We start from the raw sequence: 72,089 nt of genomic DNA, 5'->3' as shown, positions 1-72,089 counted from the left end.
GAACATAGGAATTTTATTGAATGAAGTCATGCTAGCAGATTTATAGATCAGAAGTATTCAAGAACAAGATTCAACCGCTCTGATACCACTTGATAGGATCGATTGACGTGTCAAGAGTGTTTAGAAGGGGGTGTTGAATAAACACTCTCAATTAATATTGGTCTTATCGAATTTTTGAGTTCAGTTTGGTGACAAACTGATTCTCGGAATCTTGTTGGTCAATATCAATCAGTTAAACTGAGGTAGTTGCGGAAGGTAACTGACTGACAGATACAAAACTGAAATAAAATACACAAGGATTGTTTCTGGATGTTCGGAGAATTCAATTACTCCTACGTCACCCCTTCTATCACAAGGATATGATTTCCACTAAAAGACTTTGATCCAATACAACACTTGTACAGACCCACTTCAGTTAGGACTTACCCACTGCCTAAACTGAAAATCTTAGTATTACAAAATGATCTCTGTGCGTAACTGATCTTAACACTATTGAATTAACAAATATTACAGAGTGCTAGTTTGCTCAACTTGTAGCCTTGATTGCTACGAATAAATCAAGTAAGAGTGAACTGAGATTTTTGACAGAGTAATAGCAAGTTTTGAATGATGTATCGTCACTTCTTCTTTTTCTTCTGCCATATTTATACTCTTCTTTTCAACGGTAATCTTGAGATACATTTGAATCTTTGTATCCGTTGGTTTCCACTTGATTATTCCTTCGATATTGTTTGCTTCATTTATTGTAATTCGGCGTCTTAATTGCTTTGTCCGGAATGCGTTGTTTTAAGTAGTCTTGGTTGTTGTGCGGTGCTCTTGTAATCTATTATGTCTTCTTTGTTCTTTCCTGAGACATCTTCAGTTGAGAGACTTTGAGGCGTTCGGCTGAATGTTTTAACTAATCAGTTCCAACTGATCAGTTTACTCTGTGTCATTGTATCAGCTGATTTCAGTTGATAAGTTCAGTTGCCGAATTTGCTTGCGCATATCAGTTGATTCATATTTTGTTAATCGATTGATTCATGTTTTGTCAAACTCCAGAATCTACTTTCCAACACAAGCCCTTAAACAACACAAAACAACATCCCTAAGTCGCACACAAGCCCTACTTGCAAGGGGGTAATTCACTGCTCCAGCCCATACCGCCAGACCAAACCCTAACGCACCTATATCAAGCTTACCCCGGGACCCTGAAACCCCACCTAAACCCTAGCCACGAGCCCTAGTCCAACCATGCAAGCATACACGCGCACGAACCCGCAATCACCCCTTAACAACGCGTGATGCACCCCTCAACTCCTACTGCATCAGCGGCCTATAGGACCATCCCAGACCACATAATGACACCTAAACACGTCCTTTAACATGACCGTATGTAGCGACAAGCCATAGGATCGGTCCCGCAAAGACGACACGATAAAAAATTTGATAAAACGAAAGAGTTCATGCATATTTCTTATCGAAACGAGTTTTAATAACGTTCTATTATATATAATCAAACTAATGTGATTTCATGCATAATTTGTATCAATATATAACATGATCGATGCATAAAGAAAAGTTTTACACATGTCTTTGCGTTAAAACGCACGAAATATCGACAAAAGAAAGCATGGGAAAACAGAGGCCTAACGGAGATGGATTGCTGCATTTAATGGATAAAAAAAGCTAAATTATTCAAGTACGGTGGTTTGAGTGTTCAGCTGTAGCTTCTGATGGATGAAGATAAAAAAAATTCAGCCCTTGCTAAAAGGATTTCGGCCGACTATGTGTAACTAGTGTGTGTTCTTGGTGTTTTGTTGTGTGTGTGCATGAGTTGCATGTGTATTATGGTAGGACTCTTCTCGTGTCTAACTAGAATTAATAACTAGGGTTTTAGGTTTATTAGTTCACAATTTAAATTACTAATTAAGCGCTTCAACTTTTTAAAATTTGCATATTTAAATTCCTAAAAATCCTAAATTCTACCTATAATTAAATACCACCTAATTAATTAATTAAATCATAAAAATAATTATTAAAATATTTTATTTCGAGTGGACATATTTAAATCTGTTATGATCGGTTGGGTGTGATAAAGTGTTTAGAAGGGGTGGTTAAATAAACACTTGACAATTTTCACAACTTTTCGATGGATGAATCAGTTTAGTAATAAACTAATTCAAGAATATTGTTGTCAATGTCAATCATTTAACTTAATAAAAATGAAAAAATAACTAAAGACATAGAATATCACTGATAAGTATGAACACAAGATTTGTAGATGTTCGTAGATTTCAAATGCTCCTATGTCACCCCTTCTATCTTGAAGATAGAATATTTACTAAAAGACTCTTATCTATACAATGATTTGTACAAACCCTCTTCAGTTTGGACTTAACACTGCTAAGACTGAAACTCTTAGTATCAATACAATTTACAGTACTCAACTGATGTGTATTTCTTAGCACAACTGATCTTACAAAGATCGAATAAAACAACAACGAATGTTTGTACTTGAAGCTCAAAGTATAGCTTGAAAGCTATGAATATGTATAATAAGAGTGAGCTTTTCAGAGTTTTTATTTGAAAGAATATGTGCAGAGTTCTTGACTGTGCAACTTGATAACTTGGGTAACTCGGTAACTCTGCTTCAGCTGATCTTCTCGGCTATTTATAGGCTTTGCTTCCAACGGTAACAATGAATGCATTTTGAATCTTTATATCCGTTGAATAGCCACGTCAACATTCTTCTGACAATCATACACTGTGGCTTTTTGGAAATGCGGCGTTCCCACTACACGTTGCAGTTTGCTCTTGTACAATTGTCGGTTGATAGCTACGTTTCTTAACTGATGACGTGTCAAGCTCATTTATCAGTTGACATAGCCGATGGGATTAACTGATTATTGTGTAACTGATCAGTCTTAACTGATCATTGTGTAATTTATCAGTCTTAGCTGATTGTTCAGTTTACTACATAGTTCAGTTAGCTTTGCTTAGTTCAGTTGCCTTTGATTATATACGCATTAATTTTCAGTTCGGGCAACTATCAGTTTATGAATCTTCATTTCAGTTACCTTCAGTCTTCTCGATCAGTTGTTCAATCTTTTCACGCTCAATTTGTCAAACTCCGAAATTAAGTTTCCGAAAATTTCTCCCTTTATGTGTTTGACAAAACTTAGAATTTATGAACTGATCAAACTGAACTCTTGTATTCATTGATAAATTTTTCAAAGTACAAATTCGTATAAAGAAAGAAAGAATAAAATAATTTCTGAATAGAATAAAAGAATCTCTGAATAAAAGAATCTTCTACTGGATGAAAATCTGCCAAAACTCTCAACTGAAAATGGAGACTGTCTTCTAACTGATCTCATTTCTTGGCTCTTTTATCAGTTGGTTCTTGATCAGTTGATTGACTTGGCCTCTTTTTGGATTCCTGCTGCTGCTTTTCCTCTTCTCCCTTTTTGTCAACACCATCAACTTGCTGGATAATGCATAGACTTCAGATGTGACATTGGATATAGCAAGCATCATTTGTTCTTGCATCATATCCATTCTCTTGTCACTAATGTCTGCATAAAATCAATTCAATTTTTCAACATGTCTCGAGTCTGGAAAAGTGCTTAAACTGTCACTCGGTCTTTCCTCAATTCATCCATTTGGAGAAATAATGAAGTGACATATGTAGTAACATGGTTTCTCTCTTGAGGACTCAATCTTTAATGTATGCAGCAGTTGGGTTGATTTCATATGAGAAATAGTGGAGTTTAAATTGTGCAGGCTGGACTGAATTTCTTCTCTCATTATAACATTATCCATTGGTATCTGAGGAGACAGGACTTCAAATGATTCTTGTTCTTTCTCCTTGTCTTCTTCATTGAAATTACAGAGGCCTTATCTATTGATTCAGTCACAACTGTCACCATTTCTGGAATATTTTCTCCAACTGATTTCTGATGGGTGTCTTCAGTAGAGGTAGAAGGATGAGCAACAAATGAGCTGGTAGGCTCTTCAGTTTGTCTGTCAACTGGCACTTCAGTTGGCTTTTCAGTTGGCACTTCTTCAGTTTGTTTCAGAGTGCAACTGAGCCACATCATTTTCAGTTTGAACTACTTGTTCAATCGTAGCAGGCGACTGAACTGGTTCTTGAACTTCTTGCAAAATATCCTCTGAAGCTATTTGATCAGTTTTGCTCTAGGTCTTCAACTGGTTCATCAGTTAGAATATTCAGCTGGATGTCAGCGGCAACTGATTGTATCACTTCATCGACATTTTCCTGTGACAACTAAGCATCGGTGTAGAATTGAAGACTTGCTAGAGAAGATTTAGGAGCAGAAAATGACGGTTGAGTCCTTGGAAGAAGGAACAGTAACTTGCTCAGTTTGTTCAGCAACTGTGTTGGAAACTAAGTTTCGGCGTTTGACAAACTAAAGGACAAAAGCTCGAACCAACTGATTATAATAACTGAACGCGTGAAGACGCAACTGAACTACGCAACTGATTTACGCAACTGAACGAGCAGTCAACTAACAGCAGTTGCAAACCTTACCAGCTATTGCTCAGCAGCTGATTCTTCAGCTGAACACATCATGAGTTATTGGGAAAGGACATTTAACCGACAGTGGTACACAACAGACTATTACTTAGTAGAACTACGCATTTCAAAGATTGCAGTGTACAGGTTGTCAGAGGAATATTGATGTGGCAATCAACGGATATAAAGATTCAAATATTATTTATTGTTACCGTTGTAAGAGAAGCCTATAAATAGGCGAGAAGAGCAGTCGAGAAAAACACGAACAACTATTCTATTCAAGCTTGCTGTTACGCTGCTAAAATCACTACTCGTATTCAAATATCAAAAGCTCACTCTTATCAGATTGATCAGTAGCAATCAAGGCTACATTTACGAGCTTGTTAGCACTTTTAAATCTTTGTTAGATTCATTCAGTCGTGTTAAATTCAGTCACGCACTATAAAAGTTTTTGTGAACTAAGAGTTTCAGTTTTGGCAGTGTTAAGTTCAAACTGAAGTGGGTCTGTACAACTCTTGTATTCGATCAAAGTCTTTTAGTGAAAATCCTATCTTCGTGATAGAAGGGGTGACGTAGGAGTTATTCTATTCTCCGAACATTCAGAAACAAACCGTGTGCATTTTATTTCAGTTATTATTTGCAGTCAGTTATTCTATCTCTCAGTCAGTTTACTTCCGCAACTATTTTTTTATGTTAAACTGATTGTTATCGACTGACGAGATACCGAGTGTCAGTTTGTCACTAAACCGAACCCAATTTTCGAAAAATATATATAATCCGTGAGTGTTTATTCAACCCTCCCTTCTAAACACTTATCACCTTTTAACCGATCTTTTCAAGTGGTATCAGAGTGGTTGTATCTCGTCTCAAAATATTTCTACTCAAACTGATTATCATGGCATCTTTCAATAAAATCCCTATGTTCTCCAGAGAAGACTTCGATGATTGGAAAATCAGGATGCAGGCTCACTTAGCTGCACAAGATGATGACATGTGGTATGTCATCACTGAAGGTCCGATGATAATATTGAAAGCCAACACAGCAGTTGCAATCACCGATGGGGCACCTCATAGAATTGAAAAGCCCTAGAGATGAATGGACTGCTGAGGATAAAAGAAAAGCAAATTTGGACAATGTGGCAAAGGATATATTGTACAAAACGCTGGATAAAGTAACTTTCAGCAAAATCAAGATGTGTAAGACATCTAAGGAAATTTGGGAAAAACTTATCCAGCTTTGTGAAGGAAATGAACAAACGAAAGAGAATAAACTTTCTGTTGCTATTTAGAAGTTTGACAACATCAAGATGAGAGCTGGAGAATCAATGCATGAGTATGATGAAAGAGTCAGTTGTATCATCAATGAGCTAAATACACTTGGAAAAGTGTATACCAACAAAAAAGTTGCATTAAAAGTGATCAGAGGTCTTCCCAAGGAGTGGGACATTAAGACCATGGCAATGGGGGAGTCCAAGGATCTAAACAAGGTTGAGCTTCATGACCTATTCAGCTGATCTGAAGGCCTATGAGTTTGAACTGCAAACTCGAGAAGGAGAACCTTCTACTCCAGCAGCCACAACAGCCTTGGCTGCTGTCAGAACATAACCAACTGGTTCAGTCGAGAAGGTTGCTGATCAACTGAGCAATGATGCTATTTCATTATTCATCAAAAAATTTGGAAGGTTTATGAGGAAGAATCAAGGGAACTTCCATAAGCATTATCAGAGAAACAATTCTAAAGAGGAATCAAATGCTTGCTACAACTGTGGCAAACCCGATCACTTCATTGCTTACTATCCCAAACCCAAGAAGGACAGTCAAGGCTCGACTGAAAGAAAGAAGAAGTCATATGAGCACAAAAGGAGATCCAAGGATAATAAGAAGTCTTTCAGGAAGAAGCATGAGGTGCTCTTAGCTGAAAAAAGTAAATCTAAATGCGCAGAAACTGACAGCGAGGAGTCAGAGCCAGAAACCTCATGCAGTTCCAGTGATGGTGAAGAGGAAGTGAAGTGTCTAATGGCTGGTGATACAGAAGTGGAGTCAAGCAGTCAACAGGTATTTGACTTCACCTCAACTAATTTCACTAGAGAAGAACTCATTTCAACTCTTCATGATATGGTTAATGAGTACCACAAGCTTGCCTTATCTTTTGAAAAGGCCAGAGCAAAGCAAACTGATCCCATAGACAATAAAATTAAAACTGATGAATCAGTTGATGTGTTAAGTCTAGAAAGGGAGATTGCTGAGCTCAATGCTGAAAGAAGCAGGAATCAATCAATGATTCAGAAGTTGATGCTTGAAAATTCAAAGCAAACTGAGCTTATTCAGGCATGGAACAAATCATCTGCTGCATTAGCTGAAATACAGAACTCACAGAAATCAGTTACTGATAAAACTGGTTTAGGGTTCAGTAACCAAGATGAAATGTCTTCCAATGATACTCGACCAAAACTGAATATGGATAAAGGAAAATACATTCACTTTGTCAAATCAGTTGTGGTACAAGAACAAACTGAGCCAAGTAAACTGGTTGAACAGCCTATTGAAAGTACGAACAAGGCTAGAAGATATGGTATTAGTTATAGCCCAAAAGTTTTAACTGACTCACACAGTCAGTCGTCAAAAAGATTCAGCAGGAATTATCCAAATGGCTACTCCAATTACTATAACAACAAGCAAGTTCAGAAAAGATATCGGCTGAACAATCAGTTGAACAGAGCTAAATCACATGTTGTCTAATCTGCACACTACACACCAAGCACACACAAATCGAGAAAGACCATCTGGAATACAGCAACTGGACAGTCAGTCAGACTGATCCAAGTCTGGATTCCTAAAAGACTAATCAGTGTAGGACCCAAATAAATAAGGGTACCAAAATTATATCTTGTGTGTGATTGCAGGTAACAGGTACAAGAAAGTAATCAATCTGGTACTTGGATAGTGGATGCTCACGACACATGACGGGAGATGCAAACTTGTTATCTCAACTGATCAAGTACAGTGGACCAAACATCAGTTTCGGAGATAATTCCAAAGATAAAACTGTGGGTAAATGTAAGCTTATCCATGGTAACTTTATCATTAATGATGTCTTATTAGTTGAGAATCTCAAGTATAATCTGATTAGCATCAGTCAGTTATGCGATAATGGATTTTCAGTTCAGTTTGACAAACATTCTTGTTCATTTAGAGACTCAACTGATGAGGTCATCCTAACTGGCAAACGGTGTGGAAACACTTACAAAGTCAGTTGAAATGATCAACCTTATGCACCAATATGTTTTATTGCTTCAAAATTTTCTAAAAACTGGTTGTGGCATAAGAGATTAAACTACCTGAACTTTAAATCTATTGCATATCTAAGTAATCACGATCTTGTCACTGGTTTGCCCAAAATGGATTTTACCAAAGATAAAATCTGTTCAGCATGTCAGTTTGGTAAACAATTAAAATCTTCTTCTAAAAACAAGGCCGTAAATCTTCTTTCCGATGCTTAGAGCTGTTACATACGGATCTATTTGGTCCAATATCAGTCATGAGCTTAGGGGGAATGAAAGATGATTTTTCAAGATTTACTTGGGTTATTTTTCTCAAATCCAAAGACCAAACTGCTGCATAACTGATCAAGCTTTTCAAAAGACTATTAAATGAGAAATCATTTGGAATTGATAGAATCAGATGCGATCGAGGAACTGAATTCATCAATCAAATTCTTTCAAATTTTTTAGAAAATGCTGGAATTAAGCATGAGCTCTCAGCAGCTAGAACTCCTCAGCAAAATGGTGTAGCTGAGAGGAGAAATCGGACCCTTAAAGAAGCTGCTAGAACAATGCTTGCTGATTCTGGTATTTCTCAAAGGTTTTGGGCAGAGGCAGTAAACAGTGCGTGTTATACTCAGACTGATCGATGATTAATAAAAATCATTTGAAAACACCTTATGAGATCTGGCATGGACGAAAAAGCCTTTGATGCTAAATCTACAGAGGGAATATTTCTGGGATATTCTTCAGTCAGCAAATCTTATAGAGTTTTTAACAAGAGCACACTAAATGTTGAGGAGTCTATACATGCTTTTTTTTATGAAACTGTACTAACTGATAAGCCAACTGATCCAGTTGAGCTAGTTGATCGATTTACAGATATCAGTTTGGAGGATGATCATGAAGAAGAAAATCATATCAATCGAAACATCCTTCAAACACCTGAACCTGAAATTGTGGATCAATCAGTTGAACAGGAAGTAGTTCCTGAAAGTTAGTTGGTAGAGCAAACAAATGATATTCAGTTACCAACTGAAACAGCTCCAACTGAAACTGAAAACATTCAGTTGCCTACAGAAGTAGTTGCTGATACAGAAACAACAAACGCTGAACTCAGATGGAAGAAATCACATCCTGCCAGAATTGGTGATAGGTAATCCATCTGACCCGGTAAGAACAAGAAATCAAATGCTCAATTTATTTATTCATTCAGCTTTCGTATCGCAATTGGAACCGAAGAAAACTGATGAAGCTCTTGCTGATCCAAATTGGACAAATGCAATGCAAGAGAAGCTGAATCAGTTTACCCATAACAATGTCTGGAACCTAGTTCCAAGACCAGTTTCAAAAATTGTTATAGGTACAAAATGGGTGTACAGGAATAAACTGAACGAAGATGGTTCAGTTGTGCGCAATAAGACGAGACTGGTAGCACAAGGATACATGCAAGAAGAAGGAATTGACTATGATGAAACATATGCACCAGTTGCAAGACTGGAAGTTATCAGAATATTCCTTGCCTATGCATCATTCAAGAATTTCAAAGTCTACCAGATGGATGTTAAGAGCGCATTCCTAAATGGTCAGTTGCAAGAAGAAGTCTATGTTGAACAACCTCCAGGTTTCATCAATCATCATTTTCCTGATCATGTCTACCATTTGAACAAAGCCTTATATGATCTTAAATAAGCTCCAAGAGCTTGGTATGAAACTCTTCAAAATTTCTAACTGATCACGATTTTTCTGTTGGATCAGTTGATAAGACATTGTTCAAATTTTCAAAGAATGATCACATTTTACTCGTTCAAATTTATGTTGATGACATTATATTTGGGTCCACTAACCCCATATTATGCGAGAAATTTGCTAAGTTGATGCAGGATAAATTTGAAATGAGCATGATGGGTGAACTGACATTTTTTCTTGGACTACAAGTGAAGCAACTGGAGACAGGCATTTTTATCAGTCAGACAAAATACACGAAGGAGTTGCTGAAGAAATTTGGCATGGAATCGTGTTCAGCTGCAAGTACTCCCATGAGTTCATAAGTCAAACTAGACACTGATCAAGGGGGAATATCAGTTGAGGCGACAATTTACAGAGGTTTAATAGGTTCATTATTGTACCTAACTGCTAGTCGTCCTAATATTGTATTTGCTTGTCTGTATGTGTGCTAGATTTAAACAAAACCCTAAGCAATCAAATTTTTCAGCTGCCAAACGTATTTTAAAATATATAAAAGGCACTCAAAATGTTGGGTTATGGTATTCTAAAGACTTCTCTGTCAATCTAGTTGGATATTCAGATGCAGATTATGCAAGATGTAAGCTTGATAGTAAAAGTACAAGTGGATCATGTCAGTTTCTAGGAGATAGACTGATCTCTTGGTTCAGCAAGAAGCAGACATCCATTGCTACTTCCACAATTGAAGCAGAATATCTTGCTGCTGGGAGTTGCTGTGCTCAACTGCTCTGGATTCAGGAACAACTGAAAGACTATGGAGTTATTGCCAAAGAATCGCCCATAATTTGTGACAATAAAAGCACGATTGCTATTACCTACAACCCAGTTCTTCACTCAAGGACCAAGCACATAGATGTCAGGCATCACTTTATCAGAGATCATGCCTTGAAGAAGGACATAAGACTGGAATATGTCTCAATTGAACGACAAGAAGCTAACATCTTCACCAAACCATCGCCCGAGACTAAGTTTTTTCACTTTCGCAATATACTTGGATTATTTGATTTATCCTAATCAATTTTACTGCTAATATATCATTTGTTAATTAATTTGTGTCATCTATCAGTTCTTAATTTTAACTGATGTCAGCTTGTCAGTTTGTTATTTGTCAGCTATTATGTTCAGTTCGTGATTTACTTATCAACTGATGAGATTAACTCTTGCAGAAAGATAAAAAACAAAGATAAACTAGATAAACATTTTATTCATTTAAAGTAATAAGCACGGAGTACAGTGAAATATTCTTCCTCAACAGCAGACCTCCACTTGGCCAACCAACCGGTTAAAACTCCGGTGGAAGTCTTAAGGAAGCTATCAGATTCAGCAATTTGTTCTAGGATCTTCCTTTCCTTCTAGAACATTAGTAGGTAGACACCTTCATCTGCGAAGATGTCCACCTCATCAGCAACGTGCAAGCGCTGCCGATATTTCTTCATTTTTTCCACCAGTTTGGGGGTGGTAGCCGCTCCACTTTCCTGGAAGAACTGGAGTTATTGAAGCTCTTTTCAATATCGGAGAATCTTGTGGAAGACCTCATCTTCCATAGCAGTCTTTCTTTTCTCCAGAGCTGAGTCCATAAATGCTTCGGCCATATCAGGAGTCTTCGAGCTACTTGCACCTGGCATTATAGCTTTTGAATAATTATTTGCTAATATGATTGAGACTAACCAAACTATTCTCATTTATAGCCCAGGGTCAAGGAAGCAGAAAGGACGAAATCATTACGGCAGACGATTAACCTACTAAGCATCAGATTTAATTTAATTAATCATTTTATATCATGCTTAAATTCTCGTAATTTTTATATGTATTTATTAAGGGGGAATATTGGTTTTAAAAGGTTAACTGAGAAAATAGCAGTTAGTAAATCCTTAACTGAAAAGATACAGTATCACAACTGATCGTTTAGCTGAGTATTTTTGTGAGGCCCGGGGCCGAAGAGGGCGGGGGGTGATCGCCGGTGCCATCAGTTGCACGGACAATGAGCGGCTCCTGGCAGGCTTCTAGGTGAAGGGAACATGAATGAACCGAACCCACACGGGAATGAGAGGGATTCCGAGACTGTTCAATGTAATGGACTGTACAGTTGAAGAGGGCTTAAAAGATTTGATTTGTACTACTTATATCACGAAGTTGCATCTTCTTTTCGGTAGCTCATCACATAAGAACTCCAAAGTTAAGCGTGCTTGACTTGGGGCAATTTTTGGATGGGTGACCTCCTGGGAAGTTTCCCAGGGTGCGTGTGAGTGAGGACATAAGCACGCTGGAAAGACTCGTCTTGATACAGTGAGGACAGTCGTCGAATCTGGGGCGTTACAAGTGGTATCAGAGCCGACCTCTCTTAGTACGGTGTGGTTCGGAGATGAACCAAGCGGAAGCTGGTGGGCATATGAGGCCCGGGGCCGAAGAGGGCGGGGGGTGATCGCCGGTGCCATCAGTTGCACGGACAATGAGCGGCTCCTGGGAGGCTTCTAGGTGAAGGGAACATGAATGAACCGAACCCACACGGGAATGAGAGGGATTCCGAGACTGTTCAATGTAATGGACTGTACAGTTGAAGAGGGCTTAAAAGATTTGATTTGTACTACTCATATCACGAAGGTGCATCTTCTTTTCGGTAGCTCATCACATAAGAACTCCAAAGTTAAGCGTGCTTGACTTGGGGCAATTTTGGGATGGGTGACCTCCTGGGAAGTTTCCCAGGGTGCGTGTGAGTGAGGACATAAGCACGCTGGAAAGACTCGTCTTGATACAGTGAGGACAGTCGTCGAATCTGGGGCGTTACAATTTTACTAATCTTCTCACATAAGTTAACTAATTAACCACATTATTTTCCAAATCAAGTGATGTGACTGTTTTTTTTTTTTTTTTTGCTAAATAGCATCTTTAAAGCGTGGCCTCATTTGAACCATTTGAAATTGTACACACGCTTGCAGCACACGTACAAACGTTTTTAATTCAAATTTTTCGTGGACTGACACATGTCCAGAAATTGAACAGTCACCTACATATGTACCTTTCCCGCCCCAATTCAGTTCTTCCTTACTCGAATATCAATTTTCAGAGCAAATTCATAGTCAGAGCTTATATCTTGCAAACTTTCAGGTTTTCGTATTCTCAAAAATGGCAAATCAAATTCCAGCACACATTTTGAATGCTATGGCTATTGATTTTGAATCAGTTCTATCAGTCAACGTGGCAGATATCAAGAACGTATTTCTGAAATTGGAAGCAGCTGGTTTGAGGACGTTTTTGGAACAATCTTCTCAGGAATTCTACCCGAAGGAACTTCATGATTTCTACTCAAATGGTATATCAATTCTGATGGAAACGTCATCACTACTATCAATGGTCAGTTGTTGACCATTTCTGCAGAATATTTTGGAGAACTATTCTTATTGCCTACTGATGGGCTCAACAAAGTTTCTGAGGTTCATACATCCGATATTGAGGAGATGCAATCGTTGTTGTCAGCTGATGGTCGGAAAATCAAAGTTTCTGATCCCAAGAAAGAGTTGAAGCCAGAAATCCAACTGCTAGCTGATATTGTGGCTTAGGGGATCTTAGCTAAGGCCGGTTACTTTTGCTGCCCTTACTCTTGAAAAATTTCAAGCGATGACTGTGATTATGGCTGAAAAGAAGGTGAATTGGAGGCATATCATCTTTACCATTCTGCGTAACATGCTCAAATCAACCAAGAATTCAAGGGGGTATGCAAGTTCAAATCAGTTATCTTTTGAAGGCCAAGGGGCTAGTGGCTGATAATGCTGAAAAATCAGTCAAGTTCAAAATCTTCAACGCCAAGAACAGTTCAGCCACCCAAGACTAAACTGGACATCTATCTTGATCAGTTTGTAAAGATCAAAAAGGAGATAGGGACGCAGCAGGATGTTACCAAGTCAGTAAAGAAGGGCAGAACTTTGGCTCAGCTGAAGACAATCAAGAGAAAATTGATTGTCAGTGAATCAGATTCTGAGAAGACACCTTCTCCGAAGATTGCAAAGAAACAAAGGACACAGAAAACCAAGTAGGCAGCAATGTTGGAATTCATCCCGGCTGGAAGTGTAAAGAAATCAGATGTTCAACAGCCTATTCAGGCTATTCCTCTGAAAAGCCATTCCAGCTGAAGTTTCAGCAAAAGATAAGTTACCTCCATCAATTGATTCATCCAAAAAGGTCATCACCACAGCTAGAAAAAAGTAGGAATCAGCTAGAGTTACAGCTCCTTTGATCCATATAAATCGACCTACCATCTTTGCTCCTGCTCGACCCAAAGGAATCAAAATTCAGGAACTGGTGGATACTACTCGTTCTGGACTGAACATTCCGCACATTCTCTCTGATGAGAAAGGCAAGGGCCAGTTGATCGAAGAGCCCAGGCCAACAAACGCGATTCAAACTCACATTGACCTTAACTGGAAACGGGTCAATGCATTTTCTGAATCCAAACTAAAAACTTATGATGCTTGCACGCGTTTCAGAACTCACATCTTTGCCAAAGAGTTGAAAAGGAAGTCTCAACTGCATAAATTCATCAAACTGGAAGCAGCTGTTCTTAAAGTGGTCAAAGCTTCTACCATTGTTCAGGCACTGGAAAGAAAAAAATATTTTTTTGATCAAGTAAGAGCCAAAAAGTTGGCTCAACTGATTGAGAAATTCAAGAGCAACTACATTCCTATAAATCCAACTGCCTACAATGATCGTGTTGTGCTTACTCAGTTAGACACAGATCTTATGAATTTGCAAATGCAGATAAAGTACTAGGAAATGGATTAGGAATTAGTCATTCATGAAGGTCTTTCAGAAGAAGAAGAAGAAGACGAACCTTCGTCACAGAACAGAGAGCCATCCCCAGAACAAGCTGCTGCTACAACTGTAGAGCCAATTCAGTATGTGCCACAATCTTCTTCTGCTGCTGATCCTCAACTATATTCGGACGCAGACTTGACACTTGCTAATATCGATAAAATCATTCAGTCAGTAGCCCAAGAACTTCAGAAAAATGTGCCTTCAACTGAATCAGTTGATCTCCCAACAGATCAAGCAGCTACAGATGCTCCTATCTCTTTCACTGAGGAACCAGTTCAGCCTTTTATCTCTGCTGAACAAAGTGTTCTATCTTATGTGCCTATTCGATCCCATGTCGTGACAAATCTAGAAATTGTTGACACTGTGGAGGCTCAGTTGCATGCCATTGAAAATTTTCCAACTGACGAGCCGCAACAAGCCTCAGTTGACCAACAATCAGAAGCACCAGTCACTGAACCTCCAACTGAAACTCCCACAGATCATCAACTTAATCATCAGGACAGTTTCTCTGCTGCTCCGAATCACTCTTCATCTCCTCCTATTCAAGAAGAAGCTAGTATGCAAGATGTTCCAGAGCTGATACATGCTGAAACTGTAGTATCTATCAGGACTATGGCGGTCTTTGATCAAACTACCAGGGAACAGGAACCAAGGATGACTGAACCTGTATCTCCTCATCCATCCTCAGACATGGATTTAGTACTTAAAGAGATTCAGGACATACAGAATCACATGTCACAGATGATGGATGATATCATGAAAATTCAAAACACTCAACTTGCTCATTCTCTGAAACTAGACTCTTCAGTTGAATTCAATTCAGAGAGGCTGAAGAAAATTCAAGTTGCTGTGACCTCTATCTCTCTTACAATAGAGGAACTTAGAAAGAATAGAGGCTTAGTTGAGAGTCTCTCCCTAACTCAAGACACAATCAGCAAACAAGTTGACTTTGTAGAGACGTCTGTCTCAAGGAAAATAGATTTGATGCAAACCACGGTGCTTAATGCAATCTTAAACGTGTCCACTACTGTCAGGCCTCTTATCAGTTGATGTTCGGAGGTTATCAAATAAGATGGATGTATTTGACAAAAAGGGGGAAGAGATTAATGCTCAGCTAGATCAACAGCAAAAGTAGTCAGAATCTCGTTGAAGAGCAGTCAGAAGTTAACTGTTTCGAGTAGCAGTTGTTATTGTTTGAACATTATTATTCTCTAAGAAGAAGTTCAGTTAATCGAATTCTTATCTTATCTACAATGAGTTAAGTTGTTCAGTTATTATTTGCTTAGTTTTGTCAAACACCTAAACAGGGAAAATTGTTAGAAACTAAGTTTTGGCGTTTGACAAACTAAAGGACAAAAGCTCGAACCAACTGATTATAATAACTGAACGCGTGAAGCCGCAACTGAACTACGCAACTGATTTACACAACTGAACGAGCAGTCAACTAACAGCAGTTGTAAACCTTACCAGCTATTGCTCAGAAACTGATTCTTCAGCTGAACATGTCATCAGTAATCGGGAAAGGACATTTAACCGACAGTGGTACACAACAGATTGTTACTTAGTGGAACGCCGCATTTCAAAGATTGCAGTGTACGGTTGTCAGAGGAATATTGACGTGGCAATCAACGGATATAAAGATTCAAATATTATTTATTGTTACCGTTGGAAGAGAAGCCTATAAATAGGCGAGAAGAGCAGTCGAGAAAAACACGAACAACTATTCTATTCAAGCTTGCTGTTACGCTGCTAAAATCACTACTAGTATTCAAATATCAAAAGCTCACTCTTATCAGATTGATCAGTAGCAATCAAGGCTACATTTACGAGCTTGTTAGCACTTTGAAATCTTTGTTAGATTCATTCAGTCGTGTTAAATTCAGTCACACACTGTAAAAGTTTTTGTGAACTAAGAGTTTCAGTTCGGGCAGTGGTAAGTCCAAACTGAAGTGGGTCAGTACAACTCTTGTATTCGATCAAAGTCTTTTAGTGAAAATCCGATCTTCGTGATAGAAGGGGTGACGTAGGAGTTATTCTATTCTCCAAACATCCAAAAACAAACCGTGTGCATTTTATTTCAGTTATTATTTTCGGTCAGTTATTCTATCTCTCAGTCAGTTTACTTCCGCAACTGTTTTTTTAAGTTAAACTGATTGTTATCGACTGACGAGATACCGAGTGTCAGTTTGTCACTAAACTGAACCCAATTTTTGAAATATATATATAATCCGTAAGTGTTTATTCAACCCCACCCCTTCTAAACACTTATCACCATCTAACCGATCCTTTCAAACTGCTTCCTTTGAAGGCTCTGACTGATTTGAAGGTTCAGCCTGCTCCTCTAATGATTGACTTTGGGAATTTACTGGAATGATCAATTGTTGACCCATTTCCCAATCTTAGATCTTCATCGGCAATGATAGGAGATCCAGGTCCAGTTGGTCATAAACTGCTTTGTCATTGATGGCAGTTGGATTGGTAGGATCATAGTTCACGCGTAGCTGATCTATGACTTGAGCTAGCTTCTTGACACGTATCAGATCAAAGAAGTAATTTCTCCTCTCCAACGCTTGAGCAATTGTGGCAGTTTTAACTGCCTTTAGGACTATTGTTTCCAAGGCAATGAATTTATTCAAAACTGATGTCTTCTGCAATCTCTTGGCAAACACTTCAGTCCTAAATCTTACCTACACTTTCAACTTCGATTCAGAAAACTCAATGAATTCTTCCCATATCAAATCAATATGAGTCTGAATCGGATTGGTTGGTCTGGGCTCTTGAATCATCTTGCCCTTACCTTTCGGGTCAGTGAGGGTATAAGAAATACTCAGCCCTGAAACAGTTGAATCCACTTTCTCACGTATCAACACTTCCTTTAGTTTGGCAAAAGGCAGTGTAGTTGGACCGGTGATAGTGATCAGTGGTGCTCTCAATCCAACTTGTTTTTTTTATCACCAGATTCGGTGGTAGTCTTCTTTGAGGAAGCAGTTGGAGGAGGTAACTGATGTTCAGTTGAGGATGCAACTAGAACTGCCCTGATTGGTATTGATTTGATAGGCGGTTCAGCTCTAGTTTGCCTCAATCTCTCAGCTGGGATGGTTTCCAAAGCAGCAATAGGTTTGGTCTTTTGTGTTCTTGGCTTTTTCAAAATTTTCGGAGATGGGGTTTTCTACGATTCTGTTTCATTTTCACTTACAATCAATTTCCTTTTGATTGTTTTCTTTGAATTAGCCAAGTCCTTGGTCTTCTTGACTGATTTGGGAGTTTGCAGCGTCCCAATCTCCTTTTTAAATTTCAAAAACTGCTCAGGAGATATGAAACATCTACTAATTTAAAAATGCATAAATATATATGTGTATATATATATATATATATATATATATATTTAAAAGCTCACATTTTTTTATATATCATTTAAATATTTTGCATGCGTGCAACCCTACTGAAAAATACATCAACTAAAAATAAGCGTAAACATTTAACAGCTTAAATAGTGTAGTTAAATGGCCAAACTCGACCATCATAAAAATGCGTAACGTAACTAGTAAAAATCCTAAAACCAACATCGTATCAAGACCAATGTATAAAAATGCTCATGCCCTCTCAATCTCAAAAAAAACATGTGCGGAAGAAATGTGGTCCTCAGATCGTGTACGCACATTCAGTCCTGCCTACTCAGAATTCGATACCTCCAGTCCCCTCATAAACATGATCACTTGCATCACACACGCCTAGTGAGTCTAAAGACTCAACACACCTGTATCAGAAATAAAAAGTACATATACATAGCACACAACAATGAAAATATACTTTAATCAACATACATTTCATGAACATTAAAAGCGTAAAGTAAATGTGTAATATGGAATCGTAACATGTCAAAACAGCTCATCATTAACATCATATCCTTAAACATCATTTCCTTTTTACATATTCAGTTTATTATTTGTGACTTTCGTACATCGTTCATCATTATACGATGGATCCATCTACATGAACAACGGTACCCGGTGGCTGTTGGACATCAGTGATAGTGTTACCTATCCACTGTGCCTAGGCCACATCATCAGCATATATATATATATATATATATATATATATCTCAAGCATTCACATATACATCGATAGCCACAACTAATTTTCATCCTTTAAAACATAATCATTTTCATCACTTAACAAAATCATACATATACGTAAATTTTTCTTAAAATCAAGCATGCAACGTATATTTCATAATTTCATAAAAATCATGATCATGATGCATAAACATTTAAAAACAAGATAAATTTTGTGCTCGGGGTGCTGCCAGGACTAAAATATCATCCCAAGTGCAAAATGACCATTTTGCCCCTGAACCTATAAATTTCGACCCGAAGCTTACATGACTCCTTAAAATCATCCCTAACATATTTAAAGGCACCTTTAGACATAAAATCGATCCCGTTTTAAAACTTAATCGATTTGTTTTAAAAATTGGATCGGGGTCCCGGTTTTAATTGAATCGACCCGAAGCTTAACCAAATCTTTCCCAACCTTTTTGCTACACCTTATACACATCCTAAAGCCCTTAAACAATCAAGTCCAATACCCTTAAGCTTCTCGAATAGAACCCGTAAGTTGCTGGAATTTCTCCACCTTGAAATTCCTACAAACCCTAATGCACCAAGACGCATTTATATCGATTCTAGCCAAAAGCGGACGTGTCCAGCACCTAACCAGCTATTCTGGAACCAAGACTAAACTCAAGAGACCCTCCCTGAACCATCTCGGCTAACCCTATGGCCTAAACAACCGGCCCTACAAGCTACACCGAAGCACCCCCAAACACGCTCAAAAGCCTTCCCCCTCTGTCGATCGGATTCATGGTCACGTCCAGCAATGTCCGAGCCATATTCGTCCATGACTCAGCCCCACCAGGGTCTAGTCCAAGGCTAGGAATATCTCTCACACCACCGGCTCGTTCGAATACTCCGATCTTGACAGCAGTAGCCCTCGCGATTGAAAGCGTCTTAACGACTTGAGAGAACACCCGAGCTCCACTCAACTCCAGCCCTTAGACAGCATAAACCTCGACCTTAACAAACCCTCAGCAACCCTTGGCAGTCCCCTTGCATGCAGATCACCAAAAACATGAGTAAAAACACAAGCATGCATTTAAAAATCAAAAACTTGCATAAAATTGACTCTTATACTATACGAAATGAAACATTCATGCATCAAAATATACATCGGCAATAATATGGTGTGAATGACGATAGGAAGAGGATACATGCGTGCCTTAATGATTTAAGCACGAAAACTTGAAGAATTTCACGTCGGGTAGGCGCCGAAGGCAAGGGGAATGAACTCTTCTTGAAAGAAAATGGAGGACCAAAATTCTTCAGCAAAGTTGTAATGCCCGAGATTTTATTCTGTTAATCCGAGATTATTGATTTATGAATTGATGTGATTATGAAGGACAACTATGAGAAAGAATTAGGAAAGCATATTCATGTGTGCGGAGAGAAGATCTCGCGCATATGCGCGAGACAAGGCGCGCATATGCGCGACCATGTGAATCACCCGAGTTCCGAGACTGTAGGTCTTGCGCATATGCGCGAGCAAGATTTATGTTAAAGCGCACAGATAGTAGGTCTCGCGCATATGCGTGAGATGAGGCGCGCATATGCGCGAGCTGATGAACTTGAATGTGCCGAGACAGTAGGTCTCGCGCACATGCGCGAGATACGAAAATTTAGAAGAAGCCACATGTCTTGCCATGCAATAAATAGATAAGCTTACTTCTCATTCCTTATTCAGACTCTCAGCCAGGAACGAGAAGCCTCCCAAGAATCCTCAAGCTTTACATATTTTAGAAATTTTATTTTTGTGCGAGATCCGTCCGTCAGAATTTCAGTCCGACTTTAGTTCCGTGCTCCTTCGTCAAGGGCTTCAAAAGGATGTAAGTTTTCTTATGTTCTTGCATGGTTCAAAAGTTTGATGTTGAAGAAATCATGATATGATTGATATTATCTGTTCCTGAGATTGTGATGATCGTATAATCGAAACCAGATCGAAGAACAGATATCGTATGAAATTGTTATCAATTTCCAGATTTGACTTGATTGAGAATATACAGATTTGGTATTGGAATTGTTTTTATCGATTGATTATGAGTTGTGATTTGTATTTATTGATATTGTATTGCTGGATATAGTGAGATTGTGCTGTTGTGCCGAAACAGAATTAGATTGAGTTCTGATCATATCTAGTATTGTCTTGAGTTGTATATTGATATTTTACTCCTCAATAATGTCATTCCAGAGTTTGTATTGAAGACTTCGAAGAACGATCAAAGCCAGATTGATCTACGAAAAGAAAGGTATAAATCAATGTTAAACCAGGAAGGTACAACTCGAGTAAGAGATAGCTTGAGTTTTCGAAAACCACATACTTTATTGTAATTTCTTTGATGTATTTGCAATTAATGAGATTGATATGCTTAGTCTATTGAGTTATAGCAAAGCATGCATAGAGTCTTGGGCAGATGTGCCATGTCTTTGGCAGAGGTGCCAAGTCACTGGACATTTGGTTTATATCGATATGCTTAGGAGTAGATTGACTCCTACTGTAGAGATTCGATATAGAAGACTAAAGTCTGGGAATAAGAACGTACAACCATCTAGCTTAGAAGAGTAGGTGGGAGACTGTTGCGTTCTTATTCGAACCGGGATCCCTAGATAAGAGTCGAGTCAGAAATTAAGAGTCAAAGAGTGTAATGCCCGAGATTCTATTACTGTAATCAGATATTGATTTATTGACATAATTGAAATTACAGGGTCTAAAGTAAGACGTGAAAGGAGAAACCGGGCGTTGGTGCATAATAAGCCAAGAAGTGGGCAGAACCATCGGCGCCCGAGCGGTAGGAAAAGAGCGCCCGAGCGCCAATGCACCACAAGTGTTGAATTTGGACAGAAGATTCGGCGCCCGGGCGGTAGTTTTTGACTGCCCGAGCGCCATATATGACAAGCAAAGGCTCGGACAGAAAATGCCGCGCCCAAGCGGTAGTTTAGCACCGCCCGAGCACCGACAGAAATGTTGGAAAAAAGAGACACGTATCATGGGCATGCAAGTGGAGGTATATATATGTATAATCATTCATTTGCTTCAGTAATAGAAACGAGAAGAACGAAAAGAAGCTTGAGAAAGTTCACAGAAAATCCTTACAACTTTATATTTTGATCTATCCTTCTGATTTTCAATCCGACTTCAGTACTGTGTTTCTATCGACGAGGGCCTCAACTGGACGTAAGTTTTATAACGTTTTGATATGATTTGAAATTATGATACAACCAGAATCGGATATGATTGATATATGTTGTTCTTGACATAGTAGACATCGTATAATCAAAACCGGATCGAAGAACAGATACCGTAGGAAATTGTTATGATTTTCAGAACTGATATGATCGAGATTGTATAGATTTATGATTATGATATGTTATTGTTGAGATTATGGGTTGTACCAATATTGATTATGAGCCATGTTATTATATCTGTGATATTGAGATTAACGGGGTTATTGAGATTGTATTGTTATGCCGTCGAAACATCAGTAGATTGATATTATTCAGATTCGCTATTGATTGAGATTGTATTGTTGTATAGTTGACATTGATAAGATTATGTCTAAATTTGAGTATTGATCGGAACAGGTCTTGAATTGAGTTGTATATCGACACAGTATATTCGATATTGTCATTACCAGATTGAATATGGACAGAGTTGAATTCGAGACTTCGACTTCGTCAGACCGAGAAGAGAAAGGTATAAATTAATGTTGATTCGGGATTGCACAACTCAAGTTTGATTCAACTTGAGTTTCCCAAAATCACATACTGAGTTGTCATTGCCTCAATATGTTGCAATGTTTGAGATGGTTATGCTTAGTCTATTGATTTATAGTTAAGCATATGTGATATGTAGAGTTATGGGCTGATGTGCCTAGTCATTGGCTGATGTGCCAAGTCTTCGGCTGAGTCGCCAAGACACCGGACGTTTGGTCGTATCGATGTTGCTTAGGAGAAGAGCAGCTCCTATCGCCGAGATTCGACACAGAGAGGACCAGAGTCCGTGAATGAGAACGTACCACCACCACGATCGGGAGAGTAGGTTGGTGTTATGTTCTTATTCAGATCGGGATCCCCAGATTAGGAAAGAGTCGAGTCAGAGATTGTGAGTCAGAGTTTGAATTACAGCTTTATATTGTTTCATGTCTTTCAGATTTGATACATGTTATTGATATTTATTTCATGCTTTTATATTTGTTTATATGATTGCATGTATACATGATTTATACTGGAAATGTAGTTCTCATCGGAGTTATCCGGCTGTTGTCTTGTTTGTATGTGTACATGACAACAGGTGGGACAGGATCAGGGTCAAGACGAGGACGAGAGAGGACTAGTTTAGCGTGGAGATTCGGACCCAGAAGTAGATCTTTTGCATCACATGACATGTAGTGAATGAACAGTAGTTTCTATGATTTACTTTTGTACAGGTACTTAGATCTGGATACTGATCTTGTAAATGAAATAAGATTTATTTCATATGTTTCCGCTTTTTTATTTAAAAAAAAAAAATTAGACCCTATTTATTTAGTTGTTAATTATTCCCAAAGATGATTAAAAACTGAATTAGTGTCCGGGTCCCCACAAAGAGTTTGATTTACAGTTTAATATCGATTCATGTTTTTCAGATTATGATACATGCTATGGATAACTGTTCTATGCTTTTATATATGTTTATATGAAATGCATGTATACGTTGTTTATACTGGAAATATATTTCTCACCGGAGTTATCCGGCTGTTGTTGTGTTTGTATGTGTGCATGACAACAGGTGAGACAGGATCAGGGTCGAGAAGAGGATAAGAGATTGAGATTAGAGTGGAGATCCGGACCCAAAAGTAGAGTTGATTTTCATCACTTGATATGTAGTTGTTGAACCCTAGTTTGTGATGATTGTATATGGTAAAAGACTTGTACTTTTAATCTTATTCTAGAGATTGCACTTGATTTTGTAATTCAATAAGATGATGCATAATTTGTGGTATTATTTAGTACACTTGTGTATTGAAAAAAAAATTCGACCTAGATTATTTAATTGATCCATTTAATCTCAAAGAAGATTAAGAAATGATTTAGCTTCCGGATCCCCACAAAAGTTCTGCTGTAAATCACGTGAATGAGGCTGATGGAGTGTGGGGTGGATGGCTGATAGGAGTAGGGTTAGGTTTATGTAGATTAGTGTAGTAATTAAATAGAAAATCAAATGTTAATGGGCCCTAACATGGATTTAAAAAGTATTAGAAGGGTTTTGAGTCCATTAAGCTTAAAAATAGGCCCATCAAACCCAAACACACTACCGAAAAATATTTCGTTTTGGTAAGTTTTTGAAAATATCGACCGAGTCCTTAAAAAGTCCTCTGAATCGTTAAAATTTACGTACCGATTAAAAATATGCTCCGACGAGTAAAAATACCTAACAAAGCCCATTTCTTGAAAAATACACTTAAAACACATTATATTGATTAATAAAAATTAAACATGTAATAAAACTAATTTTTCTGATAATTCCCCGGTCTCCGTTCCTCGATCGATCGCGAAATGCATCTAAAAATACTAATGCATGAAACTTTAAATAAATCATGAATTAAAACAAAAATTAATGAAATAAACATGCATTTATTGCTTTAAAGGAATTTAATAAATTACCAAATAAATTTAATAACTTGCATGCATGTGGTTCACGTGGACCTTCAGATTTTCGGGACGTTACAAGATATGTCCAGCTTCGTCTTCGGTGGCTGAACATTCTGAGCAGTGAAGACTTTGAATTTGGATGACTTCTCAGCTGAGTCATCTACCAAACCTTGCCTCTTCAGAATGAAGCTGATTGGTATAGCATATCCTTTGTGACTGTTTGGTCGACTGAACCAAGTTCTTCAGAATGTTGAACAAGATGGCTGACCAATTCAGTCTACGTCCATTCACCACAGCAGCCATGATTTGAAATTTCTCGAAGGTGAGGGCAGCAAAGGAGCTTGCCTTGGCTAGAACACCCTTGACCACTATATCTGCCAGTAATTGATATTCATATTTCAGCTCCTTTTTGAGATTAGAAACTTTTATCTTCTTCCCATCGGCAGATATAACCGTCAGCATCTCCTCAATATCAACAAATTTCACTTCAAAAAAATGAGAGAGGCCATCAGACGACAGTTCGAAGATGGTGCTGAAGAATTCATCATCAATAGTCAACAACTTACTGCTGACAGTCGTAGTGATTTTCCCTTCAGCAGAGATGAATCCTTTGTCATAATTGTCTTGAATCTCCTGGGAATAAATTTCCTGAGTAGATGACCCAATAAATTTTTTTAATCCAGCTGCTTCCATTTTAGAAAGACACTTCGAATGGCTTCGTCCTTAACTGAGAGCACGGAGTCGAAGTCAATGGCCATAGCATTTAGAAAACCCTTGGTTGGTAGCTTCCCTTTTGTTCCAGCATGTGTTTTCTTTTCAATTTATTCATGTTTCATTCATATTTCATCTTATATAGGTATCTTGATCCTCGGAAATCATAAAGTTTCAAAACCAAGCATTAAATCGTTGAAACTTTGAAAATATTTGACAAAACGTTGAGCCAATCATACAAACGTATTTTTCATGCATAAACAATTATATCATGCATATTATGATTTTATGATTTTTAAAAGAGTTTATAAAACGTGCATTTGCGTTTATAACGCTTCAATACGTGATCGTCGGCTAGGAAGGACGAACAGACGACGAAGACTCCTAGCTTTTCTTCCTTGTAAATTTCGAAAATAATGTGTGTGCTGGTGTGTGTATTTCGGCTGATAGGAGGTGTATTATGGGGTGAAAACACTTGGTTTATTTATTTATAATTTTTAATTAACATGTTAATGGGCTTGAGTTTTGGGCTGCAAGCTTAGGAGCAATTTGGTCTACTCAATTTGCTTAAATTGGGCCCAATAACTCTTATTTAATTACAACATGAATGTTTAAAAAATTTACTTTTAAAATATAATGCATTTGATGTTTTAAAAGTCCCTTGTTTGCCCAAAACCAGCTTCTCAGGTAAAATCGAGCTCGACTCGTAAAATAATTCGAACTCAATCATTTTTAAAAAAATTAAATCATTTTTAATCATAATAGGAAGTCTTGCAATTATTTAATGAAAAATAAATATTCTTGTCTTGGTCGTCCCTGGTCTCCTTTCCCCTGCTTATCATCGAATATTCGGGTAAAATCCTTCAATTTCATGAAATCATGTCATATAATCATTTAATCATGCAATAATATCTTTAATAATTTAATAAATATCATGCAAGCGTTTAAAATCAATTAAATAAAGAAATTAAGCAATTTAAATAATTTGCATGCATGTGGTTTACGTAGGCTTGGTTTTTCGGACGTTAAAATCTCCTCCCTTAAAAGAATTTTATCCTCGAAATTTTTTTCTTGTCTTGATAATTGAAAAGCTTAGATTCCCTCATCCTCTTCAAACTTAACCCTCTAACTTAAAATTTTCTCTTCAATTCGATCCTCACAATCTCGAATATTGTATTTCTATCCCAAAAATCGTCCTCTAAATCCAGCTCAAATAGTGCATGTAACCTATTCTCCTTTAATTTCTTCATTATCCCAATCAATTCTCTTAACCCATTTTAACATTTCATGCAATAAAAGCATCGTAAAAATGTTAAACAACTAGGTTACCTCGAAAATCAGTGTGGTGCCGGCTCTGCCTCAGCCTCCTCAACTTGCATCACATAGACCCTTCCAGCAGTGGGTTGCTCGAGCTTTGGGCAATCCCTAGCATTGTGTCCCAACTCTCCACACTTGAGAACTTGTAGGTGCCCCACATGCACTTTCCATAGTATGGACGATCGTACTCCTTGCACAGTGGTTTCTCATCAGCCTTCGGAATGTTCCTTCTATGTGGTTGTCCTTGTGGTTTTGGCGGTTTTGGTTGCTTAGGTGGTCCCTTATAAGGCTTCTTATTATTCTAACTAGCTTGCTGAGCATGATTATTCTTTCGCTACATCTCCCAATCTATATCTTTAAGTGATTGTTCGGCTCTAAAAGCTTTGCCGACGACAGTAGTATAATCATTAAGATCGCCAAGCATCACATCACGACGGATAGTCGGCCTCAACCTATCTAGGAAGTGTCGTAATTTTTCAAAAGAATCATTGGCAATCAAGGGCACAAAGTGACAACCCCTATCAAACTTCTGTACAAACTCGGCAACAGACCAATCCCCCTGACAGAGACTCGTGAACTCTCTCTTAAGCCTAGAACGAACATTAGCAGTAAAGTATTTAGTGTAGAACACCCTCTTGAAATCCTCCAAAGTCAAAGTCGCCAAATTCACTCCTCGCTCCGCTCCCTCCCACCATAAGGAAGCGTCGCACTTCAGTAGATAAATGGTACAACGAACTCGGTCAACGTCCGCCATCTCCATATAACGAAATACACCTCTAAAGATCTAATCCATCCCTCAGCAACGAATGGATCAGTAATTCCATGAAAATCCTCGGGGTTCATCCTCCTCAAAAGCTCATATACTGCCTCCGGTTTAACCTTCGCTCCATTTCCTACATGTTGCTCTAGTAACGTGCCATACCGGCTAGTACAAGGGCACTAGCATCTTGTTTAGGTGGAGGCTGTGGAATCTCCTCCTCATGTCTCTCCTCATCATTTCTACGTAAAATCCTTCTAGGAGGCATCTCTGTATACGTCTTCTAAACCACGTAACCAACATGCACTTAAAATTTTTCAGGAAACATGCAACGTGCAACTAACATTTATATTATGTATCATAAAAATATTTGAAAAAAATTTAGCATATAAAAATAAAGCAGTAAAAACTCATATATTTGATGCGTGACTTCTTGAGTACACTCTCGAGGGTCGTTTATTTCCGCACTAGCTTGGTACATAAAAGATGTAAGGTCCAAAAATTTAATTCACGTAACCTGAATTCATGCAATCTAGAATTTTTATTTAAAATTATGTGTTTAATTATTTTTGCGTATTTTATGCATAATTCATGCATGATAGGATTTATCTCATGAAATTTTAAAAGTTCATGCATTAGGGTTCTAGATGCATTTCGCTCTCGAACAAGGAACGGAGACCGGAGAATTTTCAGGAAAATTTTTTTATTACACGATTCATTTTTATTAATTATTTTAAGAAGTTTTTAAATGTATTTTTCAAAAATGGGATTTATTGGGTAAATGATTTTGATTTTTAACGATCCGTAAATTTTATCAAATCGGGAGACTTTTTGAGGGTTCAGCTATTATTTTCAAAAAATTTCCAACACGAAATATTTTTCTGGAGTGTTTTTGGTTTTAATGGGTCTACTTTTAAGCTTATTGGGCTTAATTATATTTTTTAAACTTTTAATTATCAATAAAGGCCCATTTGCTTAAACTTAATCTATATATATTAATATCTAATTAACCCTAACCCTAAACTAATCCTCCTACCAGCCGACACCCCCATTCAGACAACAACTCACCTTGGTTTTAGTAGTAGAAAAGTCAAGGGCCTCGGGCTTCACTTGTTCTTGCAAAAGAAAATTCCCCGACGCATCTCCCGACGTCCGTTCTTCGTCGTTCTTGCGTAGAAATCATCAAAGGCACGCTTTGTAACATCTTTTCTGCATCATTCACGTGCTATATGTCTGTTGTGTATGCTTGTGCATGAAATATTTTGATCCATCCATGAACGTGCAAGGTTTTCGGGCTTTCTTTGTATTCTTGCATTTTTGGTTGATTCTTGTGGGGACCCGAACCTTATTCGTCTTCTTAATCATTATTAGGATCATTTAATTAATTTGGGTCTAAATTTTTTTTTAAAATACATAAGTGCGGAACATAATGAAATCAAGTTGGAATAAATATCAACAGTAAAGTACAAGTCCTGTACAAAGTACATTTATTTCAAACTAATGTTCATTCACTACATCAAGTACTGAAAAACCATTTACTCTAAGTCCGGATCTCCACGCTAATCTTGAATCTCTCATCCTCTTCGTGACCCTGATCCTGTCCCACCCGTTGTCATGCACACATACAAACACAACAACAGCCGGATAACTCCGGTGAGAAATACATCTCAGTATAAACAATGTATACATGCAATCATATAAACAAATATAAAAGCATGAAACAGATATCAATAACATGTATAAAATCTGAAAGACTTGAATCAATATAAAACTGTAAATCAAACTCGGACTCATCATCTCAGACTCTACTCATCTCTAATCTAGGGATCCCGGTTCCTGGACATTGGCATACTATATCGAATCTCCGCAGTAGAAGTCAGTCTATTCCTACGCAACATCGATATAAACCAAACATCCAGTGTCTTGACACATCCGCCAAAGACTTGGCACCTCCGCCAACGACTAGGCACATCCGCCCATGACTCGACACGTGCTTTGCTATAAATCAATAGACTAAGCATATCAATATCATGAATTGCAAATATCAATGCAATAAAGTAAAGTATGTGGATTTTTGGGAAACTCAAGTCAAATCAAACTCGAGTCGTATCCTCCCTGGTTCAACATTGATTTACACCTTTCTCTGTTGATCTGACGAAGTCGAAGTCTCGAATTCGAATCTGTCAATACTCAATCTGGCAATGACAATATTGAGGAGTACAATATCAATATACAACTCAATCAATATTGGATATAATCAGAACTCAGTCAAATTCTGTTTCAACGCCATAACGGCACAATCTCAATATACCCATCAATACAAATATCAATAGATATCAATCTCATCAACTCATAATCGAAAACAAACTCAATCTGATATCAAATCTCTATAATCTCAATCAAATCAATTCAGAAAATGATAACAATTCCATACAGTATCCGTTCTTCAATTCGATTTCGATTATACGATAACAATAATATCAGGAACACATAATAATAGTCATATTATGATTCCTCTCAAATCAGATTTTCAACTCATATCAAAACATAAGAAAACTTACGTCCAGTTGAAGCTCTTCTCGATAGGAACACAGTACTGAAGTCAGATTAAAAATCAGACGGACGGATTTCTCGCAATTCAACTTCTAGTCTTCGAAGAAACACTTGAATCTCCTCTGTATCTTTCGGTTTTCTCCTACCATTTCTGAAGGAATTGGCTATTATTATATATATACAATGCATAGAAAGGCCAAGTGGCTTGTCCTTTGTGATGCATGTCTCGCGCATATGCTGCGACCCACCTCGGCGCATATGCGCGAGACATTCCGTCTCGGTGCGTGTCTTCTCGGCAGCTCGCGCATATGCGCGCCCTCTTCTGGTGCATATGCGCGAGGTTCTCTGCCATACTCGCGCATATGCGCAGGTTCCTGGTCGCGCATATGCGCGAGGTTCTCTGCCTACCTCGCGCATATGCGCCCGGCTGGGTCGCGCATATGCGCGAGGCTCATTCCTCGCACATACTTCAATTCTTCTTTCGTCTTTCTCGATTCGATCTGTTCCATCTATAACCACCTCAATTATCAACAAATCATTTCCGATTACAATAATCAAAATCTCGGGCATTACATTTCTCCCCCCCTAAAATCTGATTTCGTCCCCGAAATCACAGGCAATCAAATCAGATACAATAAGGAATGGAGAATAGAAGCCAAACAGTAAACTTACATCAGTGAAATAACTCTGGGAATTTCTATCTCATATCTGATTCAGTCTCCCACGTAGTTTTTTCAATGCCATGACGACTCCACTGAACTTTCACATGCGGAATAGTCTTCGTTCTGAGTTGCTTTTCTTTACGATCGAGAATCTGGATCGGTTTCTCAAAATAACTCAGTGTCTCATCAAGTTCGGCCTCGTCTGGCTAAATAATATGAGATGCATCCGGAAGATATTTCCGCAATAAAGATACATGAAAGACATCATGTATTCTAGATAAAGAAGGCGGTAGGGCGAGTCGATAGGCATGATCTCCTATCTTCTCGAGAATCTCATATGGATCGATGTATCGTGGAGACAACTTCTCATTCTTGCTAAATCTGAAAACACCTCTGAAAGGAGAAATCTTCAGAAATATTCGGTCTCCTGCCTCAAATACCAACGGTTGACGACGAACATTGGCATATTTAGCTTTTCTGTCTTGAGCTGTTCTCATTCTCTGAAAAATCAGCTTCACTTTCTCAGTCATATCTCTAATCATGTCAGGTCCAATCTCAGGTACCTCAGAGATATCATCTCAATAAAGAGGGGATCTGCACTTCTTTCCGTACAACGCTTCAAATGGAGCCATCTCTATACTCGTCTGATAGCTGTTGTTGTACGAAAACTCACAAAGTGGCAAAGAATCTAGCCAACTAGTGCCAAAACCTAGTACTACAGCTCTCAGCATATCCTCCAATGTCTGGATAGTCCGCTCCAACTGTCCGTCAGTCTGTGGATGATATGCGGTACTCAGATGTAACATCGTACCTAGAGCTTGCTGTAAACTGTGCCAAAAGTGCGAAGTAAACCGAGGATCACGGTCTGATACAATCGACTTCCGCACTCCGTGCAATCTGACCACCTCTCTGACATAGATCTCTGCCATCTGGTCATGTATGTACGTCATCTTGTACGGAATAAGGCATGTTGATTTGGTCAATCTGTCAATCACAACCCAAATTGCATCGCAACCTCAGGAGGAATGCCGTAGCTTCGTCACGAAATCCATAGAAATGTGATCTCATTTCCATTCAGGAATAGACAAACTCTATAATAGACCTCCTGGTTTTTTTCTTTCCGCTTTTACCTGTTGGCAATTCAGACTCTTGGATACAAATTCAGCAATATTAGCTTTCATCTATTTCCACCAAAACTGTCTTTTCAAATCATTATACATTTTTCTGCCACCAGGATAAATACTGAATCGACTACTGTGCGCTTCTGACAATATTTGTCTTTCAAATCTGAAACATTCGATACAACAAGATGATTATTCACATACAGTACACTGTCACGTACCTGATATTCTGATCTATGCCCTGCTCTGACCATCGAAATCGAGTTCTGAATATTCTGATCAACTTTCTGAGCTTCTTTAATTCTCAAAATCAGTTCTGGTTCGACTTGAATAGTATAGAGTCTCAAAGGTCTATAATCTGTTTCAAATGCTAATCTAGACAAACAGCAGTCTTCAATCAAATTCGAAACACCCATCGTCGATAAGGATAAAGAACATACCATTCGACTCAGTGCATCAGCTGCTGCATTCGATTTTCCCGGATAGTACTTGATCTCACAATCAAAATCTTTAAGCAAATCAAGCCATCTTCGTTGTCTCATATTCAATTCTGATTGTGAAAACAGATATTTAAAGCTTTTATGATCAGAATAAATCTCAAACTTCTCACCGTATAGGTAGTGTCGCCAAATCTTCAGTGCAAATACAATGGCAGCCAATTCAAGATCATGAATTGGGTAGCGAGACTCATGTGGCTTCAATTGTCTCGAGGCATAGGCAATAACGTGTCCTCGCTGCATCAAAACACAACCTAATCCTCTGTGAGAAGCGTCACAATAAACAATAAAATCACCAGTACCTGACGGGATAGTCAACACTGGAGCACTGGTCAGTCTCTTCTTCAACTCAAGGAAGCTGGACTCACAATCTTCAGACCATACAAATGGTGCATTCTTCTGCGTCAATTGAGTAATCGGCTTAGCAATACTAGAAAATCTTTAATAAATCGATGATAGTAGCCTGCTAAACCCATAAAACTGCGTATCTCTGGCACAGATGTTGGTCTAGGCCAACTGATCACGGCTTCAACTTTGCTGGGATCAACAATAATACCATTCCCATATATAATATGCCCCAAAAATACAACTTATTCCAGCCAAAATTCACATTTAGACAGCTTAGCATACAGTCTCTCTTTTCTCAGAATTCTCAACACTGTTCTCAAATGCTCAGTATGATCAATCATATTCTTTGAGTATATCAGAATATCATCAAAAAATATAATCACGAAATCATCGAGATACTTCTGAAATACAAGATTCATCAAACCCATAAATACAGCTAGAGCATTCGTTAAACCAAACGGCATGACGATAAACTCATAATGGCCATACCTAGTTCTGAAAGATGTCTTCAAAATATCAGAATCTCTGACTCTCAGCTGATGATATCCAGATCTCATATCGATCTTGGAATAAACAGAAGAACCCTGCAACTGATCAAATAAATCATCAATACGAGGCAAAGGGTATTTGTTCTTTACCGTAGGCTTGTTCAGTTGCCTGTAGTCAATGCAGAGTCTGAATGAACTGTCCTTCTTTCTCACAAACACTACTGGAGCACCCCAAGGAGAAACACTCGGTTTTATGTAACCCTTGGCCAGTAAATCTTCTAACTATTCTTTCAATTCTTTCAACTCAATCGGTGCCATTCTGTACGGAGCTCTAGAAATCGGGAACTGTACCTGGTACCAATTCAATGCTGAAGTCTATCTCTCGAATCGGAGGCAAACCCGGAATCCCATCTGGGAAAACATCAGCAAACTCACAGACCACTGGCAAATCAGCCAATGATGGGCTTGATTTCAGTAAGTCAACTGAATATACAAGGAATCCCTCCGCTCCTTTCTGTAATAATCGAGTCATAGACATAGCAGATATCAAAGGAATTCTAGATCTAGAACCCTTACCGTAAAATTTTCAATCATCAGCCATATCAGGTCTGAATCTCACAATCTTCTAGAAACAATCTACAGTAGCTCTATACTTGGTCAGCATATCAATACCAATAATTCAGTCAAAATCAGACAACCCAAGTACAATATAGTCTAATTCAATCTCATGTCCAGTCATACTGTAGCATACAATGTTTCACAGAATTCACTGATATCAAACCTTTCCCCAGAGGAGAAGAGACAGATATTACAGCAGATAATGACTCAACAGGCAATGCATGAATCAATGCAAATCGCTCAGAAATAAATGTATGGGACGCACCCGTATCAATCAATACGTAAGCAAGATAACCACATAAAGAACAGTTACCTGCCACAACATCATCTGGTGTTCCTTGACCCTGTTCTTCAATCAAAGCAAATACTCTAGCATGTTGTCTAGGAGGCTGGTTCACAATCTGGCTTCCTCCTGGCCTCTTCTGTGACTGAGGAGTCGTCGGTGGTGGCTGGAAAGAGTGAACAGCGGATGGTTGTCTATCTGTCTAAGCCACTGATCAAGATGATTCTGCTCCCTGGGATCCTTGAGAACCTCTCTGTGGACAAACTCTAGCAAAATGTCCCTGCTATCTGCAAATACGGCAACTACCAAGTACTCTTTGGCATTGCTCTGTGGGATGTCTCCCTCCACAAGTCCTGCAAAAGACCCCTGTACTACTCTGGCTCTGTCGAGAACCACCGGAGCTAGATGAACTGCTCCCTGACTTCTTGAACTGTTTTCCTCGGGCTTTCAAAAAATATTTCTTCCCACCACTGCTACTACCACTCTCAAATCTGGGAGGGGGTTGTTGGGATGGAGTCGAATTTTGTTGCTGTCTCGGTACTGGAGGAACATATGAAGCTCCTTTTTGCCTAATCAGGCCAGCTTCAGCTCCTTTTGCTCGGTTCAGGGCATCAGCAAAGTTATTCGGTCTCCCTGTGTTTACCTCAATGTGAGTTTGGATAGCATTGGTTGGCCTGGGTTCTTCTTGCAATTTTCCTTTGCCTTTAGAGTCAGTCAGGACATGAGGATTGTTCAACCCTGATGTAGTTGCATCAATCTTTTCCCTGATCACTATTCCCTTAGGTCTTGCAGTAGGTAGGGAAGTGTAGCCAGTAATAGTGATTAATGGAGCCTTAACTCCAGCAAGCTTCTTCTTTTCACGAGATTCAGTGACTTTCTTCTTCAGTAGAATGGTAGATAGAGGCAACTGATCCTCAGTTGAGGGTTCAGTTGGAACAGCTTTCAGTGGGATAGCCTTGATAGGCTGTTGAGCTCTCGACTGCATCAATCTTTCAGTTGGAATGGTCCCAACTGTAACAATAGGCTTTGTATTCAAGGTTCGTGCATTCTTGATGACCTTGGGTGATGGAGTCTTTTCTGAGTCAGTTTCACTAACAATCAGCTTGCGCTTAAGCACCTTCTTCTGAGTCTCCTTCCGTACTTTCTTAACTGATTTGGGAGCTCCTTCCATCCCAATCTCCTTCTTCACTTGAATAAACTTCTCAGGAATCATGTCCAGTTTCGGCTAACTGACTAACTTCAGTTGACAAACTGAATACAAGAACTGATAACTGACTAACTGACATCAGTTGACAAACAGTTAACAAACTGAATATAATAACTGATAAATGACTAACTGACATCAATTGACAAGCATTAAAATGACAAATTGAATGAACAGTTATTAACAAAGCAGCAATAAAACTGATATAATTAAGATAAATCAATGAAACAAAGTATATTGCGAAAGTGAGAAAACTTAGTCTCTGGAAATGGTTTGGTGAAGATATCAGCAGCTTGTTGTTCAGTTGACACATATTCCAGTCTGATAGCTTCTTCATAGCATGATCTCTGATGAAGTGATGTCTGACATCAATGTGCTTGGTCCTTGAGTGAAGAACTGGATTGTAAGTTATTGCAATCGTGCTTGTATTATCACAAAATATGGGAGATTCTTTAGCATCAACTCCATAATCTTTCAGTTGTTGCTGAATCCAGAGCAGTTGGGCACAGCAGCTTCCAGCAGCTAAGTATTCTGCTTCAGTTGTGGAAGTAGTTATGGATGTTTGCTTATTTCTGAACCATGAGATCAGTCTGTCTCCTAGAAACTGACAAGATCCATTGGTGCTTTTACGATCTAGCTTACATCCTGCATAATCTGTATCTGAATATCCAACTAAATTGAAAGAAGAGTCTTTAGCGTACCATAATCCCACATTTTGAGTGCCTTTTAAATATTTTAAAATTCTTTTGACAAATATAAAATGCGATTGCTTAGCATGCAAACAATAAATACAATATCAGGACGACTAGCAGTTAGGTACAATAATGAACCTATTAAACCTCTGTAGAGTGTCGTCTCAACTGATATTCCCCCTGGATCATTGTCCAGTTTGACTGATGAACTCAGGGGAGTGCTTGCAGCTGAACATGTTTCCATGCCAAATTTCTTGAGCAATTCTTTCGTATATTTGGTTTGACTGATAAAGATACCAGTTTCTAGTTGCTTCACTTTTAGTCCGAGAAAGAATGTTAGTTCACCCATCATACTCATTTCAAATTTGTCCTGCATTAACTTGACAAATTTCTCACATAATTTGGGGTTAGTTGACCCAAATATAATATCATCAACATATATTTGCACAAGTAAAATGTGATCATTTTTAGAAAATTTGAACAAGGTCTTGTCAACTGATCCAACAGTAAAATCATGATCAGTTAAGAATTTTGAAAGTGTCTCACACCAAGCTCTTGGAGCTTGTTTAAGACCATATAAAGCTTTGTTCAAATGATAGATATGATCAGGAAAAGTGTGAATGATAAAACCTGGAGGTTGTTCAATATAAACTTCTTCTTGCAACTGACCATTCAGAAATGCACTTTTTATATCCATTTCATAGACTTTGAAGTTCTTGAATGATGCATAGGCAAGGAACATTTTGATTGCTTCCAGTCTTGCAACTGGTGCATACGTTTCATTATAGTCAATTCTTTCTTCCTGCCTATATCCTTCTGCAACAAGTCTTGCTTTATTGCGTGCAACTGAACCATCTTCGTTCAATTTATTTCTGAATACCTATTTTGTACCTCTAATAGTTTTGCAAACTGGTCTTGGAGCTAAGTTCCAGACATTGTTATGGGTAAACTGATTTAGCTCCTCTTGCATTGCATTTATCCAGTTAGGATCAGCAAGAGCTTCATCAGTTTTCTTTGGTTCCAGTTGTGAGACAAAGGCAGAATGAATGAACAAATTAAGCATTTGATTTCTTGTTCTTACCGGGTCAGATGGATTACCTATCACCAATTCTGGAGGATGAGATTTCTTCCATCTGAGTTCAGCATTTGTTGTTTCCATATCAGCAACTGCTTTTGTTGGCAATTGAATGTTTTCAGTTTCAGTTAGAGCTGTATCAGTTGGTAACTGAATATCATCTGTTTGCTCCACCAACTGATTATCAGGAGCAGGTTCCTGTTCATCTGATTGATCTAGTATTTCTGGTTCAGGTGTTTGAAGGACATTTCTATTGATATGATTTTCTTCTTCACTTTCATCCTCCAAACTGATCTCTGTAAATCGATCAACTAGCTCAACTGGATCAGTTGGCTTATCAGTTAGTACAGTTTCATCAAAAAAACATGAATGGATTCTTCAACATTTAAAGAATTTTTATTAAAAACTCTATATGCTTTGCTAACTGAATAATATCAGAGAAATATTCACTCTGCAGATTTAGCATCAAAGGCTTTTAAATGATTTTTACCATTATCAAGAATAAAACATATGCAGCCAAATATCTTGAAATAAGAAACCATACTTTTTCTTTCATGCCAGATCTCATATGGTGTTTTCACATGATTCTTATTAATCATTGATCTGTTCTGAGTATAACATGCAGTTTTAACTGCTTCAGCCCAAAACCTTTGAGAAATACCAGAATCAGCAAGCATTGTTCTAGCAGATTCTTTAAGGGTCCGATTTCATCTCTCAGCTACACCATTTTGCTGAGGTGTTCTAGTTGCTGAGAGATCATGCTTGATTCAAGTGTTTTCTAAAAAAGTTGAAAGATTTTGATTGATGAATTCAGTCCCTCTGTCAGACCTTATTCGATCAATCCCAACTGATTTTTCATTTAAAAGTCTTTTGAAGAGCTTAAACAGTTGTACAACAGTTTGGTCTTTTGATTTGAGAAAAATAACCCAAGTAAATCATGAAAATTCATCCACAACTACTAGGGTGTATTTCATTCCCCCTAAACTCATGAATGGTATAGGACCAAAAAGATCCATATGTAATAGTTCTAAGCATCAGAAAGATGATTTACAACCTCTGTTTTTGAATGAATATGTTAATTGTTTACCAAACTGACATGCTGAACAAACTTTATCTTTTGAAAAATCTATTTTGAGCAAACCAGTTACAAGATCATGGTTACACAGATATGCAATAGATTTAAAGTTTAAGTGGTTCAACCTCTTATGCCACAACCAGTTTTTAGAAGATTTGGAAGCCATTGAAACAAAAATGGTGTATAAGGTTGTTCAGTCCAACTGACTTTGTAAGTATTTCCACAACGATTTCCAGTTAGAATGACCTCATCAGTTGAGTCTCTAACTGAACAAGTGTGTCTGTCAAACTAACTGAGAAATTATTGTCACATAACTGATTGATTCTTATCAAGTTATACTTCAAATTCTCAACTATCAAAACATCTTTAATTGTAAAGTTACCATGGATAAGCTTACCCTTGCCCACAGTTTTACCTTTGGAGTTGTCTCCAAAACTGATGTTTGGTCCAGTATATTTGATCAGTTGAGATAGCAAATTTGCATCTCCTGTCATATGTCGCGAACAGCCACTGTCTAGATACCAAGTTGTTTCTTTGATTGTACATGTTACCTGCAATCACACGGTATATATAATTTTGGTACCCATATTCATTTGGGTCCTAAACTAATTAGTCCTTTAAGAACCCAGACTTGAATCAGTCTAACTGACTTCCCAGTCACTGTGTTCCAAATGATTTTTCTCGAGTTCTTGGCAATTTGTGTGTCATGTGAGGATGAAAAAGTATGATTTTTATCCTTTTTCAACTGACTATTCTTTTGATATCGTTTCTGAACTGGATTACAGTTGTAGTAATTGTAATAGTCATTCCTTGAGTATTGATTTTTGTGACTGAATCGTTTAGGTGACCAGTTTCTTGAATCAATTGAACTCTAAGAGCTATATCTAATTCCATGTTATTTGCCTTTGTTTTTACTTTCAGTCAATTGAACAGCTGGTTTACTAGGTTTTGAAAATTCATTTACCATGGTTGATTTTACAAAGGTAATGTACTTTCCGTTGTTTTCATTCAACCTTGGTTGTGTATCACTTGCAGAATTTTCAACATGATTGTTAAGGCCTAAACCAGTTTTATCATCAACTGATTTTTGTCAATTCAGCATTTCAGTCAGTGTAACTGAAGACTTGTTCCAAGCTTGAATCAGTTCAGTATGTTTTGAAATTTCTGTTTTTAATTGACATATCAAAGCTTGATTTTCAATCATTTCAGCTTTTTGTTGAGCAATCTCCTCTTTTTAGACTCAACAGTTCAACTGACTTATCATTTTCTGTTTCGTTGTCATTGGGATCAGTTTGCTCAATTCTAACCTTCTGAAGTGATTTAGCAAGTTTGTGATACTCATCTACCATGTCATGCAATGTGGTAATGAGTTCCTCGGGAGTAAAATCAGAAGAGCTGAAGTCATATACCTGTTCACTTGCTGACTCTAGTTCAACATCATCTGCCATTAAGCACTTGACTTCCTCTTCATCTTCACTTGAACTGATTGGGTTTTCTGGTTCTGACTCATCACTGTCAGTTTCAGCCCACTTAGACTTCTCTCTTCAGCCAAAAGCGCTTCATGTTTCTTTTATAAGATTTCTTGTCTTCCTTGGTCCTTCTTCTGTGCTCATAGGGCTTCTTTCCCTTTTCAGTTGATACTCGACTGTCCTTCTTTGGCTTAGGACAGTCTGCTATGAAATGACCAGATTTGCCACAGTTGTAGCAAGCATAGGATTCTTGCTTTGGACTGATTTTTCTGATATTGCTTCTGGAATTTTCCTTGATTTCTTCTCATAACCTTCCAAATTTCTTCACAAACAATGACATAGCATCATTGCTAAGTTGATCAGCAGATTTGTCAGCTGAACCAGTTGGTTCCAGTCTGACAGTAGTTAAAGTAGTTGTGGCAGCAAGTGTAAAAGGTTCTCGTTCTCTGGTTTGTAGTTCAAACTCGTAAGCCTTTATATCAGCAAACAAGTAATGAAGTTCGACCTTGTTCAGGTCCTTAGATTCTCTCATTGCCATGGTCTTGACATCCCATTCTTTGGGAAGATGTCTGACCACCTTTAGTGCCACTTCTTTGTTCGAATACACTTTTCCAAGTGCATTCAGCTCATTGATAATACCACTGATCCTCTCATCATATTCGTGCAAGGATTCTTCAGCTTTCATCTTGATGTTATCAAACTTCTGAACAACAACTTATAGCTTGTTCTCTTTTGTTTGCTCGTTCCCTTCACACAGCTGGATCAGTTTCTCCCATATTTCTTTGCCAGTTTTGCACATCTTGATTTTGCTGAAAGTGATTTTATCCAGAGTTTTATATAATATATCCTTAGCCACATTGTCTAGGTTTGCTTTCTTTTTTTCCTCAGTTGTCCATTCATCTATGGGCTTTTCTATACGATGAGGTGTCCCACCAATAATGGCAACTGCTGTATTTGCTTTTAGAATATTCATGGAACCATCAGTAATGACATACCACATTTCGTCATCTTGTGAAGCTAAGCCTGCATTCTGATTTTCCAGTCGTCAAAATCTTCTCTGGAAAAGATCGGTATTTTATTGAATGAAGACATGTTGATCAATTTTGAGAATAAGAATATTCTGAGACAAGATTCAACTGCTCTGATACCACTTGTTAGGATTGGTTGATAGGTTGAAATGTGTTCAGAAGGGGGGCTGAATAAACATTAACGATTTTTGAATCTTTTCGAATGAGGTGTCAGTTCTGTGACAAACTTAAACTAGGAATCTTGTCAGTCAATGACTAATAAGTTTAACTGATGACAGTTGCGGAAATAAACTGATTGAAAGATAGAATAAATAACTGAAGTAATAACACGAAGATTTATGGATGTTCGGAGAATGAAATAACTCCTACGTGCACCCCTTCTATCACAAGGATAGGATATGCACTAAAAGACTTTGATCGATACAAATATTGTACACACCCACTTCAGTTTGGACTTAACACTGCCAAAACTGAAACTCTTAGTTTACTAAATAACTCACAGTTCTTCGACTGAACTTAGCAAAAAAAAATGATCTAGATAAGATCAAATAAATAATACAACGATTTGTGCTTGTAAGCTCGAAAGGTAGCCTCAAATGCTACACATAAATCAGATAAGTGTGAGCTTTTGATCTTTGAGTAAGAACTATGAATTCAGCAGGGTAACAGCAAGCTTGAGAAGAGATAGATCTATTGGTTGCTTGCTCAACTGCTCTTCTCACCTATTTATAGGCTTCTTTTCAACGGTAACTTTAAATGTCATTTGAATCAAAATATCCGTTGATTGCCACGTCGATATTCTTCTAAAATTCGTACACTGTAAGCTCTGAAATGCGGCGTTCCACTATGAGTTGTAGTCTGCTTTGTACTGTTGTCGGTTGAATGTCCTTTTCAACTGATGGCGTGTACAGCTGAATGATCAGCTGATAAGCTCACAACTGAATATGTCAACTGATCAGTTGGAAACTGATCAGTCAGTTGTCTTCGTAAGTTCAGTTCAGCTGGTTTTATTTGCCTTCGATAAACTGCGCATTAATCTTCAGTTAGGCAACTGTCAGTTGATTTGTATAGTTCAGTTACTACAATTAACTTGATCAGTTAGTCCAATTAATTAATCACTTAGTTTTTCAAACGATCGAAATTAAGTTTCCAACACCTATTCGGTAAGTGATGTGATCGGGTCTACGGAATACAATCCAGCAGGTTTCTTTGATCCCCAGATCTCTCACTAGGCCACTGATAACTATTAATGGTCATCTGCTCAAGCAATTCATAAGCCTCATCAAGTGTTTTGGAGAAAATAGTACCTCCGGCGGCTGCATCCACATTCCCTCTAGTTGGCCCATCTAAACCATTGTAAAATAACTCTATCTGCACCCATTTTTCATATCCATGATTCGGACACTTCCTGAGTAATTCTTTGTATCTCTCCCAAGCCTCATATAACAGCTCGAATTCATTCTGCCTGAAATTGGTGATGTCTATTTTCAGCTGCGCAGACTTGGAAAGAGGAAAATACTTTGACAGAAACTTCGTAACCAAATCTGTTCATGTAGTAATACTCCCCAGAGGTAGATATTGGAGCCAACTCCTTGCTTGATCCCTGAGAGAAAAATGGAAATAGATGCAACCGAATAATTTCGTCAGAAACATCGTTAATTTTTACCTTGTCCGTGATCTCCAGAAAAGTTCTTAGGTGAAGATGGGGATCTGCAGTGGCTGCTCCTCCAAACTGGTTCTGTTGAACCATGTTGATGATTGCGGGCTTTAGATCGAAGTGATTAGCAGCAATGGTTCCGCGAGCTATTCCAGAGTAGTGAGCGTTAATGACTGGGCAGAAATGTTCTCGGATTGGCACCTATCTTGTGAGTTCATTATGATTATCTCTATTTTCAGTAATTGCTTTAATTTCATCTCTTCTTGCTTTCCTTAATCTTCTGGCAGTTCTTTCGATTTCCAGATCAAAAATAAGCAAGTCGGGATTTTGATATCTTCGCATGTACTGCAAAACAGAAATGATTGTAAATTAACAAAATAAATACATAAAATAAATTCTAAATTAAAGTCAAGACTACTTAGTAACGATATTAATATGCAATTAAATAATTTACTCCCCGGCAACGGCGCCAAAAACTTGTTGAGTATTTTCACTACGCAAGTATACGTTGTAAGTTTTAGTACTTGTATAAGTACAGATATCGTTCCCACGATGATTAATTATTTAAAACTGTATATTAAGTACCATAATTGACATAGTTCAACTTTATTTAGAAAAATCAATTAGATAGTTTATAATTAATTCAAAGAAAATAACAAATCATGTAATTCTTAACACGCAGTTGAAATTCAGTGAGTAGATCGATCTATAGATGTGATTTCGTCTAATCTCCCCTATGCTAACTTAAAATTTACTAACATATCATTAAATCGCATCATGATTATTAACCAAGAACTCGCAATTTTTTTTCTATTTCCCTTTTCAAATGATAAATAGAACTGTATTATCTATTATTGATTTTACTATATCGATTCAAAATCACATAACCAATAATATATACAAAAAAGGTTCTTTTTATGGATTCACCAGCGTTATACATCTTTTTCACGTTATAACCATTTGACGATGTGATTTCCCTAATCTTAATTTCAATCCCCTCTCTCGAGTGCTAGATCTTAATTATTTAATCAATCTAATTATGATCAGTAATCCAAAAGCATTAAAGACAAGAAATCACAAATAAACCAGATGAATTAATTCAATGAAAGTGCACAAGTCCATTAATATAGGTTCGACCAAGACTACGTTAATCTCTAGGAAATAAAATTAGTTCATACTCGAATCTAGATCACAACAAAACCTACTTATAATCATTAAAAGCTGTAAAAGTAAAGAACCAAATTAAAAACATGTTGAAGAGAGATGAAAGTGTGTCTCTGTGTCTGGATTAAGTGTCTTCTATCTCTGTTCTTCGCGTTCCTTATTGCGTTGGCTTTTACTTTTTTGCTCCTTAATCCCGCTATCGGCTGTCGGCCTAGAATCAATTCTCCCCTCTTTTTAAAGTCCGCGACGAAACCTAATTAAATCTGAGATCTGTGCCCGTGCGCATATGCGCGCCAAAGACTCGCGCATATGCGCGATTCTCTCTGCTTTGTGTGTGGGGAAATTTGTCTCGCGCGCATATGCGCGCACTAGCTCCGCGCATATGCGCGGGGTCCTCTGCTTTCCTTCGTGCTTCGCTTTGTCTCGCGCCTCTGACTCGCGCATATGCGTGGGTCTCTCTGCCTACCAAGCTCACCATTTTCTTTCAAGCGCCATTTTCATTCCTTTTTTACGCCTATGTAATACGCCTTACCCAGATTCCTGAATTCACATCAAAACCAAAAAAAAAACGCATAATTCCACCCAAGAAAACTAACAATCTATACGAATTATAAGGATAATTTAAGTGCACAAATTGCACTTATCACAGGCATCTACGCTAACAATTTGACTACCCCTAGCTCTACTGGGCGAAATGGGCAATACACACGAACTCAAGTTCCTCAACAAAAACTGAAAGAATTCACATTTTATTCGCACAGGTGAAATATACATCGGGTGAATTTTACTCGGAATCTATCCTGTTAGAGTAGGTGCCCGGCAAGCCAACATGTTGCTAGGGCTTTTATTGATTCTAATGCAAAACAATCTTTATTTTAATAATATTTTACAATTTTATTCGATTATGGCATTATACTTTATCTGTATACCTATGCAACCTGCATAGATAAAGTCCTTGAATATACAATAGGTACCATGAGGTCTGCGTCGCAACGTAAGATCATTAAACTCATTAGGAAGTGTACCGTATATTCTAAATAGGTTCCTAGTCGAATCAGCCGCCTAAAACAAGGATAAAGCTTGCTCGAGTTTGACAGTAGCATTTGTGGTGTAAACGCCATGTTTCATTGGCAAGGGCATAGAGATGTCCATTCACACAGATGGGTGATCATATGATGATGCACTGAACAACCCTCCCTCGAACTATCCAAGTGGTTCCCACTTATCGAGCGGAATAGTCCGCAGTTATGGTTGTACACCATTAGTCCTTTGACCCGGGACAATGTAGGGGCTATATGTACTAGCATGCACTTTGATCCGTTTACCGACTCCATCGAGGGTCATCAGGTGGCGAGGTTGGGTGTAGTTTCGAAATACGTAGGAGGCAAATGCATTGTTGTCGGGGATTCACCGTTCGCCTACGGGTGAAGATATCCTATGTCATCTGATGAGTTAATAGTGAAAGGAGTCTCTGGCCAGAGCAAGAAATGTGCTTTAGGGAAAGGTGTTTTCCTAGTTGCACATGCCATGCCACTATTAGTACTCAAAGATAAATCGCATCGTTATCGAATTTATATGCAACTCTCGATATACCAATGGTTGCATATTCGATCGGGATATATGTGTTGAAGAGACCGTACTGTATGCTAACCATGACTAAAGGTTCTTGCAAGCACTATCAGCGATACCTAGGGGATCATGAGGCGATGCTACTAGACGCTCATACCATGATCCGATGGGTGCAATCAGAAATGAGTTCTGACATTCTTGATCAAGGTGTTGGTGAAAAGAATGGGGCTAACTAGGGTAAGCCCGAATAATAATAATGTTATTCTGAATCACATGGAGATGTGAACCCACGGCTAGCTGTATCCCTGAGCCATTGAGGGTTACACAAGTATCGGATTCTGTGTTCCCGTTGAGATAGTCAAATTTCAAGGAGTTGGAATTTGGCGACTATAGTTTGATGGAGATCAAACATGAAGCTTATAAAGAAGTTTATGAGCTGATTCCATAGGGTGGAAGAACTGGAAGTTGGCATGATTGCTAAATAAGGAAGGAAAGTGGAATTGCCTGTTTTGTGAAGGAGTTCGCTAAAACTGGCAGCTGCCAAATATGGTAACTGCCATATATGGTAAGTTCTAAATTTGGTATGTGAAAATTTTGATCTTCGAAATTTTTGATTTTCATTATATGAATAAGATTTGTATCATTGGTACATCGACGCTCTCGGATCATCGATCAGGGTTATAATGAGTTCGAAATCATTTTTTTATTGAATTTGAAATTTACTAATTAAATGATTGTGGTAGTAGTGGTGACTACTAACATGCATAAATTCCCATAAATATTCTAGAGAGGTCTAGAATTAAATTAACCAATGAGTTAATTTATAAATTAAATAATAGTTATTTAATTTAATATACATATACTTGTATATATTTAATATGATGATATATAATATGTGTATATGACATTATTATATCATGTATTATTAAAGGTTAATAAATTTATTATATATTAATTATATGAGAGTTTAAATATAATAAAATTATTAGAGTCTTTGTGGGAGATGGACTCCTAATTAGATTAGGAGTTTCACTCTATAAATAGATCATTAGGGCTCATTGTAGAAGGATAAAAAATTGCACACAAAAATCACTCCAAAACCTCTCCTCCTTTGAATGAAAGTCACGGCCACTTCATGAAAGATGTGGGAATAAATTTTTGGCCAAAAGCGGGCGGGTTCCCGGGAACGTCTCGGGCACCGCGCTGGGTCGTGGGCTAGAATTGTTCGGGCCGGTGGCGATTTTTTGATTATTTAAAATTTTAGGTTAAATTGATATTTTGTGAAAATACAAACGATTTTACCCCTACAACAATTTTGATAAAATCAATTTCTTACAAAATAAATAATTGAAATTTGATTTTAATTATTTATGGTAAAAGATGTTTTACAACAAATTTAATTATTTGAAATTAAATAGAAGTGTTTATTTAATTTCATAATATGACGGTTAGTGATAATTTACGATATACACGATTTATTGATAATATGTGATATTATTAGATTTATATAATATATGATATTATATGTTAAAATGATGATCGAGAACCATGACCAATGTGCTAGGGGTATGTTAGGATATTTTACGTGTTGTAATTTTTTGATTATTTGATAATTAAAAGTAGACCTGATTTATCGTCCGTTCCCACCCCATAAATTTGTATCCCAATGTGCCATGGATATTTAATGTAAATTTTAGTATTAGTTGGAAATCAAGATTTGAAGACGGTGGGCCCGATCCTCGTGAAGAGTTTAGAAGATCGAAGACATGTAAAATATTGAAAGCTTATGTAATATTGTATTTGTATCCCTGCATTTACCTAGGTTATGGAGATGGATCCGTATGTGGCTCGTACGGATCAATTAGCTCTCGGTAATCGATCATCCTTTATTATTTATGATCTATGTGATATATTATAAATAATCAGTATGTTCGTTATTATTAATATAATAACAAGAGTTGCATGAATCCGGCAATCATACAAACAATCATGTCACGAGTTTTAAAATTAACAATGAGACAAATTTTTTAAATTAAAATCCCTCATTTTGGATGAGATCCAAAATTTAAATCAAGCCCAATAGAAGGATAATTAAAAGAAATTTTAATAATTCCTTGTCTTCCATCAACGGTGGTTGCATGATGAACGCTACCCGCGGTCAGTTTCTAGCTCATATTATTGAGGTGGCCTGTACGCCGGAAATCTGTGACTTCCACTGACATATTTGATGCGAACTACGTGGAACTCCCATGACTTCGGCTCATATTATTGAGGGATCTCATGGCGACCGTCCATTAAGTTTCAATATTGATGGGCCGAGCTCGACACGTGAAGAGAAAGGAGATCATATTATTGGACCCTCCTCAAATGTGAGGCAAAATTACGTAATGGTTGCAAGGAGTTGCAATTGGGCTCTACCATTTGAAGTTATGATTGGCTGATATTATTCGGGATCATAATTTTGCAATTGGACCTTGCGTACTCACTAAGGAAATTGGATTTCCCGTTTGTCATCAGAGGGTGGTGAAAATGTCAAAATAGTAGGAGGCAATTCGTAAAAACAAAAGTCCATATTTAACGTCTTACAAAATATTTTAAAATAGTCGGTAACGTTTATTCTGTGTCCACATCAGTATATTTACGATTTCGTCACGTAATCCATTTCTATCATTAAAACAAGCTAATCGAACACTAATTTTCAAGAATGGCTGAGAAAATTGTTCTAAATTCGGAGAAAATAGCATACACACTAATGTCAGTCTTGCTGAACTGACAAAGCGTGCAAGATGGTGGGACCATAGTATGCAAGCTAAAGTGTAATATGCTCACTTCTATGTCAAATGAACTGTAGAAACAGATTGAGGAAATGTTGAATGCTGTTGACATTCAAATACACATGCAAGAGTTGCATAGTGCATTAAACTCATACAATGATGCACAATACTTTCATGGAGCTCATGATCACACGCATGCAAGATGGGGCTCTTGCCCATGAGCATGGTGTAAGTATGATTGGGCCTATTGAGAAGGTGGTGGGTCTTGAATTTGACAAAGCCCGATAAGTCAGAACATGTTTGCTTCACTGCAAGAAGTCTGAACATAAGAAATTATCTGGGCCAGAAATGTTTTGGCAATGATAAGTGAATGTCCAAGTAAACACAATTTCAACAACAACCAAAAGAAAACAAGATAGTCTAAACCAAGCACATTTGTGACACGTTAGGCTAGGACATATTTTCCAAAGAAGGATCCACAAGCTAGTGGGAGAGGGCATTTTTGACTCGTCATACATAAACTCTCTAAGAGACGTGTGAGTCCTGTCTGAAAGGAAAAATGACCAAGGCCCCTTTCCTAGGGAAAGTGGAACGTGCACATGATCTGTTGCATTTGATCCATACATATGTGTGTGGCCCGCTAAGTGTTAGCATGAGATTTGGCCATTTCTACTTCATTACTTTTACCGCTGACCTTTCGAGGTTTGGGTATGTGTATTTAATGAAATACAAGTCTGGAGACTTTGAAAAGTTCAAAGAATTCAGAGCAGAAGTAGAGAAACAATTAGGAAAGAATATTAAAACAGTACGATTAGATCAAGGTGGAGAATACTTGAGTACTGAGTTTCAAGACTACCTTAACGAGAATAGGATTCTCTCACAATGGACTCCGCCTGCCACACCCTAGTTCAATGGTGTGTCAGAACGTCGTAATCGGACATTGATGGACATGGTCCGATCTATGAAGGGATTCACTGAGTTGCCGCCATCCCTATGGGGATATGCGCTTGAAACAGAGGCAAGGTTGTTGAATCAAGCTCATACAAAGGCAGTGGATAAAACTCGATATGAGATATGGATGGGAAAGCTGCCCAAATATTCTTATCTAAGAATATGGGGATGCCTTGCTTACGTGAAGCAGGCAGTGAGAGACAAATTGTATATTAGAGACAATTTGTGCTACTTTGCTTGATATCCAAATAACTCTGTTGGATAATACATCTATTTATCCTAGTGAAACAAAGGGGTTTGTTTCAAGGAATGCCACATTCCTAGAGAAGAAGTTTCTATTAATTAGAAAAGGCAGGATGATAGAACTCGATTAGATTCGAGAACCACCCACTACACAAGTAGTAGAATCCACACCCCAACAGCAAAGCAAAGAAACACAAGCTCCTAAGAGATCCGAATGGATCCCAAGACCGCTTAATAGGTTGAGCCTGCTTCTTGAAAAGGGCCAAGATGAGCCCATTCCTGGATGTGATCCAAGAAATTTCAAGGAAGCATTGCCTGATGCCGATTCATCTAAATGGCTTGAAGTCAAGCAGTCCGAGATGGACTCCATGTATTCGAACCAAGTATGGTCCTTAGTAGATCCACCTAAGGGAATTGTTTCCATAGGATGCAAATAGATTTACAAAAGGAAATTTGGAGCGGATGGGAAGGTGGTGACCTTCAAAGCTAGACTGGTAGAAAAAAGATATACTCAAAGGCAAGGTGTTGACTATGAGGAAACCTTTTCTCCAGTCGCAATGTTCAAGTCCATTAGGATACTGCTAGCCATAATAGCATAGTATGACTATGAAATATGGCAGATGGATGTGAAGACAGCATTCCTTAATGGGGATATTAAGGAAGAGATTTACATGTCTCAAACTGAAGGATTCGCATCAGTAGAAAGTGAGCATAAGGTATGAAAACTTCAGAGATCCATTTATGGACTCAAGAAGGCATCGAGGAGCTGGAACCTCAGATTTTACAACACTCTCAAAGAGTTTGATTTTGCCAAAAATCCTGAGGGACCTAATGTATACAAGAAGGTTAGTGAAAGTACAGTGACATTCCTAGTGCTTTATGTTGATGACATACTACTCATTGGGAATGATGTAGGGATGTTGCAGTCAACTAAAGTATGGTTAGCTGGTAAGTTCTCCATGAAGGATATGGGTGAAGCATAACATATATTAGGAATACAGATATATAGGGATAGATCAAAGAGGATGCTAGGGCTCACCCAATCCACATATATCGATAACATACTGAGGAGATTCTCTATGGAGGAGTCCACGAGAGGATATCTCTCAATGTCTCATGGTGTGAATCTATCCAAGTCTATACCCTAAGACTGATGAAGAGATAGAAACCATGAGCCGCATCCCTTATGCGTCTGTCATAGGCAGTATTATGTGTGGTATGATATCTACTCGACCTGATATTGCATATGCACTGAATGTTGCAAGCCGATATAAGTCGAATCCCGATCTACTGCATTGAAAAGCAGTAAAGGACATTCTTAAGTACTTGAGAAGAACTAAGAATTTGTTCTTGGTATACGGGTATGGAGAACTAAAATTGGAAGACTACACTGATTCTAGCTTCCAATCAGATGTGGATGATTGGAAATCGACCTCTGGATTTGTATTCAAGCTCAATGGTGGTGATGTCTCCTGGAAGAGTTTCAAGCAAGACACCACAGCGGATTCAACCACTGAGGCCGAATACATACCTGCATCGGCTGTAGCTAAGAGGGTGTTTGGATGAGGAATTTCATCCAAGAGTTGGGTGTCATTCCTCAAACAGTTGATCCAGTCCCGGTCTACTGTGACAACACCGATGCTGTAGCACAAGCGAAGGAACCGAGGTTTCATCAACGATCCAAAGATATACTGAGAAAGTTGCACATAATCCGGGAGATTGTGGGAAGAGGAGACATATCAGTAGAGAAAGTATCCTCCGCAGATGACGTTGTTTATCCACTGACGAAGCCCCTTCCAGGACCATTGTTTGAGAAGCATCGCGAAGCAATGGGTCTGAGATCTTTGGGTAGTTGGCTATAGGGCAAGTGGGAGATTGTTGGAGTAGGTGCCCGGCAAGCCAACATGTTGCTAGGGCTTTTATTGACTCTAATGCAAAACAATCTTTATTTTAATAATATTTTACGATTTTATTCGATTATGGTATTATACTTTATCTGTATACTGCTACTACTTAAATAATAATTCACCCAAGTGTAGGTTGTCTGCAAGTAATATATTTCGTAAGTACGAGATCGATCCTCAGAGAGGTTATTTTGAGTTTAAATTTATTAATTTATAGATCACCAAATGCAAGAATGAAGTTTACAAATTATAAATTTTGTCAAGGCTTGAGGATTTATTCTTGGTTTATTTAATATTGTTTAACTAAAAGTAAAACAAAAGAAACCACCATAAATAATGGTTCCAAGAAAATTAAACACACACATAATATAATATAGTTCACTATAGAAAATACCGAATTAACCGATATTTTATATATGGTACCTATGATTATAATTATAACTATATAAATAAATAATTGCATAAAGTAAATATTAAATTAAATCATTATATTTCATTTAGAACAACCTGCAGAGCCACGCTATTGCCTAAATGAAATATATTGATTTAATAAGTTAGTTGCGGTAAAGTAAAACTTAGTTGCGATAAAGTAAATGTTAGTTGCGGAAAAGTAAAAGTTAGTTGTGAGAAAGTAAAAGTTAGATGCGAAAAATAAAAGTTAGTTGCGATAAAGTAAATGTTAGATTGTTAGATGGTAGTATTAAATCATAATATTTCATTTAGAACAACCGGCAGAGCCACGCTATCGTCTAAATGAAATATTATGATATTATTATATAAATATATATATATATAATAATAATAAGTGATGAAATATTTATTATATCAAAATTAAACAACAAATCAAGATAATCACTTTAATGGTATCAAGCATTTGATATAAATTGATAACAACAAATAATTCATTTTTATACCTACAATAAAAATAAGTTAGCTAAATGAAAAGAAATAAAGAAAGAATATACAAAATATAAACAATCTTACTTCACCAATAATGCATCCTCTTCACCTTGACATAATAGATTTAGCTTGTCATAAGCATACTTTTGATCAACACTAAAATATCACTCATAGTTGAGAACATGAAAAAAAAAATATTGGAACTTAGAACTTTGATACACACTCACACTATATTTTACAATGAGGTAGAATGATTCCCAAGCTAGCAAAAGGCCTCTATTTATAGGCCAAATGAGAGAAAGGGTCAAAATTTTTATTAATGTCATGTAGTTGCAATAGTATTCTTTGTCTCCTCCAAGTTCAATTCCATGTCCCTTCTTTCAATGCTTCGTTCCACAACTTTAATCACCGAATTTGACTCTACTCAAAACGGCAATAGAATTGTCTGTAGATGAATTTGGCCACTTAGTTCACCTCATTTGGTTAAATATTGAAATAGTTATGATTTTTTTTACTATATGCTGGTCATAGTAAAAGTAAATTTGTCCTCCTTTTGATATTTGCACAATTTGATCATCTTAATGAACTTTTTAGGCAATCATGTCTTCTGCAAAGTTGTAGATAATTTCTCAAAAATTCCAAACATGTTTGAGTCACCTTGAATTTTCTAGCTTGAGTTATCATTATTTTACCAAAACGTAGAAAACCTGAAAATAAAACATATTTAGTAAGACAATTAAATATAAACAAACAATACTAAAATAACATAATTTTATAATTTTGATGAAACTTAAATTTTAAAATATAGGTTTTAACATATTATTAATTTTAAGTTTCATCACACCCCCACACTATCTTATTACTAGTCCCTTAGTAATAAACTTTATCGGAAAATCACAACCTAGATTCTTTATTCCTTTTATATATTCAAATACAAACATATTTATTAAAAACAAAATCATATACCGATTTATATATATATATATATTTTCGTTTAATATAATAATATATAATTAAATGTGTTTTTATTATTATTCTTATATATAAAGTATCAATATATATATATATTTTTTTTTAAAAAAAATTTCTAAATTTTTTATAATAATATAGTCAAAAAGATAATTGACACCACCCACCATAACATGTATAATATCAAGAATATTATTGTAAAAGCCTCAACTCCATATATTCTTTCAGGTCAAAATGTTTAAGGAATAGCTAGTTTTCACTCATGGAGTTGGAATGAATATTAACTCTTATTGAAAAAGGCTAAGTATTAAAGCAGATAATTAATTAAACTAATATTGAAAACAAAATAGGAAAATTTACAAAGAATAAAATCCCCATCTTTTTCTTTTTTTTTATTGTTTTTTTTTAAATAACGTGACTGCAAAATTTTACAATAACATAAAATTTTTTATCCAAATATTCTACCATAAATATATATATCTATATATATATGTATATATATATGTATATATATAAACATTTATATAACGGATACATCCAACTACCTTTGAAACTTATCTAGCACAAACAAATCTTTTTGTTTGTTTGTTTTTTTTTTTTTTTTTTGTTTTTTTTTTTTGAACACAATATTGATGTTTTTAGAACACATTGATAGTACATCAATCAAATCTAAAAAAATTACAATGAATAAAGTATTTTGCAGTCCGTTATATATTTACTTCTTTTTTTTTTCAATAAATATTTTTTTTAGGGGAGTTATATTCTTGTAATTAACCATTTTTTAATAATCAATAAAAGTTTATTAATGGTTTTCTCATTTCTCACCACTCACTCACAAAAGATGTGTGAGTATATATTATACTTTTACAAAAGAATTCTTTCAATTATACATGTTAACAACCATACAAACCATATCTTTTAACTATATTCTCATAAAAATTTTAGAAATTATTTTATTTGAAAACACATACAATTATATATATATATATATATATATATATATGAACACATCTATTATATATTTTATATTAATTGATCAAAATATATATATAAATTGGTACATATGAAAAACTAATTTTTCTTTTAGTCTGTATTTTGAATATAATGAATATTAAAATCCAGTGTATTGTGATTTTTCAATAATTATTAACTAATGCGTCTCAGGTGCATTTTACTGACACCTTACTCGACATTGAACTAAAAATTATTATTATTATTACTATATATAAGTATATATTTTAATTTTTATATAAAAAAAACTAAGAGGAGAAGAAGAAGAAATTATTCATACCTTAAAGAAAAACATTAAAACGTACCGTTGAATCACAAGTTTAGCATCACGTGAATTTTCTTTTCTTACTTTTGGATGTTGGCCAATTAAGTTGAGATAAGGTTGGATCTGGTTCATGACTAAATCCTTGCAGTAAATCAATAAGTTCACCTTCACTTATAGCAGAAACTAACATCCTTCACGAAGCTAATGAAATAAATCTCTGTTCCACAACATAATCAAGAAACGATAATAGTTTATCATAATAATTGTTAACATTTAACAAATCAATTGGCTTATTGTGAATATTTAATTGTGCCCAACAAACAGTATAAAATATTTCTTCCAAAGTACCGAAACCTCTTGGCAAAGCAATGAAAGCATCTGAATGTTCAATCATTTGAGTAATTCGTTCATACATGTTGTCCACTTTCATTTCTTCTCCTATTGTTGGTCCTGTAAGATTGGCTAAGGTAATCGGAATAATGCCTAAAACTTCACTTCCACCTGCATGCGCAGCTTTTGCAACTTTTCCCATGAGGCCAACTTCACCACCACCATATACCAAATGAATCTTTTTTTTAGCAAGTGTTATTCCAAGATTTTCTGCTACTTCTTCATAAATTGAATCTTTTCCTGCACTAGATCCACAAAATACACAAATATTTTTGATTTTACTTACCGTGGACGTTGACATGTTGAGAAATATGTTTTTTTGTAATTGTTAGATCACAGCATATGAATTTATAAGTATAACATGCCAAAAGTCAATATTTGAACAGGAAATTATTATTATTAAAAGAAAATAAAAATGACAAAATTAAAACAAATATATCAGCGTAGTTGTGATTGTGGCTCACATCTTCCTCTGATTTTACGTTCAGTAACGGCATCAACGCCTTCTATGAGTCGAGGATATGCTTCCCATTCAATTTTCTTATAAATTGGCAAACATGTTCTTTTAACGTCAGATTCCCAAGACGAAATTGTGTATATATATTTATTTATCTAAATAGATATGCGTTACTACAGTAGGATCTTTGTAAGGCCGATTCCACCGTCCATATTGATATTCCTCCTGTTGAAATTGCCACCATAGTTTAAGAAGTTCATTTTGCACGTACCCACTAGAATGCGTATCAAGAACCTCTAGAAAATTATCCAAAGGCTCTTTACTCAGACCATTCTTAATGAATAAAATTTTATCTTCTCTATTCATTGATGTCATTCCAACATTTTTGCATTTTCCCTTACAAGTCCACCTTGCACATTTATGACATCCACATGTACGTTTAGCTCTTCGCTTTTTGACATATGTGCTTTTACCAAATCCTGGCATATGTCTTATTATTAATTCACTTGCTTCCCCAACCAATCGATCTTTTGCTTCAATTATCAAACGGACATCATTCGGTATGCCATATGACATCATCAACCTTAGCCGCTCACATCTAGCTTTATAAATTTTTTTCAACAGTATTATCAGGTAAACAAGCAAAATATTTACGAAGATTCATAATACACGCATCCATATTATTATTATTATATATATTTCAATTATTTTGGGAAAACTGAAGAAACCGACTTAAACAGTCACGGAGTACCATTATCCGCCACTTAACCGGGAAATGAACTAGAATCTGCAAAACAAAATGAAAATATCAAACAACTATTGTGGATCATATAAAGGCATAAACTCATTATTAAGAATTTCATTTTCTATAAAAGGCTTAAGTCTTTGCCCATTAACTTTAAACACGTCATTATTTTTAGGATTTTCAATATCAACAGCACCATGAGGATAAACAAATTTAACTATAAATGGTCCTGACCACCTCGATCTTAGTTTACCTTAAAATAAATGCAAACGAGAATTATAAAGCAAAACTTTTTGTCCAATTTCAAATGAGTTTTTCATAATATTTTTATCATGAAAGGCTTTAGTTTTATCTTTATAAATCTTTGAATTTTCATATGCATCATTTCTTAATTCTTCAAGTTCATTTATTTAGATGATGCATCTAAATTAATATTAAATGCTTTAATTGCCCAATAAGCTTTATGTTCAAGTTCAACCGGTAAATGACAATGTTTACCAAAAACTAATCTATATGGTGACATCCCTAATGATGTTTTAAATGCAGTTCTATATGCCCGTAATGCATCAGTTAATCTTAAAGACCAATCTTTTCGATTTGGATTAACTGTTTTTTCTAAAATTTGTTTTATTTCTCTATTTGCAAGTTCAACTTGATCATTACTTTGAGGATGATATGGGGTAGAAACTTTATGTGTAATGCCATATTTTCTTAACAAAGAAGAAAACGATTTATTTATTAAATGGCTTCCCACATCACTAATTATTGCTCTAGGTATTCCAAATCGGCTAAAAATATTTTCTTTTAAAAATTTTATAACAACTTTATGATCATTAGTTCTACATGTAATTGATTCAATCCATTTTGAAACATAATCAACAGCGACTAAAATGTACGTATATCCAAAAGATAATGGAAATGGACCCTATAAAATCTATCCCCCAACTATCAAATATTTCAATAATTATGATTGGATTTAAAGGCATCATGTTTCGTTTTGAAATTGATCCTATCTTCTGACAGTTTTCACAAGATTTGCAAAATAAATGCGTATCTTTGAATAAAGACGGCCAATAAAATCCACATTGTAAGATTTTTGTAGCTGTTTTATTGGATGAAAAATGACCTCCACATGCTTCAGAATGACAAAATTTAATAACATTACTTACTTCATTGTCGGTATGCATCGTCGAAAAATTTGGTCAGGACAATACTTAAATAAGTAAGGATCATCCCAATAAAATTTTTTAACTTCTATCGAGAATTTATTCTTATCCTGTGAATTCCAATGAGAAGGCATTTTATTTGTCACAAGAAAATTTACAATGTTAGCAAACCAGGGCATAATAGTAGCATAAAACAACTGATCATCTGGAAAATTTTCATTTATTGGTATTTCATTATGAGATGATTCAGTCATTATTCTAGATAAATAATCGGCTACAACATTTTCTTTTCTTTTTTTATCTTTAATTATAATATCAAATTCTTGTAACAATAAAATCAACCGTATTAATCTTGGCTTAGCATCTTGTTTATTTGATAAATATTTTATGGCAGAATGATCGGTGTAAACAATAGTAGTAGAACCAATTAAATAAGATCGAAACTTATCTAATGCAAATACTACTGAAAGTAATTATTTTTCAGTAGTTGAATAATTTATTTGGGCACTATTTAAGGTTCTACTAGCATAATAGATTGTATAAGGTTTTCCTTCTTTTCTTTGTCCTAACACAGCTCCTATAGCATAATCACTTGCATCACACATTAATTCAAATGGTAAAGACCAATCTGGAGGTTGTAAAATAAGTGATGTAACTAAAAGATTAATAATTTTTTAAAAAGCATTTTCACATTTCTGAGTCCATTCAAATTGTGTATCTTTTGTTAAAAGATTTGAAATTGGTTTAGATATTATGCTGAAATTTTTTATAAACCTTCTATAAAATCCTACATGACCCAAGAATGATCGAACTTCTTTGATCGTTTTTGGTGATGTTAAATTAGCAATAACATCAACTTTGGCTTTAGTCAACTTCAATTCCTTTTTCAGATATCACATGTCCTAAAAAAATCCCAGATTTAACCATATAATGACATTTTTCTCAATTTAAAACAAGATTTTTTTTCACATCTTTTTAATACTTCTTCTAGATTTTTAAGACAATTTTCAAATGAGTTTCCAAAAACAGTTATATCATCCATAAAAACTTCTACATATTCTTCAATCATATCACTGAAAATACTTAACATGCATATTTGAAAAGTAGCCGGAGCATTACATAAATCAAATGGCATTCTTTTAAATGCAAAAGTTCTGAAAGGACAAGTAAAAGTAGTTTTTTCTTGATCTTCTAATGATATAGGTATTTGATAATACCCCGAATACCCATCAAGAAAACAGTAATAAGAATTTCCTGCTACTTTTTCTAGAATTTGATCTAAAAATGGTAGTGGGAAATGATCTTTTCTAGTTACATCATTTAATTTTCTATAATCAATACACATACGCCAACTAGATGGAATCCTAGCTTGTAATAACTCTCCCTTTTCATTTTTTATAACAGTGATGCCGGACTTTTCAGGTACTACTTGTGTTGGACTTACCCATTTATTATCTGAAATTGGATAGATAATTCCAGCGTCTAATAGTTTTAATACTTCATTCTTAACAACTTCCTTCGTATATGGATTTAACCTTCTTTGTGGTTGTTGATATGTTTTAGCATTTTCTTCCAAGTGAATTTTATGTGTACAAATTAAAGGATTCATACTTTTTATATCTTTCAAAGTCCATCCAATTGCATTTTTATATTTTTTAAGTAATTTAATCAAATCTTCTTCTTGATTTGGCAAAAGAGTGGAAGAAATTACAACAGGAAATGTTTTATTTTCACCAAGAAATACATATTTCAATTCTAATGGTAAAACTTTTAATTCAAGTTTTGTATTATCATCTTCTTTAAAATTATTTTTAGACTCAAAACTTTCTATTGAAAAAACTTCAGATTGTTGATTTAAGTTTTCTTCTTGTATATTTTCTTCCACAACTGTTTCAATTTCATTATCATATTCATTTTCATTAATACTTGGTTGTTTACATAAATTGAACACATTAAGTTCTAGAGTCATATTTCCAAAAGACAATTTCATTATTCCATTTCGACAATTAATTAAAGCATTTGAAGTTGCTAGAAATGGTCGTCCCAATATTACTGGAATTTCATTATGTACTTCTATTGGTTGTGTATCCAAAACAATAAAATCTACAGGATATATGAATTTATCAACTTGAACCAACACATCTTCTACAATACCTCTAGGTATTTTGATTGACCTATCCGCCAGTAAGAGAGTAACAGAAGTGGGTTTTAATTCTCCTAAATTAAGTTTTTCATAAACTGAATAAGGAAGTAAATTCACACTTGCTCCCAAATCCAACAAAGCATTTTTAATTTTATTTTCTCCAATAATACATGAAATTGTTGGACAATCAGGATCTTTATATTTTAAACTAGAATTATTTTGAAGAATAGAACTTACTTGTTCAGCCAAGAATGCTTTTTTCTTCACATGCAATTTTCTCTTTACAGTACATAAGTCTTTTAAAATTTTTGCATAAGAATGTACTTGTTTAATAGCATCTAATAATGGAATATTTATCTTCACTTGTTTAAAAACTTCATAGATATCAGAATCACTTTTTGTTTTTTATGATTTGTTAATGCATGAGGAAATGGTGGAGGTTTATTTGACTTATTTACTATTTCAGATGATTTATCATTCACCATATTATTCTTAAAATTTAAGGTATCATCATTCTCAAAAGTATCAGGATTATCATCCTCACTCTTTGATTTTAAATGATCCTTGTTTATATTACTATATGGATCATTAACTATTTTATCACTTCTAAGGGTAATAACAGATTTTATTTGATCAATTTTTTCATTTTTTAATTCTTGATTTTGATTTTTAGGATTAGGTTGAGGTTGAGATGGAAATTTTCCTTTTTCATGAATATTAAGTGCAGATGCAAATTTTGCAAGAGTTTCTTTCAAATCACTCATAGATTGACTGTTTTGAATATTGATAGACTCTTGCTTTTGGATAAATGCATGAATTACATCTTCAAAGTTTTTTCTTGGAGGTGTAACATAAGGAATTTAACCTTGATGATTTTGGTTATTTTGAAAATATTGTTGTGACGGTTGTGCATTATTATCATTCCTCGAACTAAAATTAGGATGATTTTTCCATCCAGGATTATATGATGGTGAAAAAGGATCTAGTATTGTTTTTTTATAATTGTTAACATAATTTGCTTGTTCATGGAGACATTCTTTAAATAAAGGTAATGTTGGACAATCTTTTGTAGCATAATCATGTGTATCACATATATGACAAACAATTTCTTGAATACTTTTTAATTGACCACTCTTTTTCATTTCTAATGACTCAATTTTTCTTGCTAAAGATGCAAGTTTAACTTGAATATCTATATCATCTTTAAGATTATAGATACCACCCCCATTTGTTGAATTATTGTTTTTAGTTGTTGGTGGTTCTATTGTGCCTATATTATCCCAATTTTGAGCATTTTCTGCTAATGAATCCAAATATTTCATAGCTTCATTTGGGTTTTTATCTTCAAAAGTTCCATTACGCATGAATTCTATCATTTGCCTATCTTTAGGTATTAGACCTTCATAAAAGTGAGAAACTATTCTCCATGTTTCAAAACCATGATGAGGGCATGTATTAAGTAATTCTTTATATCTATCCCAACATTGATAAAACGTTTCTCCTTGTTTTTGAGAAAAATTTGTAATTTATCTTTTAAAAGAGTTTGTTCTATGGGAAGGGAAAAACTTTTTGAGAAATTGTTGTTGCATTTCTTCCCATGATCTAATTGAACTTGATCTTAAATTTTGTAGCCATGTTTTAGCTTTATCTTTTAAAGAAAAAGGGAAAAGCTTTAATCGAACTATATCCATGCTACAATTTTGATCATTATAAGTGTTACAAACTTCCTCAAATTCTCTTAGATGCAAATATGGATTTTCAGAATCTAAGCCATGAAAATTTGGTAAAAGTTGAATAATTTGAGGTTTGAAGTTGAAATTAGATGCATCAGGAGGAAAAACTAAAGAAGATGGGGCACTAGTTCTAATAGGGTTCATATGGTGCCTAAGTGTTCTTAATTGATAATGTTCTTGATTATTATTATTATTATTATTATTATTATTATCATCATCATTATCTTGATTATTTGAATTATCATCCATGTTTAAATTATTTTCAGATACTCGAATAAGTCTACCACTTTTTTTCCAACTCCAAATACTCATACAAAAAAACAACACAATACTTATAAATAAAACATAATTAACAAATATAAACTTAATTTATACCTCCCTGGCAACGGCGCCAAAAACTTGCTACTACTTAAATAATAATTCACCCAAGTGTAGGTTGTCTGCAAGTAATATATTTCATAAGTACGAGACAGAGAGGTTATTTTGAGTTTAAATTTATTAATTTATAGATTACCAAATGCAAGAATGAAGTTTACAAATTATAAATTTTGTCAAGGCTTGAGGATTTATTCTTGGTTTATGTATTATTGTTTAACTAAAAGTAAAACAAAAGAAACCACCATAAATAATGGTTCCAAGAAAATTAAACACACATATAATATAATATAGTTCCCACTATAGAAAATACCGAATTAACCGATATTTTATATATGGTACCTATGATTATAATTATAACTATATAAATAAATGTTAAATTAAATCATTATATTTCATTTAGAACAACCAGCAGAGCCACGCTATTGCCTAAATAAAATATATTGATTTAATAAGTTAGTTGTGGTAAAGTAAAAGTTAGTTGCGATAAAATAAATGTTAGTTGCGGAAAAGTAAAAGTTAGTTGCGAGAAAGTAAAAATTAGATGCGAAAAATAAAAGTTAGTTGCGATAAAGTAAATGTTAGATTGTTAGATGGTAGTATTAAATCATAATATTTCATTTAGAACAACCGGCAGAGCCACGCTATCGTCTAAATGAAATATTATGATATTATATATATATATATATATATAATAATAAGTGATGAAATATTTATTGTATCAAAATTAAACAACAAATCAAGATAACCACTTTAACGATATCAAGCATTTGATGTAAATTGATAACAACAAATAATTCATTTTTAAACCTACAATAAAAATAAGTTAGCTAAATGAAAAGAAATAAATAAAGAATATACAAAATATAAACAATCTTACTTCACCAAGAATGCATCCTCTTCACCTTGACATAATAGATTTAGCTTGCCATAAGCTTACTTTTGATCAACACTAAAATATCACTCATAGTTGAGAACATGAAAAAAAATATTGGAACTTAGAACTTTGATACACACTCACATTATATTTTACAATGAGATAGAATGATTCTCAAGCTAGCACAGGACCTCTATTTATAGGCCAAATGAGAGAAAGGGTCAAAATTTTTATTAATGCCATGTAGTTGCAATAGTATTCTTTGTCTCCTCCAAGTTCAATTCCATGTCCCTTCTTTCAATGCTTCGTTCCACAACTTTAATCACCGAATTTGACTCTGCTCAAAACGGCAACACATGTGGGGAATTGTCTGTAGATAAATTTGGCCACTTGGTTCACCTCATTTGGTTAAATATTGAAATAGTTAAGTTTTTTTTATTATATGCTGGTCATAGTAAAAATAAATTTGTCTTCCTTTTGATATTTGCACAATTTGATCATCTTAATGAACTTTTTAGGCAATCATGTCTTCTGCAAAGTTGTAGATAATTTCTCAAGAATTCCAAACATGTTTGAGTCACCTCCATTTGAATTTTCTAGCTTGAGTTATCATTATTTTACCAACACGTAGAAAACCTGAAAATAAAACATATTTAGTAAGACAATTAAATATAAACAAACAATACTAAAATAACATAATTTTATAATTTTAATGAAACTTAAATTTTAAAATACAGGTTTTAACATATAATAAATTATTAATTTTAAGTTTCATCATATACCCATGCAACCTGCATAGATAAAGTCCTTGAATATACAATAGGTACCATGAGGTCTGCGTCGCAACGTAAGATCATGAAACTCATTAGGAAGTGTACCGTATATTCTAAACAGGTTCCTAGTCAAATCAGCCGCCTAAAATAAGGATAAAGGTCGCTCGAGTTTGACAATAGCATTTGTGGTGTAAACGCCATGTTTCATTGGCAAGGGCATGGAGATGTCAATTCACACAGATGGGTGATCATATGATGATGCACTGAACAACCCTCCCTCGGACTATCTAAGTGGTCCCACTTATCGAGTGGAATAGTCCGCAGTTATGGTTGTACACCATTAGTCCTTTGACCCGGGACAATGTAAGGGCTATATGTAATAGCATGCACTTTGATCAGTTTACCGACTCCATCGAGGGTCATCAGATGGCGAGGTTGGGTGTAGTTTCGAAATACGTAGGAGCAAATGCATTGTTGTCGAGGATTCACCGTTCGCCTATGGGTGAAGATATCCTATGTGCTCTGATGAGTTAATTGTGCAAGGAGTCTCTGGCCAGAGCAAGAAATGTGCTTTAGGGAAAGGTGTTTTCCAAGTTGCACATGCCATGCCACTATTATTACTCAAAGATAAATCGCATCGTTATCGAATTCATATACAACTCTCGATATACCAATAGTTGCAGATTCGATCGGGATATATGTATTGAAGAGACCGTACTGTATGCTTACCATGACTAAAGGTTCTTGCCAATCTCTAAGGCGAACTCCACCTCTCTCCCTAGTGGAAGGCCTGTGACGTCATCTGGAAAGACGTCAGGAAATTCTCTGACTACTGGTACATCAGATAATGACGGAGTGGTTACATCAGGTGCAGAAACAATGCTGGCCAAGAAAGCATGACAACCCTTGTGCATAAGTCTCCGCACCTTCATGCAAAAGATCATGCGATGGAAACTCATCCATCTAGCTAGCTCAAAGAGAAACTGCTCCATGCCCAACGGTCTTACCAACACTGACCTCTTCTGGAAATCAATAAGAACTTTGTTCTTCGTCAGCCAGTCCATTCCCAAAATAATATCAAACTCTGGCATTGGCAGCACAATCAAATCGACATACACTAGGTGGCCCTACAGTTCTAGATCGATGTTTCTGACCACGCTAGTAGTTGATAATTCTTCCCCTAATGGTATTGTCACTGTATAGCTCACGTCGAGTCCAATAGACTTGACGTTTAGATGATTAGCGAACGTCTCTGAAATAAAAGAGTGGGTGGCCCCTGAATCTATCAAGGCATTTGTGGCTACTCTCTTTTTGAAAATATTTCCTGAGAGACGTTGGTACAACACAAAAACTTATATCCCAAAAATTCTAATCTTAACCTCAAGCACAGCAGAAAAATCTCTACCCAAGTCACCCAAAATACTACTAGCACAGTAATAATCCCAAAAATAAAATTCAAAACATGAATGGCAAAACTAATATTGTGCTGCATTAAATAAGTTACCAGTCAACAAGGTCGTGTCTGGGTCCGCCTTCTGAGCATGCATGGCGAACACCCTTCCCTGAGTCACCCTTCCCTAGGTCGGCTGCATCCACTGTGGGCAGTCCTTCAACATGTGGTAACTGGCTCCACATTTAAAGCATTTGCCCTGATCCCCACAAACACTGTCCCGGATGTTGGCGATTACACTTCGGGCACACCGGGAAATTACCAGGCCTCTGAGGAGCCTTCTGCTGAGGGATAGGACCCTTGCCCTTCGACGGTCACTGAAATGGCCTCTTCCCCTGCTGTCCCTGGAAAGGTCTCTTAAACTTGGGTCGCTGCTGTTGAGGTGCCTAATAGGGCCTCTTGCTCTGTCTATCATTCTCGATGTCTCTTTGGTCCTGCTCTGCCGCCAAGGCTCTAGATACGGCAACGGTATAGGAAGTCGGACCATCAACCCTCACATCACGGCGCAAGATCGGCCGTAACCCATCAATAAAATGCCTCAGCTTCTCCCGGGCATCATTTGCAATTAGGGGCACAAAGTGACACCCCCTCTCGAACTTCCTCACAAACTCTGCTACGCTGCTGTCTCCATGTCGCAGCGTTATAAACTCCCTGGTCAGTCTGTATCGTACTTCATCAGTGAAGTACTTGGAGTAGAAAACTTCTTTGAACCCATTCCACGTCAGTGTTTGCAAGTTCACTGACACTGATGCACTTTCCCACCAAAGCCTGGCGTCTCCTGATAGAAGGAATGTGGCACACCTGACCCTGTCTGCATCCTGCAGCTCCATGAAATCAAAAATCACCTCGATGGATTTAATCCATCCCTCAGCCACCATCGGGTCAGTAGTTCCCGAGAACTCTTTCGGATCCATCCTCCTAAACCTCTCATACACTGCCTCTGTGTCCACTGTAGCATTGTTCCCCGCAAACTGTGCGAAGAACTGAGTCATACCTGCAAACATCTGTGCTAGCATATCTGGCGGTGGGCGAGGAGGAGTGGCCCTCTCCCCATCACAAGCCTCTCTGTCCTCATCCGTTGCTCCACGGGCAACCAAACTTCTAGGAGGCATACCGTTCTAAAATTTACCCAACACATAACCCAGTATACAATAACCTAATATCAGTATCGTAGGATGCACGAAATTTGAACGTAAAACATATACATGCTGAAATCGTGACTTGATGCTTAATACATGAAAGAATTTAAAACTTTAAAACTTACAGACTTGAGGTGTGACTTCGTGAGCTTCTCGCAACTGGCAGAACACATAACCCTTTACAAGAACACCGCTCTATTACCAACTGTAACGTATCATACTTTTAAACTACTTGAAATTTGTGGAAAATAAAAATTTTCTTAAATATGAAATAAACTTTCAAATTGCGATCATTCATAATCCGTTCTAAAAAAAATAACTGCAACCAAACGTTCGAAATTAAAAATTTTGCTAAAGCATTTGACTAGGCATCACAACCAAACGTTCGAAATTAAAAATTTTGCTAAAGCATTTGACTAGGCATCATGACAGTAACATAAAATCAGAGTATTTGAAACTTTCATAAATTCTTAAAAAAAACATGGTGGTCCTCGGGTTTAGCCTCCCACTCAGTCTAAGCCAGCTCACTGGTCCTAACCCCTCGTCTCCTCAAATGCATCATCACCTGGATCGATCAAGTCTAGTGAGTCTAAAGACTCAACATGTATAAACTGGGAGTAACGAGTAATACGTAATAAAATCACATGTAACTTTAAAATAGAGCGTACCTACTTGAAACTTGAACTTGAATACTTAAAAGCCTGAACGTAACATACTTGAAACTTGTGCATACATACATAAACATAGACGTGCCATCATCATAAGACTTTTCCTAAACATGCTTGCATATTTGAAAATTCATAAACTTCATCATTTTGCGTAGAGGCATGTTTCAAAGCAAGTGACCCATACATAAATACGCCTGATCAGAATCTACCACAGTACTGGGCTGACAGGGAAGATCCACTACCACATACATGAGATCCCCGTTCATGCTTTAACCGGTGGATTGGTCCCCGTTCATACTTTAACGCTTCCCAATCCTGATCTAAACCCGTTCATGCTTTAACGGGGTGGAGAGATCCTTGGCCACGTTCACCGACTTCCAAACACATTCATAATTTGGTCACGAGACATTTAGCATACCTCAAAAACTTAAAATTTTTTCTTTTGCACGTCGAACGTACTTACTTGGCGGTGAGGGATTTGTTGGATCTCGCTTGGGGCCGCTGCTACCACATACTAACATGAGTTCAAACACTTATCTTTCATAGCTTAGACGTAGGTACTCGTGCTCACAACCGAAGTAAATAAATAGCTTATGACATTCTAAATCTCTCGGGACTTGACCTCGTTTAATAATCGTACTAAGCCAAGATATAGAACCCCAAAACAAATCCTAAATTTTTACATAAATAAATTTTAACCATCCTACTAAACCATGATATAGAACCCCGAAGCAAATCTAAAAAAAATAAATAATAATAATAAAAAAATTAAATTTTTTTTAAGAGGGTGGTACACGGGCCCCGTGTCCGGGTAGGCACGAAAATTTTGTATTTTTGAAGGAAAAAGGACACGAACTTCGTGTCAAGGTCCGGGAAGGGGTCCGGGTACATGCTGGACATGAAAATTCACGAAAATTCACTAACTTAATGATTCATTCTTCCAACCCAAGCCTAAGGACCATGAATCAACACCTCAAGACTCATCCTAGGATGCTATTACCTTGATTCAAACCCATACAAACACCCCAAACGTCCCCAATCATCGACAAGCAACTTCAATACCACAATAACCCGTAATTCGACATCGTTTTGCTTCCTACGACTTCTATTACATCCCAAGCCAATCCCGACCCAAACGAACCGCCACATAACACCTAAACACATCCCATAACATATCTAAATGCAGTAAAACAAGCTCGGCGGTGCCCAACAAAGCCTACAACTCAAAAACTTCAAAACATGATGAACATCATTTTCATAAGATCGCAGGTTTGAGCAGTCAAACAAAAACAACCATAACTCACTCGTTTCTTGTCCAAAAATTACGAATTTTATATCAAATCGAAGGTATCAAAAAGATCTACGTTTTTTATGTTGAACATAATTTAAGAAAACGAACCGAAATTACACAGGAACCTAAATGACAGCAAAAACCTCTTTTGAGATCTAAAATGTTTCAGAAATCGATTTAATGCATAATCTCTCATACTTTGCTCATAATAATCAAACTTTCACGCATAACATACATCAAAATATCTACTATGACAAGATCGATGCATAAAACGAAAGAATATACATGCCTTTGATCTTTAAAACACACGATACGGTGAATATCGAAGCGACACGATGCGGAAAATGATCCGGGCGACTTGAGGCACGATTTTTGCTGCTAAATCAACGAAGGATTATTGAAGGAAATTTGGAGAGGAAGATGGTGATATGGAGGCTGCTAAAAGAGAGTTTCAAGAAAACTTCTCTTATTCTCTTACCATAATAGAGTAAAGGAATTGACCTAGTAATATTTATGTGTGTGGTGTGTGTATACGTGAATATATGTGTGTGGTGTGTGTTTTAATCAAGGGAAAATTTGTTTAATTAATTAATTAATCATGCCAATTAAAATGTTAAACCAATTATCAAGTTAATAAAATTCTAACCCCATAATAAATTTACTAAAATCCCCTAATTAAAATAAAATCCACAATTGATAAACTTTAAAAGTTTAAAATCTTAAAATCACCTAATATTTAAATTAGGCTTTAAAATGTTAAAACTTCATAAATCATTTAAAAGTGTCATTTTCTTCACTTGAAATAAAATACCACATTTTAAAAATTGCCAAAATTGTCACCGGTCTCTTTTCCTCGATCCCGCTTCGAATATTCGCCTGAAACATAAACTCGAGAAAACATTTTAACGTGCATCAAATAAACATAAATAATTAAAATAATGCAATTTCATAAATCATGCATCTCTAAAATTATTTTAAACTTAAATAATTAATTTAACAAATTAAATAAATGCACGAGTTTTACCTATACTGATTTTGGGCTCTACAATTCTTATATAAGAATATGGGGTTGCCTTGCTTACGTGAAGCAGACAGTGAGAGACAAATTGGATAGTAGAGACAATTTGTGCTACTTTCCGGGATATCCAAATAACTCTGTTGGATACTACTTCTATTTATCCTAGTGAAACACAGGGGTTTGTTTCAAGGAATGCGACATTACTAGAGAAGGAGTTTCTATTAGATAGAAAAGGTAGGATGATAGAACTCGATGAAATTCGAGAACCTCCCACTACCCAAGTAGTAGAATCCACACCCCGACAGCCAATCAACGAAACACAAGCTCCTAAGAGATCCGAAAGGATCCCAAGACTGCCTAATAGTTTGAGCCTGCTTCTTGAAAAGGGCCAAGATGAGCCCATTCCTGGATGTGATCCAAGAAATTTCAAGGAAGCATTGTCTGATGCCGATTCATCTAAATGGCTTGAATTCATGCAGTCCGAGATGGACTCCATGTATTCGAACCAAGTATGGTCCTTAGTAAATCCACCTAAGGGAATTGTTCCCATAGGATGCAAATGGATTTACAAAAGGAAATTTGGAGCGGATGGGAAGGTGGTGATCTTCAAAGCTAGGACTGGTAGCAAAAATATATACTCAAAGGCAAGGTGTTGACTATGAGGAAACCTTTTCTCCAGTCGCAATGTTCAAGTCCATTAGGATACTGCTAGCCATAGCAGCATAGTATGACTATGAAATATGGCAGATGGATGTGAAGACAACGTTCCTTAATGGGGATATTAAGGAAAAGATTTACATGTCTCAAACTGAAGGATTTGCATCTGTAGAAAGTGAGCATAAGGTATGCAAACTTCAGAGATCCATTTATGGACTCAAGAAGGCATCGAGGAGCTGGAACCTCAGATTTTACAACACTATCAAAAAGTTTGATTTTGCCAAAAATCCTGAGGGACCTAGTGTATACGAGAAGGTTAGTGGGAGTACAGTGACATTCCTATTGCTTTATGTTGATGACATACTACTCATTGAGAATAATGTAGGGATGTTGCAGCCAACTAAAGTATGGTTAGCTGGTAAGTTCTCCATGAAGGATATGGGTGAAGCATAATATGTATTAGAAATACAGATCTATAAGGATAGATCAAAGAGGATGCTAGGGCTCACCCAATCCACATATATCGATACCATACTGAGGAGATTCTCTATGGAGGAGTCCATGAGAGGATATCTCTCAATGTCTCATGATGTGAATCTATCCAAGTCTATGTGCCCTAAGAGTGATGAAGAAATAGAAACCATGAGCCGCATTCCTTATGCGTCTGTCATAGGCAGTATTATGTGTGATATGATATCTACTCGGCCTGATATTGCATATGCACTGAATGTTGCAAGCCGATATAAGTCGAATCCCGATCTACTGCATTGAAAAGCAGTAAAGGACATTCTTAAGTACTTGAGAAGAACTAAGAATTTGTTCTTGGTATACGGGTATGGAGAACTAAAATTGGAAGGACTACAGTGATTCTAGCTTCCAATCAGATGTGAATGATTGGAAATCGACCTCTGGATTTGTATTCAAGCTCAATGGTAGTGATGTCTCCTGGAAGAGTTCCAAGCAAGACACCACAGCGGATTCAACTACTGAGGCCGAATACATAGCTGCATCGGCTGCAGCTAAGGAGGGTGTTTGGATGAGGAATTTCATCCAAGAGTTGGTTGTCATTCCTCAAACAGTTGATCCAGTCCCGGTCTACTGTGACAAAACCTGGTGCCGTAGCGCAAGCGAAGGAACCGAGGTCTTATCAACGATCCAAACATATACTAAGAAAGTTCCACATAATCTGGGAGATTGTGCGAAGAGGAGACATATCAGTAGAGAAAGTCTCCTCCGCAGATAACTTTGTTTATCCACAGACGAAGCCCCTTCCAGGACCATTGTTTGAGAAGCATCGCGAAGCAATGGGTCTGAGCTTTTTGGGTAGTTGGCTATAGGACAAGTGGGAGATTGTTGGAGTAGGTGCCCGGCAAGCCAACTTGTGGCTAGGCTTTTATTGACTCTAATACAAAACAATCTTTATTTTAATAATATTTTATGATTTTATTCGATTATGGCATTATACTTTATCTGTATATCCATGCAAGCTGTATAGATAAAGTCCTTGAATATACAATAGGTACCATGAGGTCTGTGTCGCAACGTAAGATCATGAAACTCATTAGCAAGTGTACCTTATATTCTAAACAGGTTCATAGTCGAATCAGCCTCCTAAAACAAGGATAAATGTCACTCGAGCTTGAGACTAGCATTTGTGGTGTAAACGCCATGTTTCATTGGCAAGGACATGTAGATGTCCATTCACACAGATGAGTGATCATTTGATGATGTTCTGAACAACCCTCCCTCGGACTATCCAAGTGGTTCCCACTTATCGAGTGGAATAGTCCGCAGTTATGGTTGTACACCATTAGTACTTTGACCCGGGACAATGTAGGGGCTATACGTACTAGCATGCACTTTGATCCGTTTACCGGCTCCATCGAGGGTCATCAGGTGGCGAGGTTGGGGGTAGTTTCGAAATACGTAGGAGCAAATGCATTGTAGTCGGGAATTCACCGTTCGCCTATGGGTGAAGATATCCTATGTGATCTGATGAGTTAATAGTGCAAGGAATCTCTGGCCAGAGCAAGAAATGTGCTTTAGGGAAAGGTGTTTTCCTGGTTGCACATGCCATGCCACTATTAGTACTCAAAGATAAATCGCATCGTTATCGAATTCATATGCAACTCTCGATATACCAATAGTTGCAGATTCGATCGGGATATATGTGTTTAAGGGACCATACTGTATGCTAACCATGACTAAAGGTTCTTCCAGGCCTAGGGGATCATGGGGCGATGCTACTAGACGCTCATACCATGATCCGATGGATGCCATCAGAAATAATTCTGACATTCTTGATCAAGGTGTTGGTGAAAAGAATGGGGCTAACTAGGGTAAGCCCGAATAAGAATAAATATTATTCTGAATCACATGGAGATGTGAAATCACGGCTAGCTGTATCCCTGAACCATTGAGGGTCACACAAGTATCGGATTTTGTGTACCTGTTGAGATAGTCAAATTTCAATGAGTTGGAATTTGACGACTATAGTTTGATGAAGATCAAACATGAAGCTTATAAAGGAGTTTATGAGCTGATTCCATAGGATGGAAGAACTGGAAGTTGGCATGATTGCTAAATAAGGAAGGAGAGTGGAACTGCCTGTTTTGTGAAGGAGTTCACTAAAACTGCCAGCTGCCAAATATGGTAACTGTCATATATGGTAAGTTCTAAATTTGGTAAGTGAAAATTTTGATCTTCTAAATTTTCGATTTTCATTATATTAATAAGATTTGTATCCTTGGTACATCGACGCTCTCGGATCATCGATCAGGGTTATAATGAGTTCGGAATCATTTTTTTAGTGAATTTAGAATTTACTAATTAAATGATTGTGCTAGTAGTGGTGACTATTAATATGCATAAATTCCCATAAATATTCTAGAGGAGTCTAGAATTAAATTAAGAAATGAGTTAATTTATAAATTAAATAATAGTTATTTAATTTAAAATATATACATGTATATATTTTATATGATAATGTAAAATATGTGTATATGATATTATTATATCATGTATTATTAAAGGTTAATAAATACATTATATATTAAATATATGAGAGTTTAAATATAATGAAATTATTAGAGTGTTTCTGGGAGATGGACTCCTAATTAGATTAGGAGTCTCACTCTATAAATAGACCGTTATGGCTCATTGTTGGAGGATGAAAAATTGCACACAAAATCCACTCCAAAACCTCTCCTCCCTTGGATGAAAGTCACGGCCACTTCATGAAAGATGTGGGAATAAATTTTTGGCAAAAAGCAAATTGGATTTGCTTAATTATTGATTGAGAATCAATAATTATTGGTTAATGATTGATTAAGAATCAATAAGCACAAAAATTTAAAAACCTTCCCACTTTGAAAAGCATCTATCGGCCATCTCAAAATTTTTGGCCACCTTGTTCTTCCACCGCCGTGCCGCCGTCGTTCCACCGTCTCCGGATTTTGGAAATTCGGAGATCACAGTCTCAACGCATAAATCGTTTAGCTTTTCTACTGCAAACCAAACCGAGAAAAACAGTCTCTGATCAGTGGACCTAATTAGGCGATCAAAGGAGAAGAGCCGTTCGTAGAGATTTACAAGAAGGGTTATATCCGCCTAAACATCGAAATAGTTTGGAGTCCAGCGTTAAGAACACAAAGGTATAATTCCAAACACCTTATGAATGATTTGAACACACGAGAACAAAATTTTTTAAACTTCCGCTGCGTCTTGGGTGCGAGAATACGATGACCCAACATGACCAACATAATGTTGTCATCATAGTCCCGATTTTATTTTTAAATTTTCCGAAAGTGAAACTTTATGAACTGA

General features: G+C 36.5%; 1 protein-coding gene and 1 non-coding gene across 2 annotated transcripts; one reads left to right on the top strand and one right to left on the bottom strand.

Annotated features, from left to right (window-relative positions):
• Nucleotides 1-41,157: 41,157 nt before the first annotated feature.
• LOC142504942 (uncharacterized) lies at nucleotides 41,158-41,725 on the bottom strand. Its single transcript, XM_075617781.1, has 3 exons — nucleotides 41,642-41,725; nucleotides 41,495-41,578; nucleotides 41,158-41,346 (listed from the first exon to the last, which is right to left on the bottom strand). The coding sequence occupies exons 1-3, from the start codon at nucleotides 41,723-41,725 to the stop codon at nucleotides 41,158-41,160; spliced, it is 357 nt and encodes a 118-aa protein (XP_075473896.1).
• Nucleotides 41,726-59,717: 17,992 nt separating this feature from the next.
• On the top strand, nucleotides 59,718-59,828 carry LOC142512994 (small nucleolar RNA R71). The gene has a single exon (XR_012808964.1). It is a non-coding gene; the product is annotated as a small nucleolar RNA R71 (small nucleolar RNA).
• Nucleotides 59,829-72,089: the final 12,261 nt, after the last annotated feature.

Source organism: Primulina tabacum, chromosome 10 (assembly GCF_025594145.1).
Source record: "Primulina tabacum isolate GXHZ01 chromosome 10, ASM2559414v2, whole genome shotgun sequence".
NCBI classification, from domain to species: Eukaryota; Viridiplantae; Streptophyta; class Magnoliopsida; order Lamiales; family Gesneriaceae; genus Primulina; species Primulina tabacum.
This window is presented reverse-complemented; position numbering and strand designations above follow the sequence as displayed.

What these genes read in the sequence shown, in the direction of transcription:
- LOC142504942 (XM_075617781.1), bottom strand. Translation starts at nt 41,725, where the DNA reads ATGGTTCAACAGAACCAGTTTGGAGGAGCAGCCACTGCAGATCCCCAT. An exon ending in TTCTGGAGATCACGGACAAG is followed by an intron (nt 41,579 to 41,641) that starts GTAAAAATTAAC and finishes TTTTTCTCTCAG; the next exon opens with GGATCAAGCAAGGAGTTGGC. An exon ending in GTTACGAAGTTTCTGTCAAA is followed by an intron (nt 41,347 to 41,494) that starts GTATTTTCCTCT and finishes AAATGGGTGCAG; the next exon opens with ATAGAGTTATTTTACAATGG.